At 33.1% G+C, this 72,089-nt stretch overlaps 3 protein-coding genes and 3 long non-coding RNA genes across 6 annotated transcripts in view; 1 reads left to right on the forward strand and 5 right to left on the reverse strand.

The window, feature by feature from the left end:
- The first annotated feature begins 14,044 nt into the window (after nucleotides 1–14,044).
- On the forward strand, nucleotides 14,045–26,385 carry LOC142628154 (uncharacterized). Its single transcript, XM_075802173.1, has 15 exons — nucleotides 14,045–14,429; nucleotides 15,419–15,649; nucleotides 15,839–16,153; nucleotides 16,921–17,028; nucleotides 17,703–17,892; nucleotides 18,001–18,263; nucleotides 18,535–18,664; nucleotides 19,485–19,564; nucleotides 19,765–20,013; nucleotides 20,097–20,173; nucleotides 22,684–22,775; nucleotides 23,842–23,924; nucleotides 24,651–24,722; nucleotides 25,731–25,856; nucleotides 26,091–26,385. Exons 1-15 carry the CDS (start codon nucleotides 14,295–14,297, stop codon nucleotides 26,142–26,144), a joined length of 2,205 nt encoding a protein of 734 aa, XP_075658288.1. The 5' UTR covers nucleotides 14,045–14,294; the 3' UTR covers nucleotides 26,145–26,385.
- A 6,304-nt stretch (nucleotides 26,386–32,689) lies between these two features.
- On the reverse strand, nucleotides 32,690–35,576 carry LOC142629745 (uncharacterized). Its single transcript, XR_012843109.1, has 2 exons — nucleotides 35,323–35,576; nucleotides 32,690–33,001 (listed from the first exon to the last, which is right to left on the reverse strand). It is a non-coding gene; the product is annotated as an uncharacterized LOC142629745 (long non-coding RNA).
- A 2,514-nt stretch (nucleotides 35,577–38,090) lies between these two features.
- Nucleotides 38,091–39,663, reverse strand: LOC142626812 (uncharacterized). Its single transcript, XR_012842670.1, has 2 exons — nucleotides 39,292–39,663; nucleotides 38,091–38,531 (listed from the first exon to the last, which is right to left on the reverse strand). It is a non-coding gene; the product is annotated as an uncharacterized LOC142626812 (long non-coding RNA).
- A 4,611-nt stretch (nucleotides 39,664–44,274) lies between these two features.
- Nucleotides 44,275–45,715, reverse strand: LOC142628327 (uncharacterized). Its single transcript, XR_012843017.1, has 2 exons — nucleotides 45,346–45,715; nucleotides 44,275–44,651 (listed from the first exon to the last, which is right to left on the reverse strand). It is a non-coding gene; the product is annotated as an uncharacterized LOC142628327 (long non-coding RNA).
- Nucleotides 45,716–48,383: 2,668 nt separating this feature from the next.
- LOC142629375 (protein HASTY 1) lies at nucleotides 48,384–62,342 on the reverse strand. The gene is made up of 22 exons (XM_075803354.1): nucleotides 62,129–62,342; nucleotides 61,294–61,395; nucleotides 57,893–58,038; nucleotides 57,729–57,807; nucleotides 57,553–57,624; nucleotides 57,329–57,397; nucleotides 57,091–57,254; nucleotides 56,938–57,009; nucleotides 56,580–56,817; nucleotides 55,635–55,697; nucleotides 55,240–55,530; nucleotides 54,194–54,307; nucleotides 53,943–54,069; nucleotides 53,669–53,838; nucleotides 53,474–53,575; nucleotides 52,975–53,078; nucleotides 52,589–52,883; nucleotides 52,200–52,447; nucleotides 50,062–50,565; nucleotides 49,596–49,890; nucleotides 49,282–49,465; nucleotides 48,384–49,003 (listed from the first exon to the last, which is right to left on the reverse strand). The coding sequence occupies exons 1-22, from the start codon at nucleotides 62,228–62,230 to the stop codon at nucleotides 48,924–48,926; spliced, it is 3,621 nt and encodes a 1,206-aa protein (XP_075659469.1). The 5' UTR covers nucleotides 62,231–62,342; the 3' UTR covers nucleotides 48,384–48,923.
- Nucleotides 62,343–65,467: 3,125 nt separating this feature from the next.
- LOC142626814 (putative serine/threonine-protein kinase At1g54610) overlaps nucleotides 65,468–72,089 on the reverse strand; it is a 7,050-nt gene continuing 428 nt past the window's right edge. The window contains exons 2-8 of the mRNA XM_075800528.1: nucleotides 71,408–71,803; nucleotides 70,737–71,021; nucleotides 70,340–70,657; nucleotides 69,446–69,673; nucleotides 68,109–68,209; nucleotides 67,429–67,546; nucleotides 65,468–66,215 (exon numbers count right to left, since the gene is read on the reverse strand). Of these exons, the coding sequence (XP_075656643.1) occupies nucleotides 65,877–66,215; nucleotides 67,429–67,546; nucleotides 68,109–68,209; nucleotides 69,446–69,673; nucleotides 70,340–70,657; nucleotides 70,737–71,021; nucleotides 71,408–71,770 (1,752 nt within the window). The 5' untranslated portion in view covers nucleotides 71,771–71,803 and the 3' untranslated portion in view covers nucleotides 65,468–65,876. The remainder of the gene's footprint in view (nucleotides 66,216–67,428; nucleotides 67,547–68,108; nucleotides 68,210–69,445; nucleotides 69,674–70,339; nucleotides 70,658–70,736; nucleotides 71,022–71,407; nucleotides 71,804–72,089) is intronic.

Here is a 72,089-nt window from a genome sequence, read left to right on the forward strand (position 1 = left end):
GATACAACCAAGATGTTGAGTTCTACAGATAGCAATTCTGGAGAATGACCACATGATTTATTGTGTTTCTTATGTTATTTTTCAAGTGAACATAAGCCTCTATTCATGAAAATGCACATATGGGCAATTAGTTATTTTTTCATAAAACGGTTAACAAAAATTGAAACCTCTTCAATCTTTCTGAATAGTCACCAGAAAATTCTAGAATATTCAAGAAAATTTAGATTTTCAAATTTTCACTTAAAAATTTCCAAAACTTGAATTTTCACTTTATGAAACCATATTCTCGAAACTCAATCATCATTATTACATCATATCCTTGTATATACCTATATATACAACAATTTCTTTAGTATAAAATCGTTCTTTTACCACCCAAAAAAAAAACAATAACACTTAAACTGAATTTAAAAGAAATATAACAAGAAAATATATTATTTTATTTATCCAAATCCATCCCCTAAACAAAACCAACCAACCTAAAAATGAATAGTAGGGTTTTGGAGAAATTTATTTACTTATTCATTATTTTGTGGTATTAGTTCCCAAAGAAATCATACAATTTGTATGAGTATACACTTATTCAGTTCAGTCTTCATTCAGATCAAACTTACATTCGATCGTAACATCCCCTTTGTCTTGATCTTCTTGTAGCACAAATCCTGTTAAATCTGAACCAGCCTTTTTATGAAGGTCAGATAACAAGTAGGAGACTCGTGAAAGTGATTTTCCACGATGTTGGAACTCCAAACATAGCCTCTCCTTTAATTCCGAAAATTCAAGCTCCATTGGGAAGTTCCACGTTATTGAATTGCTGTCTTTGTCTGATCTCCTGGACAAATCCGTGAATTTTAAGTCTTTTTGTTGCAACTTATTCCAACTGTGGGATATCGCCACCCCCACTCTAATTCCCTCCTCATCAATCAATCTCTTAAAGAGATCAGAATACTTTTGGCCACACTTCAAAGACACAATTTTGAGATTTAACTTCATTTTTCTAATTTGCTAATATTTGGAATAAATATTTGACTGCTTTTACAGGTAGCTCACAACACTGTATATATATAAGTAGTAATTAAGAAAGTCATGGGTTGAGCTTTTATAAGAAAGAATATATTAAGTAAAAATATTAATTAAGAGCATTCAAAGGTATATCATGCTAATGCTATAATTATGTATTATGTATTATATATTATATTATGCATTGGCGTGGTAAGATGGGAGTAATTACAAGTTTACAACCCTTCGGCCAAAAAAAATAAATAAATAAATTCATATTTTCATATATATATATATATATATATATAATTACTTTTGATTTTATGTTTTCCTATAATAAGCATGTCTGTGAACATCAATTCAGAGATTCGAATGATTAGGATCTTAGTTCATTGTAATTGAGATTTTGTTTTTTGTTTTTTGTTTTTTTAAATCTAATAGCTAATACGATACCACCTTATCTTATTTAAAGTATTGAATGGCTTGATTGCATATACCTTATCTTTAAATATAAAATTTAATCTGAAAAATGAAATGGACTATCTTCATTTTAGTAACATTTGGATTTGTAAATTTTTTTTGTACCTTAATATCTAAAAGTTAATCACAATTTTTTATTATTATTTGTTATAAATAAATTAACTCATATGCACAAGGGAGAGAGAAATAGGTTCTGACTCCCATTAATCATAACTTTGAGACATATAATGAATACTAGAAATATGGTTTTCCATAGTTCTCTCTCTTTTGGTATGGATATGCCCTAAGAAGAATTAATCCAAACAATGAAAAAAAAATCCCATATTTCTACAGGGCTAGAAAACAAGAAAACCCCGAAGTAAAAAAAATGACTCAATGAGCCTAAGCTTAGGCTTTGAAGGACGCAGACCCACATGCACGTCATAGATTTCTCTCATTGTCTCATCACCAAGAACAGCGCGTCTTGTTGATGAGTTTGAGAGCTCCATGGGCTGCTGGGGAGTTAAACAAGTCAGGGTTAAGAGTGTGAATTGGGTGGGTTTGAGGCCTTTGGGCTGATCATAAATGGGCTGGGTACTAAACACCCATTGATCCATTTATGGCACATTTGACCATATAATTAACACCGATACCCAATTCAACCAAATTATAAAAAAGTGAAACCCAACTTACCCAATTAGCAATTACCCACTAATCTATTTTAAAAAAATAACCTATAATACTTTTTCTTCAATCAGTTATTAGTATTGTGGGGAGTAAAAATATCTTAATAGGGATATGGGCCATTGGGCCTTGCTAAGGAAGGCCGACCTACTCTTGGGTTTAGGGCTTGTTGATACTCTAGGTCGGCCCATACGCCGAGGGTCCGAGGACCGAGCCGAGGATTCTTTTCCCCTCGGACTGACATCAAAGAACCTGAGACTTCATGGTACAGGTTAGGGAATGGCACGGTCAAGACCAATGGTTAAAGGGGGTGAACCCCAAAATGCCCCAGAAGCACCGGTGTTGAAGAAATGTCAAAGATAAAGGCTGCTACTTCCACATTAAAGACCCTGCACCTACCACCCTGGCTGCATTAATGGGGAGGTGACACTTGAACAGTGGAAGGGAAACTTCTAGTTACTGTTCAAAGGCACTAAGAAAAGAAATATCTAGGCTAAGGGAGGAATTGGGGCAACACGTGTATAAAGTATTAAAAAGAGGAGTATTTAAGGGGGGACCAAAAAACAGAAAGGGAGAGAACTTTTTGTAACCTAAAAAGAAAAAAAGACAAAGGGTGAGATATAATATAAGAACAGCTCTCGGCTTACGTCCGAGGAGGCCCAGTTACAATATTCCTTGTTGTTTTCAATTACTTGCGATCTTTAGTTTGTCATTTAATCCTCATATACTTCTAACCTGGGTTTCAAGCCCACACTCTACAAATTCTTATTGTTTAAGGCTCATTGGGCCTGAGCCCATAACTGTTCTTGGGTCCAGGTGCAATTGTGCACTTACAAGTATATATATATATATATATATATATATATATATATATCACACACATATACGCATTAACCTCATTATACGTGTTTCGCGCATGCCGTGAGACTTTATTTTTTGGGTTTACACATTTTATTCATGACAGTTTTTTTTTTAAAAAAAAAATTGTATTAGTACTTGATTACTAATGCAAGAAAAAGATGTGAAAGTGGGAAAAAAAACTGTTTAGTGATAAAAAAAAAAAAAGTACATTTGTGGGAAAAAAAATAGTTTTATTTTTTTTTTTTTTTAAAAGAAGCGGTATTAATACTTGACAATATATTATTATGTATTTTTTTAAATGACAATCTAACTGATTTTGGTGAAAGTGCCAACAATGTTAAAGATTAAATATATATATATATATATTTTTTTTTTTAAAACTGTGTTCAGATTAAAAATGTAAAATCATATATGATCTAACATTTTTACTCTATAGGCCCAGATACTGGGAGGTGCTTCGCAAATCATAAAATAGTTTCAATTTTTGTAAAAATTGAAATATTGAATAAAAAATACAACTAGTTTCAATTTTTGTAAACATTGAATAGAAAATACAACTAGTTTAAACTGAATTGGTGATATAGAGTTTTCTAAACTCAGGTTAGTAGCAATCTAAATGAGAATATGTAATTGTAAATATAAATCTAATATTTCAAAAAAAAAATCTAAATCCAAGAACTGGGTCTAGTTATTATATTATGTTATTAGATTATTATCTAAGCTTATTGCTATTAGAATTTGGATACTGAAGGAACAAAAATTACAAGACTTGAGATTGTATTCAATTTTTTTACAAATTATAGGTTGACTGAAATTTTAATCTACAATACTTTTGATTCGAATATCTTGAATGAAGATTAATTTAATTCCACATGAATTAGAGCATGAGACACTGCTTTGACATGTGGTGGGGGTTGAATCCTGAGTGATGATGTTCCGAAATCATCAATGAGTTATAAGCTCCAAGTCACTCCAATAAATACTTGTAAAGTAAGAATATATGGACCAATCAGAAAGCACCGGTGTGACACTGGCCAAGAACCCTCCGAAGGTCAAATTAGTGAATGAGAAATCTCTAAGAACTCTATAGTGAGAGAGCTAGGGATTTTCTGCGTACCTGAGAAAAGTGAAGGTCTAGTACTTATATAGTGGTGAGTGGTGAATCGAAATCCCTTCAAAGTAAGAATCTTTCCTTACAAAGAGGGTTTGACACTTAGGGTTTCCAAGATTTCTCGGTGTCTTTCCATATGAGGGAGACACGACTTCGTAGCAGATTCACTTTGCGTGATACGCAAGATATTTCCTAATGTGGACTTTCGTGGGAACCAAGACTCCGCTAGACCCGTCAACTTCATGCTTGCCCCATCGGGCTTTTGCTTACCCCGTCGGTTTTCCTTTCATCCGTCGAGATGTTTGTTTGTCGGGTTTATAATGTGATCCCATCTCTTTTTGTTGCTTTAGGTTCTTCGTCAGCTAATGTGGGACTGACGAACCCGTGAGCGTCGTCAGTGCTTATGTGTGACGTGTCTGGGCTATGGTCAAAAATACCACTATCACCGAGGATTACTTTGGCTGAAAGTTTCATACTTAATTATGAGTGTGACCAATCTTTGGGAGAGAACTACAATGCATTCTTGTCATAGAACTCAGTCTCTGATATCTCTGATTTAATGACGAGAATTATTTGATTCATGAATTATATATATACACGTTACCTGATTTTTAAGGAGAATAACTTGATTCACAAAAATTATACATGTTTTTGCTTTTAAAACAATAGTGTTGAGAACAAGAATAACATAATATGATTATTCTTATAAGTGAACTATCTTGTTGTGATACCACTTTGTAGCTATCATTGTTGCTCGTAAGTGATGTTTTAATTTGACTGGTTGGTTCATGTTTGCCATTTTTTTTTGGATCCAGATTTCATGTATTTTATGTGGATACAAAATATCATAATATACCTGTGAAGATATCAGTTTTTGCTCTTCAAGTATTCATTACTTTAATTCATGTTTTTTAGGTTATGTTTGTTCAATTGTTTTGCCCTATTAATAAATTACACACACAAAATTGTACAAGCTTAGTGTTCTTTTGGCATCTTTGCCAATTTTCAAGTTCAGAATGATGCAGTTTGCAAGATAAATCTTTTAACCACAATTTTTACGTAAGAAATATGCAAGATCACACTATATTTTTGTGGGTATGATCAACTCTAAATAGAGAGACCTAGAGGGAACGAAAAGTTTTAATAAAATGGTTAATAGAAATAATAGAAAATTTAGAGAATGTCTACTTTAGTTGATTTTATTATATAACTTACAGCTTTCTTGAAATATAAAGGAGGATAGGCTTTATGTACGAAGGATGTATATACAAAGAGATGATCTCCCGAAGAAAAATATTACTTTATTTGATCTCTCTTTCCATCAACTATAATTGTGCGGCCAAATTTTAGCTACAAAATTGGTTGTAGTTTTAGGCTACAAACTCACTCAATAAAATAAATATTACTGCATATTTTGAAAATCTAACCGTTGAATTGCATATTCTTTACACTCTTAATACACATGTCAAATTGTGTCAATCGGTTATTATTTACTATATAATCTATAAAATTATATTTTATGTATAATTTTAAATTACAAAAACTTGCAATTTAAAAATTTATTGATGACATAGCTATTGATCTTTAATTTTTTTGAAATTTTGCAAACATGGAGGATATAAGAAGATGTTATCCAATGGTGAATTTGTCAAAATTCACCTCCAATAAAAAGATATTAAGTGAGTTTGTAGCCCAAAACTACAATCAATTTTGTAGCTAATTTTTATCTTAATTGTGCACTCACAAAGCCTCGTGACAAAGCTACTCATATCATATCTTAAAAGGTATCTTAGCGACCAGAGTTGAATATGTATATTAATAATTGCAAGTTGTTGTGCATAATTACCAACGTTATGCTACCTTCTTCTTCTTTTTTTTTTTTTTTTGATAATCAATGTTATGATATGTTACTTTGAAAATTAGGATATTTGACCATTTGGCATTTGGGTCCACACTCCACAGTGCATACCACTTTACTCCAACAAAATTGCTATTATCAATTACATAATGACCAAAAGATATTTAAGATAGCATAATCCTTCAACAAATATGGAAGGGATTGCTATCGATTTATCATTTTTGCCGTACAATATGAGAACTTCTAGTTTCTTTTCAAGGGATCAGAATTGGCTCCAAACAAGATCACTCAATCACAAAAGTATGAATACATGAATGCACATACTTTTTTGTTTTTGTTTTTGTTTTTATTTTTATATTTATTATTTTATGGAAAATAAAATATAAAAAAGGATCTAATAACTCAATTCAAGATACTAATTAATTTTTAGTATAAGTAAATTCAAACTTAAATCTTTTATTTGATAATACAATATTATACCAGTTAAACTAATTGGAACTTACTAGATAAATCCTTAGCTAAAGATATAAATATGGCTATGATGAAAATTTTGGAAAATTATAAATAAAAAAATGACGTAAATGCACTTTTAATTCCTACATTTTAACGTTTTTCCATTTTAATTCTTACATTTTATTTTTATCACTTTTAGTCCCTAAACCAATTAACGCATTATGCTTTCGTCCTTTCCGTCAGTCAACCGATAGAAATAGCTGAGGTGGCAGCCGGAAAAATTAAAATATTATAAAAAATGCCACATCAGCATTTAATTTTTTTAATAAAAAAATAATTTGTCAATTTAAACTATAAAAAAAAACATAATTAAAAACAATAAAATCAAATACCTATGAAGACAAGAACACACAAACCCAGAAAATCAAACCCAAGAACACAAATCAAATGCAGAGGAAATTAAAACACAAACCCAAACCCAACTCTTAATCTCTAGCAAACCCAGAACATCACATGAAAAATCAAACCCTCCATACAAACATCAAACCCAGAAACAAACCCATAAATTTCAAACCCAAAAAAATTCGAGAAACTAACCCACAAATTCGAGAAACCCTTAAACAAACCTATAAATTTCAAACCCATAAAAATTCGAGAAACTAACCCACAAATTCGAGAAACCCTTAAACAAACCTATAAATTTCAAACCCAGAAAAATTCAAGAAACTAACCCACAAATTCGAGAAACCTAGAAACAAACCCAAAAATCTCCACCGCAATTTCCGCCACAAATCTTCCATTTATCTCCACCGCACCACTAAGCTCGGTTCTACCACCTATCTCCAGTGCAATCTCTACCACCGAGCTGAGAGATTGAGAGATGAAAGAGAGAGACCCACTGATCTATGAGACATTGGAGGTAAATGCACTTTAAACCCAAATCCAAACCACCGCCAAACTCAGCCCCTCTCTCTCTACCCAAATCCAAACCACCACTTTTTAGATTGGGTTTGTGCTCTTAAATTTGGGTTTGTGTTTTTAAACTATTTACTCTAAAAAAAAATGGCTTGAATTTGCCAGATTTTAGTAGGTGAGAGGATCCGAAACCGGCTTGGATCTGGAGAGGGAAAGAGATGGAGCAGAAAAATGGGAGCTCAACGGCCTTGAGAATGGCTTTAAAACTTCCACTCAGTGGTGACCAGGTGCTTCCTGGACATGGATCGTGGGGCTGTGGAGTCTTTCTGGAGGAGTTGCTGGGAAATATCGACGGCTAGGATTCGACCCTGAGCTCTGTCCCTCGACGATACTATGTTCCTTACGCACTCACTAGGGATTGCCTGGATCATGTGGTACCCAGCCGATGATGGCTGCGATGAACTGTGGCTTGACATGGCGGTTCTCAAGTTGTTGGTAGTGAAGCACCACCACCTCACCATTTCTTCTTCTACTTCTACAAATGCAATGAGGGGTTTGGAGTTTGGAGTTTGGAGTTGGACTGTGTTGTGTTGTGTTGTGTTGTGTGAGGATTTTTAATTTTATTTCATTTTGTTTGTGATTTAATTTTTTTTGAGAGTAAATAGTTTTTGTTTGTTATTGTGTTCTTTGTGTTTTTGAATTTGAGTTTGTGTTTTAATTTCCTCGGCATTTGATTTGTGTTCTTGGGTTTGAGTTTTTGGGTTTGTGTTATTGTGTTCATAGGCATTTGATTTTATTGCTTTTAATTCTGTTTTTTCTTCTTCTTTATTTAAGTTAAAATTGAGAAATTATTTTAAAAAATTTTAAATGCTGATGTGGCATTTTTTATAATATTTTAATTCCTCCGACTGCCACCTCAACTATTTTTGTCGATTGACTGACGGAAAGGACGAAAATAACACGCGTTAATTGGTTTAGAGATTAAAAGTGGTAAAAATAAAATGTAGGGACTAAAATGAAAAAAACGTCAAAATGTAGGAACTAAAAGTGTATTTATGCCAAAAAAAATATGTAAATAGACCAATATTTTTGACAAAACACACTGAATTGTAATAGCTTAGTATGTTTATGCATATCATGGATTATGATAGTTTTGCTTTCATGGGATAATTTCATTAGATGGATAGACAAGAGAATAAAAGAAGACGTGTATTGCAAATTTGGGAATGGAGACGTGGATTATAGGATTGGTAATGGAGACATCGAATGGCAATTGCTTGTGTTTAAGAATGGATTGAGTGGTTTTACTTGGAGTCCAATCACCAAAACGTGGAGTGCTGAACTAGAAATTTGGGAAAGTCTAATCCAAGTTTGTCATTTATATTATGTATATATTTGTTTCAATAACAGATCTACTAACGTGGACTTGTGTACTAATTGTGTTAAGATGAGCTCTAAAAATTAATATGTTGTAGTAAGCACTCTGTGACCCTTTCTAAGCAGTCATAATTGAATGACAAATTAACCTCTTGAGGTTTGATAGATAGCTTGACTTCTCAATTCTCACAATGATTATCTTCTCTTTGTTGATCTTCACTATTTGCAACTTTAAATATTGAGGTTTAATTCTATTTATGATAAATCAATAATTATTAATATCTGATGGGGACGTTTTCAACATGCAAAGCAGACAGGTTCAGTAGGGTCACCAGCTTTGGGGTGACAAAGGACCTTTAACAGACTGATAGTACCTACTAGGTGGACGACGACGAGGCTCGTCTATCTCGTACTGACAGAAGACGAAGCAACGACGGACGCAAGGCCAATAGGTCTGGTAAACCGATGGTCCCAGTGTGGTCTAGTTCGGTCTCCACGAATGTCTATACATGGAAATGTCTTGTATTCTACTCTCAACCCTAATCAGGGAAATCCCTATAAGGAAAGGATCCCGTAGAATGCGAGTATTAATAAGAATCTTCTCTACAAGAAAATGCCTTCTCCGCAAATAAATAAAGGTCAGCTCTACACTATTATAAAAACCCCGAATCCCTCACAAATCAAGATACGCGTAATTTTTCCAGCTCTGACACTCTAGAGTTGTAGAAATTCTCTCTAACTTAACCTTCAGAGGGTATTTGGCTGGTAATACACCGGTGCTCTCTATAAGGTCTTCTTTGTTTTTGTCTCACAGGTTCTATCTAGAGCACGTGAGAACTGTGCGACTCACTAACGATTTTTGGCATCAACAATATCAATCACCATTGGTTTTTGAAGCTATAATTTCTTATGTGCTAATTGTTTGATTACTATCAAACTTGTCAAGGTCATTTCATTATACTAATACAATTCTTATTTTGTTGTCATTTTTTAACAGGCTAAACCTAAAGCAAAAGAGCTTAAGAACAAACTAATTCCAAAGTATGACAAATTGGTTGAGCTTTATGGACAAGATAGAGCAACTGGGGAACAATCTGAAATTGCGTCAAAGATGAGGCAACAGTGGGCTGCTTCAATTAGAAAGGGCTCTATGGAGAGCATTAAAGATAATGATCACTTAGCTGCTCAAAACGAAGTTACTTTGGAGAGCTGCTATAATGTGGGTGAAACGGATCTCCACAAAAGCCGAATAGGGAAAAACATCAAACAATGAGGACATGGAACAAATTATGGGGGCAATTCAGGATGTTGCGAATGAAGGCTTATCTCTTTCTTATTAAGAATCCAAAAATGTTAAGATCTTTTATTGGCTATCCAGTGGAGGAACGCAAGGAGATATTGTTTACAATGATGTCTGATCCTTAAAATTTAAGCTTCTAAAAACCTTTTCAATTGATGATTGAACTTGTAAACTCTTGGGATTAATTTTTGTGCTTTTGATATTGCAAAAAGGTGACATTCTTGGCCTGTTTTGGTTTTAGCATTTTGCTATTTGATTGTACTAGTTTTATGAGTATTAGAAGAAAGTCAAGTTAGTATTTGAATCATATAGTTTGTTTAATTAATCTTTCAAATTTAGGCTTGCTAAAAGAAACTACAGGTTTAAGAGAATGTAATGCAGGTAAGAAAAAATAACCTTTTTTACTATATGCAATGTTAAGGAAGTTTCTATTGGGTTCATCTATTTATTATCACGTGCATATAGTAAATTACAAAAATAAATAGAATTCTTTTTTTCTTTTTTTGAAGATTTGGATGCGACTAAACACCTTGTCTAAATGATACTGTTGAAGATTGTACCAACTAATTGGAATGTTATTGTGTGATTATATTGTATATTGTCTTTACCCATTCAGCCATTCTGTTCTGCTTCTACTCAAACAAACTATATTGGCTTTACCCCGTCTTAAACAGTAGAATATTTTTTCTTAAACAGTAGAATATTGTTTGTTTAAATGATTTGACAATCAGATTAGGTTAATTTCCGGGCAACTCTACTTTACTTCCCCTTACTGATCCCCACCTTCCTCCTTCAATACAAACTAGACATAAATCTTGCATATGGTAGAATTTCATTTTCTCACAGGTTAATTTAAATATTAAAGCAACATTATAAAAATTATCATTTCAACTTGTTAGGAAAGGAGCAACAAAAGCAACGTCATAAGAATTAAAATTAAACTGAATTTAAGATAAAAATAACTAGAAAATATATTATTTTATTTATCCAAATTGATCCCCTAAACAAAACAAATGAATATTAGGGTTTTGAAGAAATTTAGTTGCTTTTTTTTTTCATTATTTTGTAGTATTCCCTAAGAAATACATACATGTTCATGATGAACAACATCTATGTTTCCTTAAGATCTTAATTAGAAAACTTAGTTGTTATCATTAAATCCCCTTTTTTATCATAAGCACATAGCACAGATGTTCTGAAAGTTGTAACCTCCCCATACTGAAATTCAAATACCAATTTATAAAATTGTTAAATTATTTTATCACGATGTTTGAATTGGAAACATATCTTCTGATCCACGCTCGAGTATTCAAGCGCGGTCGAGTAGTTCCACGTTACAAAGTTGCTGTTACTGTCTTATTTCCTGGACAAGTCTAAGAATACTTTAGGCACACTTTTTTTCCACTCGCCACCATCATCGCCACCATCAGATATCGCCACCCTGACTTTAATTGCCTCATCATCGGTGAATTTCTTGAAGAGATTCATAAAACTTTTCGCCACACTCGAACGAGATAATGTTGATATATAACTTCATTTTTTTAATTTGGTAATATTTTGATTTGAATAAATAAATATCTGGTTTCTTTTTACAGCTACCTCAGAACACTATATATAAGGAGTCCAAGAAAATAAGGGTTTGAGCACAATATTAATTGCATTTAAAGGTGTATCACACGAAAAGTTGCTCGTTTCAGTGAGGGTGTTCTCAAAAAACCTCTTCTTGTCTCGTAGCATTGTCGTCCCTTATCCGAGGTGTTTTTGTCCCTATGAATAACACTGTTATTCTCAGGCTAGTTGGGCAATTTTTTTCTAGGGTTACATGGAAACATTATTTTTCTACCCTTTTTTTTTCTTTTTTCTTTTTTCTTTTCGAACCCAAAATGGATGATTTGTCAAATCAGTGGAAATCCCTCTCACTATCAGAGAAGGAAGGTTCAGGTCTGGCTTTAAAGCCTGACCAAGCCACCACAGAGTTTTCTATGGTGCCTTGATTCCTAACAAAACGCCCTATTAACCTGGATGCCATTACAAGTACCTTCAAACCCTTGTGGAGAACAAAAATAGGGTTTAGGATGAAATTCATTGGTGACCACCTTATCCTTTTTTCTTCGACTCCAAAGAAGATGTCAACAGAATCTTAGCAGCAGAGCCTTGGAGTTTTGACAAGCACATCATGGTGGTATTAAGATATGATAACACGGTTGTTGTTAATAATTCAGACATGATCACAGTACCGTTTTGGGTGCAAGTACATGAGATCCCATTACACTTCAGAAACAGAGTAGTGGCCGAACAGATTTGTGAGGCAATGACACTGTTATACAACCGGAGACCTCGAATAAGTGCGATGGAGGTAGCTTTATTCATGTACGTGTGGCTTTAAACATCTCCCTCCCCCTGTATTATGGTTGGCTTATCACTCTTGAAAACAACGAGGCTTATTGGGTCTCTTTAAGGTATGAACGCTTCCTAAATGTGCGCTACTAGTGCAGATGCCTCACCTACCCTGATAAGGATTGTGAAATATGGATTGAGAGTGAGGGATCACTAAGTAAGGAAGAACAACATTTCGGTCCCTGGTTGAGAGCAGCTCCTTTCACAACCTCTAGGAAGGGCTTCCTCTCGGTCCTGGGTTATTATGCCAAAAAAAAAAAAAAATATATATATATATATATATATATATATATATGGAAAACACAGTCAAAATCTGGAAATCATAGATGGTTAGTTGCTATTGGCTCAAATTTGAACCTAATACTAAGATTACTTCTTTGCCCCAATAATAACAACCAGTAACAACCTGTCACTTAAGATTTGTTGTAAAAATGTTGTGGACATATCATTTCTTTTAAAAATTATTTTGATACAGTGTTTTCAGTTTTCAGCAATAGGCAGTCTTCAAACAGACTCTTAGTTTCACCGTCAAACTTCTTCCGGATGTTGAAGAGTGGAACCTATAACAAAAGCATATGCAAAATTTGGTCTGAAAGAAATACTACTAAAAAAATACGTATATAAAAACCCACAAATTTTCTCTAGTGTGAAGTTAATTCACGCACATATCTAGGAAGATGGAAAGCCATCAAATTGCACCAATTTTTTTTTTTATCAAAACTATCATATACAAATACACATGAATAAATTTATTATTTAATTAAAAAAATAATTTTTATTATTTTATTTTTCTATCTATTTTTATAATTTAGATTTAATTTATGCTTTTAAAATTTATTTAATTTACATATGAAACTTGATTAAGCAGCGTATTGTATGGGTAAAAAATAAAGCCTACAAGCCATACAAAATAATTAAAAATTTTAAGAATAAGAGAAGTAGCGGTGCATTAGGGAAAAAAAGTTGATATTATCAGTTATATATTTTAAAATATTTAGTATAACATTTTTTTTCCTTTTCTCAATGGTTGTAGGGAGGTTTACAGGGTATTTGGTACACATACTTAAAAACTAAAAATTGTTGTTTGAAAACATGTGTGAGTGAAAAAGTATGTAGAAATAAGTATAATGTTATTTAAAAACTAAAAATTGTTATTTGAAATGGTATACCAAACACCCCCTTAACATTGCATGTTTTTTGATGTTCGATAAATTTTGCATTATTACTCTAGACTTATCAATTACGTTTTCATAACTAATTTTGTTACCAATATAAAGAAGGAGTATTATTTTCCCCAAACCTTAATAATCCTTTCACACTTGAAGTGGAATGGCATTCTCTAACATCTTGAAAAATCAATAAAACTATAATGATAATTACCTCCAAAATTATTTAATAAAGAAATAAATTATAACCACCGCCTCATCACATTCTATTTATTTAGAGATTAGAGATAATTATTAAAAAAAAGAAAAAAGAAAAAAAGATTAGAGATAAGATACTAAATAATATTTTATGCAAAAGTAGGAGTGCTCTTATTGGCTAATGAAAGCCGACCGCGGAGGAGTAAAGCCCCCGATAAAAACTCAAGTCTGCTTCACGTCACAACTCTCAAACAAAAGGAAAGGGTTTTTAATTTTGATAATTAGGGTTTTTCTTTTCTGATTGTCCCCATAAAAAAAAAAAAAAAAAAAAATCTCAGTCAAATTCGATTTCAGAAAATAAAATTATTTTTGGGGCTTTTGCAAAATCCCAATTCTGTGATCACAGTTTGACGTGAAATCAATAAGTTTCAGAGCTTGTTTAAGGAGTGAGTGAGTGAGTGAGTGAGGATTAAGAGAAAGAAGAAGAAGAAGAAGAAGAAGAAGAGAGAAGGAAGAATGGGTGCACAGAAAAAGGGTGCAACTAGGGTTTCAGAGGACCCTGATGAACTGGCACGTGTCCCCTTGCAAGCCATCCTATTGGCTGATAGCTTCACCACCAAGTTCCGACCCATCACTCTCGACCGCCCCAAAGTACTCTCTCTCTTTCTCTCTCTCTTTCTATGTATGTTTGTATGTGTTTGTGTATATCTGTATGTATCTATAATTCTATGTTGAATTGTGAAATTAATGTACATTGTTTGGAAACTGTAGTTCTCTCAATTGGGTCAAGAATTGTGTTAAGGATGGGATGGAGTATTAATTTGATAAAATTTGACTTCTTTGTGTTTGGTTTCTCCATAGGGGTTTTTGTTTTTTGACTAAGTTTTGATGTTTTTGCTACTTTTGAGGCTTGAATGAGAGTGTAATATGGTTTACTAAGCTTAATTGTATGTGGGTTAATCTTTGATGAGTTAAAAAAGTACATGACTTATATATAATGTTCAAATATTTCTCTTCCCCAAGCTACTTATATTGTAATGGCAACATGGAGGGTGAGAGGTTGTGTTAGGGTCAGACGCCCTTGGAAATAACCCGGCAGCTGGTTCTGGCAGGTGGGGCCAGTTGCCTGTATGTTTTACTTGCTGGAAACGAGTTCCAAGGGCTCTTCTTTAGAAAGGTTTCTTAGTTATCACAAGAATATATGTATTTGTCTTCCCTCAAAATTTTGCTCCTAAGAAAAGTTACATTGATGAATTTGATCGAGCATATGTGACCAAGTAAACAAGGTTTATTCATATAAGGATTGCTAAATGTTAGGGACTAGGCTAGTTGAGTATAAAATAAAAACATCATTACATTGATTAAATTTTGGATAATTTTTATGAATGCTTTTGCTTGTTGCTAGCATTTAGATGTTTCAATCTTTATTATCACTTTTTTCCCCCTCCAGCTTACTTGGTCTTTCCATTTAGGCAGTTACATGGGCTTTTATTGATAGAAACTTGTGATCATATGTGTGGATTAAACCATTGCAATGAGATTTTATTGTTCTTTTCTTTTCTCATGTTGGACACTTGGACCCCATATATATGATTGCTCTTTTGATTCCATTCTTGTACTTATGTAATTCTTTTTTGAAGGTACTATTACCATTAGTTAATGTCCCGATGATAAATTACACCCTAGCATGGCTTGAATCTGCTGGCGTTGAGGAGGTTATAGTTTTTTGCTGTGCTCACTCCAAGCAAGTGATTAATTATTTGGAGAATTCCGAGTGGTTTTCACATCCAAACTTTTCTGTCACGACAATAGAGTCGCACAATTCTATCAGTGCTGGTGATGCTTTGCGCTTAATATATGAGCGTAATGTGGTATGTCCTCTCAATTTCCAGCCTTAAATTTCTAGCCTTTTGCACTTTTATCAATAAAAATATTGAGTCCCTTCTTTTCAGTTAGTTTCAATTATTCATTTTTTAACAAATGAAGTTCCACTGTGCTTGCATTTAGAACTTGCTGTTTCACTGAGTAACAATTTTTTTCATCTTCTCTGGCTTTTGAAGATACAAGGAGATTTTGTCCTCATTAGTGGAGACACTGTGAGCAATATGTCACTTACACAGGTCCTTAAAGAACATAAGGAGAGAAAGAAGAAAGATAGTAATGCTATAATGACCATGATTATTAAACGGTCAAAGTCTTCTCCAATCATTCAACAATCTCGACTTGGTACTGATGAGCTGTTTATGGCAATAGATCCTAATACTAAGCAGCTTTTATATTATGAGGACAAGGCGGACTATTCAAAAGGGGCAATATGTCTTGATAAGTTGCTGCTCATTGATAATCCTTCAATTTCTTTGCACAATGACAAGCAGGTTAATTCCTTGGATCCTCCCCTCAAAATTTTCAGTTATATTTTCAGAATAGAATACCCTACAGAAACAATTATATTTTCAGAATACCTATTTACCTATTAGTCATAAATTTATCTTTTGGTCTTAAACAATTCTAATAAGCCTCTTCTTTTATTCACAATAATTACCACAAGTTATTGTAGAATATTGAAGGAAATTTAATGCTTGAGTGGATATACTCAATTTGATAGTAAAAAAATTGCATGAGGTTTTATTCATTTTGGTAGCCAATATTATGTGATATTATATTGCTTGCCTGTTACAACTTTCTAAGAAGGAATGTAAAGATTTTTTGGGTCCTTATACTGTGATGGTATTCATATATTGGCATTGTCTCAATTCTGGATTTTCTGAAATCTCTGGGCAGCGAATGCTCATAGGCGGCTTCTTGTATGTTGAAGGACCCATTCTGGCTAATTTATTCCCAGTTAAATTCCTTGGGCACTGTTGTTCAGGAATGGCGAGTTGATCTTAGTGCTGTGTGTGTGTGTGTGTGTCTGTGAATGTGCCTGCCAAGCATAAAAAGGCAATAGATGACTGTGACTTACTAAATCTGCACTTGCACTCAATACCATGGCTTGCTTCAGTCTGTTCTCATTGCATGCATTGATAATCTATCTTGAATGACTATTAATTTTATTTCCATTTATATGTCTCTTCCGTAAGAAGTTCTGTGATTTTAATTTATGCTGAAATTTTATACTAAATTATGCATGTCTTCTCTGTAGGATTGCTATATTGACATCTGCTCACTGGAAGTCCTCAGCCTTTTTACAGACAATTTTGACTACCAACATCTTCGGCGCCATTTTGTCAAGGGATTGCTTGTTGATGATGTGTGTTGCTCATTATACATGTCCTTTCTTTAAGCTAAATTTAATTGCTTTTAGGTGTAAATATTCTGCTGGTATGTTTAAAAGCACTCTCTTTTTTATACATTTACATATCTATGCTGCAAAGACACATAAATGGACAGCACACAAAGACACGTTCCCCTGCAACTGATGTCTCCCTCTATTATCCTTCAAAGTGTAAATGGAACTTTATTTTATTAGAAAAAGTGTATAGAAATTATATTTCTTGTCTCTACATTTATCCACAAACTTTTCTGATATGTAGGATAAGATGGTGGTTAATAAAATGGATGTTTTGTACACGCCTGTTTGTGCACTCCATGGAAAAAGACCTACACTCTTATGCATTCACAACTATGAAACATGTTTTAATTAGCAGAACCATAAATTATCAGTATTACATACCGTGTTAGCATTTCAGGTTTTTTTATTTATTTTTTATCTTCTTACCAGTAAGTAGTGATGTAATTAAGATACCCTTCTCCATTTTGGCTAATTGAAAATGGTCTCTATGTTTCATTTATAATGAATGACATTTTCTTGATCTGTAATTGCTTCAATGTTGTTGATAGTAAGTTCTGCTAATTGCACTTGTTTTTAGTTGTTTTTGACAATTTCATTTTACACATCTTCTAAGTTATCCAATTTTCTATCAGATTATGGGCTACAAAGTATTCACTCATGAAATCCACTCAAATTATGCGGCTAGAATTGATAACTTCCGAAGCTATGACAGTATTAGTAAGGACATAATTCAGAGGTGGACATACCCATTTGTTCCAGACGTTAAGTTCTTTGGGAATTCTGCCACTAAACTTGAAAGACAAGGGATGTATCGAGCATCAGGTAATGATCAAAAGATCTAATTGGTCAAAGGTCAATGTAGTTGGTAATAAGTGTTCGTTATTTTTTCTGTTAAATGTGATTTACTGAAACTTTGGTTTTTTCCCCCAGACATAGTGCAATCTCGTTCTGCAGAAATCGGTTCTTTCACTGTTATTGGAAATGGTACCAGAATTGGGAATAACACAAAAATATCAAATTCGGTTGTTGGGGGAGGTTGTACTATAGGATCAAATGTTTCAATAGAAGGTTCCTATATATGGGATAATGTCAATATTGAAGATGGTTGTAAGCTAATGCATTCAATAGTATGTGATGGAGTGGTTATAAAGTCAGGAGCAGTTTTGGAGCCTGGTGTTGTTTTGTCTTTTAAGGTATGTGTTTCAATACCCCTGCTATTGCTCTTGTTTGAACTGCCGAATTTGATACTTTCCCAGTTCTTCAAACTGTTGGATTGCTTTCTACAAACCACCGAACTCAATATTGTTAGTTCGTTGGTATATATTTTTTCAGTGTCTTTCCAAAATTCATTTTTCTAAGTAATCATTGGAAGATACATAATTACATTATTGATAGTTATGGTCCGTACATGTTATATTGGCTATATTTAGTTTGTGTGGCGTTTTGACACTTCATATTTTCCAGGTTATAATAGGACAACAATTTGGTGTTCCTTTGTACTCTAAGGTATCGTTATTTCAACAGCCGACTAAGCAAGATAGTGACGAGGAGCTGGAGTATGCTGACAATAGCAGTGGGATTGTAGAAAATTCATGTAACTTCTCCGGCACTGCATCCCTTACCCTACTTTTCTGTCTTGTTTAGTTTGTCTACAGTTAGATAATTGTTATTGCAAAGCATAGCATTAATCTAATTATTATGATATGGGCAGAAATCTTAAGTTTATTGATAGTAATTCTTGAATAATATACACCTTTTAGGTCAATGAGCTTTGGGCCAACCGGCACATCCACCTCAGTTCTGGGGAGAAAAATAAATTTGTTTTTTTTTTTGGCTCAAATGTGTAGTAACTCTTCAAATATGTAAATATATCATTCTTGACTAGTTTTAAACTTTTGGCAAATTTTGGAATATCACCACCTTCATAGTTTGTAGATTATATTTGAATGATTTGGATATGTCAAATATCTGAACAATGAATCCCATCCAACTTTATAGGGTGCTGCCCTATCATAGTTTTTCTGCGTATTTTATGTGTGTAAAAATGATTCTTGTTGTGTTTTACAAAGCATGAAAGGTACCAATGCTATATCTATCTGGCTGCTAATAAATTGCCGATGGAATTATAAACATCTTTTGTTATGGTAGATAGTGCCAAAGAGTTTTGGTACTAGTATTTTCTTTTTAATTTTTCATTTTATAGTTACAATTGGGGGGGGGGGGGGGATTTGATCCCCGGAGTCCGTGTTAGAAACACTAGAATGTGCCCATTGAGCTACAAGGCTCTTGGCATTTGGTACAAGTAGTTTTTCAGCTGTATTGTTAGTTCCCTTGCAATTCTTCTTATAATGGTAAGATGTATATATGATTTTTGAATCGTTATTTTGTGGTATTATAAGCAATTTTATATGCAGCAATGGCAGATACTGTGGATAAGTCAAATGGTCAGCTTACATCCGAATTATTAGATGAAGAGTGTGGGCCTACATATGAGGTTAGCTTTAAATTTCTCTTTTGTATTTCCTCAGGATCAATATTTAGCTTGATGGTGTTTAATATGTCTTGGTTTATTCTGCCACTTATGTGATAGATTTTAATTTTTCATTATTTGGTACACGAATAATTCATAAGTATAACACTATTTTGTGATTGAATATGCCAACGAGTCTTATCCCTATAACTGTTATTGATCAGCTTGGTCCAGGTGGGGTTGGATATATTTGGTCAATATGTGAAGGAAGTCATGAAGAAGAATGGAGGCATTCAATTGCACCGATTCCTGCAGATAAACTTGCCGAGGCAATGCAAAATACCGATGATGATCTGGAGTTGTTAACTCAAGATGGCAGTGTTCTCCCTCCTTCTGGAGAATTAAAACCTGACTCTAATTATTCAGATGATAATGAAGATCCAAGAGATGATTCCATCTACTTTGAGAAAGAGGTGAGAATGACAACCACAAAAGTGATGGTATTGGATAAACTTTTGTACAGAATGAACGTTTATTCATCCATTTTCATTTGCAGGTTGAAGCAACTTTTCTACGGGCTGTGCATGAAAACATTAAAGAAGATCATGTAATCTTAGAAGTGAACTCATTGCGGTATGCTATTTTTATTGGTCATTTCTTTTTAAGCAGTTTCAATTCACTATGTAGCTTGTGTAGTTGAGCTTCTAATAATTGTCATTCTCCCTCTCCCTCTTCCTTCACTACATTTAGGTCAAAAGTACCAACATTCAACTTTTCTCCCAGGTTATCAAAAAACTTTTCTCCCAGACTTCCCTGAAACACCACCACCACTACTTCCCTCCCATTAACTTCTAAGTTTTTATTAGTTTTAGGGTCCATTCGTTTGGGGTGAAAATAGGGAGGATGCAAAATAGAGAGAAGAAAATAGGATGGAAAATGTTGTTTTCCACTGTTCGGTTGAGGAAGGAAAATAGGAAAGAGAGAAAATCCGGGAGAAAGTTTTCTCTTCGGGCTCACATTTTTTTTTTTCCTCCCAAATTGGGAGGAAAATCTGGGGAGAAAAGTGTTATAGTAGCACTTTTACAAAAATGCCCTCTTCCCACCTATTTTTTTTCAACGTTCTCTTCTTTCTTTTTTTTCCTTTTTTTTTTTTTCAACGTGACCTGGGATTTTTTTTTCAACGTTCTCTTCTCTCCTTTTTTTAGAGAACTCTCCTTTTTTTTTTTTTTTTTCAATGTGACTTGGGATTTTTTTTTCAATGTTCTCCCCTCTCTTTTTTTTTTTTTTTTTTTTTGTCTTTTTTCAACGTGACCTGGGATTTTTTTTTCAACGTTCTCTTCTCTTTTTTTTTTTTTTTCAACATGACCTGATCTATAATAATAAAAATAAAAATTTATATATATGATATGATAAATTTTATATTATGTAATAAGTACAAATAAATCTATTTCTTACATATTATGTAACAAGGGCATAATAGTCAATTTATATAAATTACATTTTCCATCATTCCCTTTTTTTCTCCAACCAAACAAAAGAGTTTTCTACCCTCCCACTTTTCCACCCTTCCAACCGAACGCACAAGAGAGAAAACTAAATATTTTCCATCCTCCCACTTTTCCACTCCTCTAACTGAATGGACCCTTAGTGTTGAGGCTTTTATGCAATTAGGAACTTGAAATTAGCTTTCATGTTCTCAACAAAACAATAAAGACGTTTCTTGAAAATATTTTCCATTGAACTATTACATTGAAACAAGCTGAATTTATGATGAGATTCATAATCACCTACATCCTAGTTTGTTAAGCCTAGGCATGGTATTAGCCCTATTAATTTGCCTTTTGTCAGAGTTAGATTATACTTTCCTTAACTCAGCTTCATTTCACTCCTTTCCTGGGTTATTGACGTAAGACAACTAGAACAAAACCAAACAATAGAAAAATAAAGGGATATAACTTAGGAGTCAGCATCTAAGCCTAGCTTGGAGTTAACACTAAGCGGAGAAACCACTAGGAGTTAACACCTAAGGTAGACCTGGAGTCAACACCAGACCAAAGAAAGACCAAACGACCATTTTTTCATTCATCAAAATATCAACTATCTCCTCAAGGAGTACAATAGATTGCTTATAAAGGATTACTAAACCCTAGTTCTAATTAGCTAGGAAACTCTAATTGCCTTGTTATGAAAATAACCTTGCTTCCAAATTAAAATATTAATAGCCTAATAAACTACTAGGACCTAAAACATAAAAAATACAATTGACTTGCAAACATAAATAATACTAAATAAAATCTTCTTGCATCTCCCGCATCAGTTTTGGTGCCTTTTTCTAACTAGATAATGCTTAGGGCATAATGTAAAACTTTAGTTGGGGTTTTCATTAAACACATACTTTTATGTAATAATGATTCAGATGAAGGTGGGATGTTAAGGCTTTTAGAGCTTCAAAATAAATTACTTTTTCATATGGCATTGAATGTAGCAGGATGAGTATTGCAATGTTAGATAATTATTGAGCCCTGTATAGCTTCAGCAACGGTGAGTCTTGTCTTTAAACGTTTATTACCCACCACTAAAGCCTTTAAGTCTTACATCTCTTGTCATATTGTACTTAAAAAAAAACTAGAGTTAATTTATTGTGAACTTTGTGTTGTCCAAAAGTTTAATCAAACGATTCAAATCACAAGCATCAAATCTATTCTTTCACTATCGCAATCCCAAAGAATCTTACTTTGCAAAACCTAGCCAAAGAAATAAGTCATCATACACAGACAGCTTTTGGAATCTTTCTTGTGTCACCATTGCAAATCCCTCCTATATCCGTCCAAATGTGAACCTCCATGTTATTCTTCTGGATTTTTGTTTCTTCTATAATTTTATAGGCTATGTTTGGATGTATTCATTGAATTATGCTTATATAATAGTGTTGGAATAATGGTTATAAACATTAGTATTCATCATTTCATACCAGCTTAAGTTTCTGGGACAAGTGGTAGTTTATCGTGTGTGTGTATATATATATATATTTATGTATATATTCAGTTGGGATTAAGGTTTAGTTGATTTGAGTTCAGAATGGTTTTGTTTTCTGTGAGCGTTGTTTGCTTATCATATTACTTCCTTTCCCATTTACTTGGCAGGTTGTCATACAATAAATTATTCACAGACTGTGCTGGAGCTATATTTTATTCTTTGATGAAGTTGGCATTAGAAATTCCACATAGTTCACCTAGTAAGTTTTTTAATGTTTTCATTATTTCATTCGTTTTTTTCCTTGATCAGAAGTTTTTCTATGTTTTCTGGTAAGTATATCCATTCAGGTAGAGGTTTTTATTTCTGATCATTTCAAATAAAGCTCTTTATGCTTTTAAGTCATAATCTTTTTCTGCACTTTGATGAATATGTCTAAAGTAGATGAAGCAGTGTTGTAAATTATGATTGATGAGACCAACTGTTAATTTTGGCCACTTCTGAGTTTTGTCTTCAAAAACACTCTTTCATGTTATATGGCCTGAGAAAAATGCTAATTGTTGGAGTATAGCTTAATTGTTTTGGGGGGAAAATCCTCTTTGGAGGCCTTAGACTTAACTAATGGCCCCCACAACATCTAAGGAGAATTTATTGCCCTGGGAGTAAGTCTCTTTGGTAGTTCATCAGGTTTGTCAATACCTTCTTCCCTTATAATTAGCCACTGCCAGAAAATTCCAGCAACCACATATCTTTAGGATATTTTATTTAATCTATTATATATCCTTGTATTTTCAAGGCTCAATTGATTTATTATATGTATGTAAAGTTTTATTTTTAATTTTTTTTTTTTACAAACCATTACTTATTATCTTCATGTATGCTTTTGGAATATTTTTTTTTCTGTTGAAAATTATGCCCCATTTTATATTACTTGCAAATCAATACCCTTTTTTTATATGCTATGCACTCTTCCACCCTCTTTTGTTGTCATAAGGCCAATGCTTATAAGGTCTCATGGCTCTTTATGATTCTCCTTGACCTATTAACTTTTTGTGGATTAATATTTTCATTCAGCTGCCTTGTCTTGCAAGGGGTTTGGGGTTTCTGTTGTCCAATGGGCTAAACTCTGAGAGGGGTGGCGCATATACACTTAAATGAATTTTTCATGGTTTAAGCTTGGTTTTAATGGTAGCATATTGCATTTGTACATTTAGTACTTTCTTATGCTGTTCATATCTTTCTCCATAACAGATGTCTTTTATATATGACAAGTTTTCCTTGCCTTTTGATCTATGCAATGAAAAATTCTTGTTTATTCCACTTTTTAGGTGAATTATGTAATAGCACAATGGACGTAATTACAAAATGGAAAAAACTTCTGAAGTCTTACCTGACTGACATTGATGAGCAGGTTTGTATTTGATAGTCCCTTATTGTAGCCATCTCTTTGACTTTAATTTTTTCCGAAGTTGCACTTCTGAACTGGCATTTAATAACGAGTCCTTCGTTTTAGCCTCTTTGGAAGATGATTGGTTTTAGATTTAATTAGTTGATTTAAAATTATACTCGTCCTATGTTAATTTGGGAGGCAAATGAAAGGGATCCCCCCAACCCCCTCAAAAAAAAAAAAAGAGAGATTTTCTCAAATTTTTTCAGACTCTGCATCTGGTAGTTCTTTTTTCTTCTATTGGTAGCTTTGTTCTCTTGGTAAATTTAAGCAATGTGCATTGTGCTGTCCCATCATTTTGTTTGTATATGCATCATGGATAGAACTATGTAATGGGTGTCTCTTTCTTCCCTGGGTTTATATATATTTATATATATATGGAGAGAGAGAGAGAGAGAGAGAGAGAGAGAGAGAATCTCTACTTCTAACCTGTGTGCCAATTACACTATTACATTTCTCAGTTATTTCAATAGATTTTGATTTATCAATACAGTAATTTTCACTGATGGAAATTGAATGCTAATCTTAATCAGAGTCATATGGGTCTTTGCATTATAATTTTAGATATATTTACACAAGGCATGATTAACTTGGCTATAATGTTATTAGATATTGTATTGATGCTTACCAATCTAATGCTCATTATTTCATAGTCAATTTTGTACTAATTTTTTCTTGAATACTTCACAGATCGAAGTAATACAAAAATTTGAAGAAATTTGTTTGGAATCTGCCAAGGAATTCTCTCCATTGTTTTCAAAGGTGTAATTTTCTTTACATTTTGTGGTCGTAACGTAGATGGGTACTATTAACATGCTATACAGACAAGAATGAGAGGGTGCGCTTCTCTTCAGTATGTAGTTTTCTATGATGCTTGTGGTCCCTCATTGTGATATTTTTGTTCCATCAAACATGCACACACATTGTTGCAGGCTCTTCCATCAGCAATGATGCTATCATAGTAATATAGTTTATGTGATCTACTTTGGGAGCCCTCCTCTGATTGGTTTCTTGAAGGATGATTTAAATTGTTGGGTAAATTACATTTTAAACCTTATACTTTAGGGTTGGTTTTAAATTAAACCCTATAGTTTCAAAAGTCACAAATTAAACCCAAAGATTGTTATCAAATAAACACTATAGTCTTGTTAGTTTCAGATTGATCCCTGGACTCTTAGAACTGTATCAATTTAAACCCTCCAATATAACCCATTAAACTTAAAAATCCAGGGTTTAAATTGATATGATTTTAAAAGTTTAGGTTTAAATTTGAATCTAGTGAAACTATAAGGTTTAATTTGCAACAGTCTTAAACTTCAGTGTTTAGTTTGGAAACCTTGACTGACTTGGTACACCACACCATGAAGAACAATTATTTCCATTTTCCAATCATTTCATGAAGATGCCGTGAATAAGGTGGAGATCGCTGATGCAATGAGGTAGGGTTTCTGTAATGGTGGATGCTGGTAGTAGAAATGTTGTGAATTGGACTTAAGACAGAAAACAGGTCATTAGAAAATTTTCCTATCTACTCAAAAGGGCTGTTGGCTTTCCAGCCTTGTAGTTGTTTTTATAAACCCTGTAAATTGGTAGGCAAAAGGGAACTGGATTTCTTGGCTAAAATAGGTGCCATGTAATTGGAAAATGATGGAGACTGTTATTATTTTGTGGTGGATTCTTCATTTTTTGCATCAAGTTTTATGGTTAAGTAGACCCAGTTTGATTTTGTTTTATTCTGCTGATACAAATCATTGCTATTTTCTTTTGCAGATTCTGTTTCATCTGTATGACAAAGATCTCATACAAGAAGATGCTATTCTAAAGTGGGATGATGAGAAAAAAAATGCTGACGAAGCAGATAAAGTTTTTGTTAAGCAGTCAGAAAAATTCATTCAAGTAAGAATCATTACTCATAAATTTTCTTTTCTTAAAAATAAAAGAAAGATTTTTTTTTTTTTTCAATAACTTGTTCCTGCAGTGTGGCCAATATCTTTTTTCTGGATTGCTTGACTTTTGAGGAATAAAAATTAAGATAGATGATTTATACCCTTCCTACTGGCCATGCTTCTCTCAAATATCACCTGATGTTGTCATAATATTTGCATGTTCATATGCGTTTTTCGGTTGCAGTGGTTGAGAGAGGCACCGGAAGAAGACGACGGAGAAGAAGATGAAGAAGAATAGAAAGGAGTTGATTCATAGATCTAATTTGCCCAGGGTGGGATATACTGTTACAAGTATCAAATTGATATATCACCTTTTAGGGTGTTGTATTATATAGTGGTGATAAGGGTTTTGTCCATGGTCTAAAAATTTGAAAGAGCCATGATCCATTTTCAATAGAGGGAACCCCAAAACTGAAACTTTTTTTTATTCTTTTGACTTGTTTTTATATAATTTTGAATGAAAAGTAGGGTTTGAGAAAGTAATTTCCCAAATTTGTTACTTTCATAGCCTGATTTTATCATTTATGCCAATTTTTTCCCCCAATTTTCAAATTCAGGTCCTTTTTTTTTTCCAAACCATCTGCATCTGTAATTATTAATAGTTAAACTTGAGACTGTTTACTTGAACCATCTCTTTTATCTCGTTGTAAGTACTTTTGATTTCTTTGTTAATGGTTCTCGGATTCTCAGTTGTACCACAAGTTGTGGCCTAAATCACATTATACAACAACAATGATATAAAAGAAAGTAATGTTCTTTTAAAGTGACAAATCAGTAATTGGGTAAAATATTTCATTACTGAAGGCATAATAAAAGGTGTTGTTCGTAATTTTGTTGAATTGAGTTGGTGATTGAGATTTTTTGGTATAGGTATCTGGGATTTTTTGAAAACTCGCAATTTTTGTACAATAAATATGTGGAATCAATACACTACCCAAAAATCAACATTATACACAACCAATATAAATTATGTTCCTTATTGTACTAAATAAGTATACAAAATCCATGAAAATAAATATACAAAATCAATATTATAAACTGAAATTAGACAAATAAACACAATTATTTTTCAAATTGAGTCTGGATAAATGATAATGCACGATCAATTATGAATATACAAAACATGTGTTGGAAATGGGCTGCTGAGAAGGAGGAGGCCACCAGGTAGGCCGAGGGTCCTCCTGGCCCCGGTGGCCCACCAAACACTGGTCCGCAGCAGCTCTCTATGATGCAGCAGCAACAGAGGAAATAAAAACTGCCAATCAAAATATCAAATAAATTAAAAAAAGGAGTACAAGACCACCTTTTTATTTTTTATTTCAAAATTTATCACAATTGTACCATTTCTAAAATGGGCTGAAAATTGAGCCGAAAATCTTACGCCCTTGACGCCAATAGGATCCATAAGGTGACTAGGTAATATTGAGATAGTTATAAGTGGTATATTTACCAGCAGCAGTTTGGGGTCTAGTCTAGAAGCAAAGACATGGTCATGTGTCTTCAGGGTTTATAAGAATCTAAACTTGGGACAGGCATGCATGCAAGATAGATGTGGAAAAAATTTGGCTTTGTTTTAATTGATTTTAAAGAAGGGTGTTTCGGTTTTTTAAGTTTGTTTTATCTAAGAAAGAAACATGCGCTTTTCACGTGCAGTAAGATTTCATTAAATATAACAGCAAAAATAACACTAGGGGCAAAGTCTGATAGTTTAGAGTGCAAAATGTGCGTTCAAATAGTTTAGGGTGCAGAGTGTAATCTGGTGCATAGTTTAGGGTGGTAAAGTGTAATTTCTCTCATTACTATTTTAAGGAAATAAACATAAAAAATGATTCAATAAATCAATTCAAGATATTAATTGATTTTTAGTGTAATTAAGTAGATTCAAAATTAAATCTCTTATTTTATAATAGAATATTTTACCAGTTAAACTAATTGGAACCTACTAAAAAAATCCTAAGCTAAAGATATAAATAGCCAAATACGAAATCCTATTTAATTTGAAAGAAAAATCTTTTTATATAAGGATTTATCATTTGGACATCTCAATTAACTCCTCCATAATTTTTCATAATAAAAAAGTCCTCGTGAGGGAAGTGTGAGGTCATATATATATATATATAGACACACACACACACACACTTGCCTAGAAAGGTCTTCCAATTGTCCACATTACTCAGAATCCCTATCAAAATACGCAATTTTACAAAATAACTGACTAGCAATCTTCCTTAGACAACACCACCAGATTGATCTTAATCTCACTTTCCATTATCTCTACAACTCTACCTTGATGTGTGGTGACCAAAGTTCTACTACTTAGGGCACCATTCTAGACCATAAATTAAAGTCTACATACCACACATCATCGAAGACAATAAAAACTTTGCAGATTTGCTGAATCAATTCACAGTTTTTTGCCATTAGACTTGGAAATTCAATAATGTTGGGCAATCACCATCAAAAACTTCATTGATTGCGTTGGTAACCCTACACCAATCAAAAGGTTTGGAAACCCAAATTCCTGTTCCAAAATGGGCATGCACACTAGGATAACTGTAGGCAACTTGGGCTAGAGCTGTTTTGCCAATACCACCCATGCCCACTTTGAAGATGACATGGGGGTTTCTTTACGGCACATCACTACTATTATCCTCGCCCAAAAGGCTGCTCACTAGATCATCCCTATCCTTATCACGTTCAAGAATTCCGACTCTTCAACTAAAAATATAGTTATTGGTTGCTCCTCAAAGGTAGGACTTCCATTCAACTGAATCCTATACATCTCTCTCTCTCTCTCTCTCTCTCTCTCTCTCTCTCTCTCTAGTAATTTTATCTAATTTTCAATTCATTTCTTTTATCTTGCTAGCAATGTCGTGATGCAGAACAAGTTTATCAACTCAACGTAAACAACATGAAGTAACAAACTAACAACGTTAATTAATTGAACCTATATATACTAAAAGAAAAAAAAATATTTAGTACAATGAAAAAAATTGTTACAATAACATCAAAGTCATTGTAATAGTTGATGCGAGATATTGCAATAAAATTTGAAGTAATAGGTTTATGCAACAAAAAAAATCATTGCAATAAAATTTAGATATTTTAATGATAACGTTGATACAATGATATATTTGTTGTTTAACGGACAATCTACTAGTTCGAATATCTTGTAGCAATAGGTTATTACTTTACGAATTTTATTTACAATAGATTGCAAATAATTTACCAAAATAATTTGGGTCAAGTTATTGCAATAATATTTTTGTTATAATAGATAATTGTTTTATATTTATTATTGCAATAGATTGTAAAATAATTGATATTGGATTATTGCAATAATATTTTTGTTGCAGTTTCATATTTGTCATTGCAATGACAAATCCGAAACTACAATAGATTGTAAAATAATTAATATTTTATTATTGTAATGACATCTTTATCACAATAACCTATTACTTTGATATTTTAATTGTAATAGATTGTAAAAATAATTGGTATCAAACTATTGCAACAATTTCTTCGATTTAAGTTATTTCAACAAATTTTTCTATTGTAATTTTATATTAAAGAGAAAGATTTTTCAATTTGGTCAAGGAAATCAACCAAGGAGACAATGTAAGGCCCTATTACTCTTCAATGCGTAAACCTTCCAAGTCTGGAGGCTACTCTAAGGCATTCAAAACTAATACATCACTCCTCATTCTTTCATCGCCTGACTCTAAGGCATCCCCAAATAATTCATTCCTCTATCTTCTCTATCCTTCCCTTTCTCAAAAAAGAGAGACAAATCATGGAGGTGTGTCTTTTTCTCGAGTTGTGCATTCTTGGCTTCACTTACATTAAGCTGTTCAAAATTTTCAATTCTCCAAGGTTACATCCTCCAGTGTCCTTATCATTTATGCTGAAAATTTCTAATGTTCTAAGAGATACCAATCTTCCAAATCCCCTTGGAAAAATTAAACAACCTCCAAAGAGAATAAGATATCTTAAGTTAATTAGTTTGGCCATCCCCTACAGTAATTCTATGTGCTCAAAAATATTAAGCCAAGTAATCTTCAAAAATTATAATTTGCACATATTAGAGATGGTTTCAGGCAATTTACCATAGTAGTCAACTAGATTGAGATACCTTAAATGTATTAAATTATCCATTGTATCCAAAAGTTCTACTGAATGCTTCAAAGTTAATGCTCGTAATCGTCTAAAATTTTGAAATAAATCAGTGCTATAACCCATTTAAAAGAAAGTGCATAGATTTTTAGCACTTTCAATGGACACATTAAATGGAGCTTATATTTGACTATCTAAAAACAAATGCCAAGCATTTGTATAATCCGATTCCATCCAATTGTCACTATCTTTCGCGATGCATTCGTTTTTTGTGATTGATTGTGCATAGTCATGCACAATATCATGCATTTTTAATCATAATAAATTAGTACTAGCTTTCACGAATTTTATTGCAATAGATTGCAAATAATTTACCAAAATAATTTGGGTCAAGTTATTGCAACGATATCTTTGTTGTAATAAATAATTGTTTTATGGTTGTTATTGCAATAGATTGTAAAATAATTGATATCAGATTATTGTAATAATATTTTCGTTGCAATTTCATATTTGTCATTGTAATAGATTGTAAAATAATTGATATTTAGTTATTGCAATAATATCTTCATTGAAATAATCTATCACTTTGAAATTTTCGTTGTAATATATTGCAAAAATAATTGGTATCAAGTTATTGCAATGATTTTTCAATTTAAGTTATTCAGCAAATTTTTGGTACCACCATTATACTACTTTCATTCTTTGTCCTGTATGGTGGGAACCGATAGAAAGACATTTAAAGTTTGAAAAAAACCATTACAATAAGTTGGGTGATACAACAATTTGCCCAATTTTTGTCACATGAGCCAATTGTGATAAAAGTTGTAAAAAAAAATATTTGGGTAGTAAACTTCTTGAAACCCTTGTTACACTCTTGTTAGTGAGAAAAGCATAAGTTAACACCACAATAATTTCTACAACTTTTGCTACAACTTGCCTACATGATGACTTATGAATGATGGAATTATGAAAATTTTTGTGGTACTAGACTTACTCGTGAGGAAGAAAAATTTGGATGTTATTAATTTTCTCCAATTATTTACTCTAAAAACCTAGGAGAATCAAGAAAAAACAAGGCAACTCATGATGTGTGTCAGCCTAACAGGTTGGCATTAAAGGGAGGAATTATTTCATAAGGACCCACTAAGTGCCCTTTAGCACATTATTTTCATCTTTGTCTTGGTTTTTATCTCCACTTGCTGCTTATCGATCCCTTATCCACATTCACCCAATGACTATTTAAAATTTTTCTCTCTCTGAAATAAACATAATTAAAATATGTGATTCAAACCAATTTAGTAATTCATTGTAAAAAAAAAAAAAAGGAGATGAATCTCCTAGATTTAAATATTTATAAGATTGAAAACATTTTAAAAAAAATACTCATAAATAAGGATAAACATATGTATAAAGTTTACACGTTTTTTCATTAATATTAAACATTTAGAATTTATAAGTGGATAAAGCAATTTAAAAATTAATAGGAGAGTTCTCCTATTTTTTAGGCAATGTTTCAGTGGGAGTTAAAGTTGTATTTTTATTGGATTGTCCTTTAGTTTTGTCTTTACAACATAGGGGTGTAGGAGTATTTTTTAACAAAAAAAATAAGGATCCCAAACATGGGAAGCACCTTAAATAGTAGTATATATATAATCTTACCCAAAAGTAAATAAAAAATAATTAAAAGTTATAACATTAATAACTTTCTTATGTGTATGCCTATGAAGGTATCCACATTTTTTTAATACATACTATAGAATTTCAATTTATAGCGTCTACTCCATAACCATTCTCTTGTTCATTAAATCCAAAAATCAATTGATTTTTGGTATAAGTGGGATTTAAAAGTCAAATCACAAGTCTATTATTCAAAGGACCTGCACCCCAAATTTTTTTATTAAAAATAAACTACAATTATAATAGACCATAAAATAATTTAAAATAAATAATATATGAAACTCATTTTAGAAATTTCTTAAAATTTTTGATGATTGAGTTTTAATTACAACACTACTTTATTTTTAAAAAATATTTCGTAATAGAATTTCACTTAAAAGTAGAATACATTAAATTATAATGTACTTACAACTCCTATTAAATAATAATAATAATAATGTACTTACAACTTGTCAAATGGGAAACTATGTTCTTTAACTCGTAATACATTTTTGGTTAATTTTTTTTTCATCCCTAAATTTAGAAAAATTCATTTATCATCACTAAAAGTATTAATGAATTAATTTCAATAGTTTAGGGGGAAAAATTGTTTTACCATAATTGAAGCAGATACAAGTGGAGCTTTTATTTTTTAGCGTTTTCATTTGTTGTCTACATGCCCAACGCATGCATGCTAATCAGTACATTTTATCTTCTTCTCCTTTGGTATTCTTGTTACAAATTAAATTGTACAAACTTACACTCAAAATGCAGGGGAACTGGAAATATGGTCTTTTACTTTGTAGGTTTAAAACACTCAGACCCCAACAATTGTTAGTGCATTAACTATACACTTCCAGCATTCACTTGCATCCTTGCTGTCTGTCCTTTTCAGGTAGTTTATTATTTGAGTGTCTGTGTGTTCTGGAAATTTAATTTTGGTTTCCTTTCTTCCAATTCGTATGAATTAAAGGTTTTTAAGTTGATGATTTTGTAGGAAAGAATCTGTGGGAATTAAAGACCAAGGCAGGGTAAGCCATTAGTATGTATTAGATGATGAAAACTCACTTACAATTTATACACAACCAATGTAAATTATGTTCCTTATTGTACTAAATAAATATACAAGACCCATAAAATAAATATACAAAATCAATATTAAAAACTTAAACTAGACAAAGAAACACATAATTATTTTTTGAAATTGAGTCTGCTTAGAAGGGAGGCCCACCAGGTGGGCCATGGGGCCCTCCCGGCCCAGGTGGCCCACCAAACACTGGTCCGCAGCAGCTCTCTATGATGCAGCAGCAACAGAGGAAATAAAAACTGCCAATCAAAATATCAAATAAATTAAAAAAGTACAAGACCATTTTTTTTCCTCAAAATTTATCACAATTTTACCATTTCTAAATTGGGCTACACATTGGGCCGTAAAGGGGTCTAATTTTTGTGAAATTTCTAATAATCCAATTTTGGCCTGATTGTGAGCTTAACTCCTTCTCCCTCAAATAGTAGGTCACACAATAAGAGTAACTTTCTCTTCCTTCACTTCAAGGTCTACCAAATTTTAAAGCTTTTCAGTTTTTCAATTTTCTATATACATTGAGGTTACAACATATTTTTTATGTGTAAAACTAGATGAGCATTTATACTTTTGCATTCTCCATCAATGTCAAAAATCTTGTTAACAATCAAAATTGTCAAGCATTCTTTGCAATTGTTTTTTTGTGTGACTAGGGTCATGTTGCTATAAAACACAAGTGCTCACTTTGAAGTTTTGAACCCATCCCAATAATCCCAAAACCCATCTAAGAAACATAACCAGCCCAAAATTGCACCTGCGTGGACTCCACCTTGTGATACATCTGTCTCTGCTATCTATCTATATTCTTTTCCTTTTTTTTTTCTTTTTTTTTTCCCAAACATATTTAAGCCTTTGGTATACGGAATGTATATAACTTACCAATATTAATGAAAACTCATTTTATTTCTTATATTTTTATTCAAAATAGAATTTTTCTATGAAAAATTTTATATTAATATTAATATTAACTTTTTCCCTCCAAACATATTTAAGCCTTTGGTATACGATTTGCAATGTATATAACTTACCAGTATTACTGAAAACTCATTTGATTTCTTATATTTTTATTCAAAATAGAAATTTTTTATGAAAAATAGGGAAAATTACACTTTATCACCATAAACTATGCACAAGGTTACACTTTGCACCCTAAACTATTTGAACGTACACTTTGCACTTTAAACTATCACACTTATCACACCTTGTACCCTAGTGTTACATGACAAACATCTTGCGTAGGTGGAATAAACTTAATAGACCGAAATACTCTTCTTCAAAAACAATTAAAACAAAATCCAATTTTTTTCACATCTCTCTCCTAGTCTCTCATGCGTGTAGCCTCTTCCCCAAATTCGGATTTTTATAAAACCTAAATCTCCAATTTGAAAATCTAGTTTCAAGATTATTTCATAATGGGCTTGAAGAAGGTAACGGGTAAAACTGGACCAATCTTGAGAAATCTTGTTGCCTATGAACAGTACAATAAAAGTGTAAAACCTTATTTCACATCTTATATAATGTTCTCCGATGGACTTATACACACCCGAAGACGTTCAAATTCTTTGTAAAAAGAGGATCTTTTATCATGTTCTGGGCAGTAACAATAAAGTCTCTGACCTTCTCAATAGTCTCACTAAGGATCTTGCTTATGATTGGCATGAGTGCTACCTTTCTCCACTGATACAGAAAATTTATTTGCGTAGCAATAAAACATACCTCAAGATCATGGCAGCGATAAGACATTAATATTTTTATTCCCCAATCAATAGTACATCATATCTTATCACGGCTTTATTACTGCATCTTAGTGTCATTCAAATTGGGGATTTAGGGTTTATAAAAATCTGAATTTATGGAAGAGGCTGCACGCATGAGAAACCAGGAGAGAGAAGTGAAAAAAATTGGGAAATGTTTTAATTGATTTTGAAGAAGGGTGTTTTGGTTTTTTAAGTTTGTTTTTTTTTTTTTTTGAGAATATATATATATATATATATATATATATATATATATATATATATATATATAGTAGCATTCCGTTAAACATAACAGCAAAAGTAACACTGGGGTGAAAAGTGTGATTAGTATGATAGTTTAAGGTGTAAAGTGTGCGTTCAAATAGTTCATGGTGCAAAGTGTAACATAGTGCATGGTTTAAAGTGTAACATAGTGTATGGTTTACTTTAGAGTGGTAAAGTGTAATTTACCTCGAAAAATATTAAATTAATATTAAGATTAACTTATAGCAATTATCAATAATTATTATCAATTCATATGTCGTTCAAATTATAATTTTAATAATGAATTAGTCAACATGATATCATCAAAAGCAACTTGACTATGTTTCAACTTCGATTTCAAGAGCTTCTCAAAAAGAAAAAAAAAAAAAGAAAAAAAAAAAATCGATTTCAAGACAAAATTTTAATACACAGAATTCTCTCATAGCTTCCCTTAGACATTAGACATATTAAAATCCAAAAAAAGAAATATAAAATTGTAATAAAAAGAATTAAAATATTATTGACCTTAAGCTATCTTAATATTAAGAGAGAGAGATATAACTCACCATGAAGATATAAGCCTGTATATACCACCACAGCAAAAATCACAGCAACCACATAGCCCCGGAGGACCAGGAGGTCCTCCCGGTGGCGGTCCCCAATCCGACATCTCTCTTTTTTTCTTTCAATTTAGCTACGGAAATTGAATTTAGTAGGAACAAGGTACAGGTTTAGGTGTTTATTTATAGACACTTTCTGAAGGAGAGGAAGAGAGCTTAAATGGATAAGTATTCTTGCATTTCTAGCACCCTATTGGACTAGCCAAGTAAAGAAGTCATGAATTCTTTAATTTGGATAAGGACATTTTGTATGCACCTAATCGTCTTTTAACCTAATATTCCAAAATTCAACATATATGCATGGTTTTACAATGACTTTGTAACTCATTGTGGGCACAAAACAGATATGCAGCACACAGAAATGGCATGATGTGACTGGAAATTGCAAGAGTTGAAAATTCAAGGTAGAAAGTTATGGGGAGAAGATCATTTTTACAATGGATTTGCTAAAGAGAGGCCACACCATCTGTTTTGGTTTAGATTCTTTATCTTCCCCAATCAAATCGAGGTCTAAGAATGACATTTTATCCCAATTTATTATTAGTTTGTAATTGAATGTAAAGATATTGTTGTTATCATAATCTTTTGGTAGGTAGGTCGGTTATTCAATGTTGTCTAATTATCTGACCACAATGGAATTTAATACTCGACTAGACGTTGATAATAGAATTTTGAGGAAATTGCAATATGGGGGAGGTAATTTAAAATTAAACCTTAAATTAAAAAGAAAAAAAAAGATTAAAACCCTAAAATTTAAATATTCTTTCAATTCACTCCTTCAAAGAGTTATTGTGAAAAATAATGAAAAGTCAAGTAAAACTTGACTTGAAACTTATTTGGGCACTAAAGGACCTGTCATGTGAAAAAAAAAATCACAAACAATCAAGGCTGGCCCTAGACATTTTGGGGCCTAAGACGAGAATTAAAATGGGGTCTTTTTATACTTATATATTAATTAAATTAATGTTTATTTAATATTTTTATATTATAATATATTTCATTTAAAATCTATTTTTCTTGCCTTTTGAGATGCAAATTGACTAATTAAATTTTTGTATTCAAGTGCTCTAACATCTCATTTTTAATCGATAATATAGTTAATCCACTTAATCTTTCTTGGGACATTATTGATCTTAAATATGATTTTATTAATTTTAATTTTGAAAAAATTCTTTCTGCAGAAGCTACTGTAACAAGTATTGTTAGTAAAATCTTATAAGCAATGCATGTATTTGGAAATGAATCTAATCTTTTTATATAATTTAGTATGTCAATTGGAGTATAATCTTTTATTTGTAAAATTTCTTTTAAAACCTTTAACTCTGAAAATAAATCTAAATCATCAATATCATAATAAACATCATGTTTGAGAAAAGATTCAAGTTCAAGATAGTATTTTTGTAAACTATCATCATCTAGTATTTATAAAGACTAAAATAAAAAATAACTTTCAAGTGTAAAGCAAATGAGAAATAAAATCTGATTTATACAAAAAGTATTGTTGTAGTTTCACCGAATAATAACAAATTTTTAGCAATTTTAACCTCCATAAATAAAGATTTATTCATTATATTACCAATAACTTATATATATATATATATATAAACACAATATTAAAATTTAAAAAAAAAAAAATTTAAGCACAGCGGTAACAACAAAAAGCCCAGCCCAGCCAAGAAGACCCACCCACAAAAAACATAAAACAAATCCTATATTCCTATTGCACCTATAACCAAAAAAAAAAAAAAAAATTGAAGCCCAAACGTGAAACGTCCAGGCGGTCCAGCCATAATTCAATATATACACTATCACTATACAGCCCAGCCCCAGTCTTAACTCTTAACAAATCTAAAGAAAGCCAAGCCTCAAAAGCAGAAAAGTTATACCTCAAACTCAAAAGTCAAAACTCTGCAGAATCAAAACGCAGCAGCCAAAAAACAGAGCAACAGTGGAAGCTTGAGCCAGGCAGCCAGATGCAATCGGATGATTTAAATGAGATCGGAGGAAGTTTGAGCCAGGCAGCCAGCAACAGTGGAGAGAACGAATGAGAGAGGCGGAGAGCAAGAGTAGAGAGAAAAAAGCAGCAAGAATGAGAAAGAAAAATGGTAAAAATTTTAAGGATTTGACTCATTTGAGTTGTTTTATTTGTTGTGATTTGTGATTGTTTTGTGGGTAATATCTTAGACCGAATTTGTAGTTTATTCAGTTGATTTTTAATTTGTCTAATAATGTTTGATTTGTCAAAATTTTTGTTTTTTGGTTAAAAAGATGTGCTAAATTGTTGTAATTCATTTTAAATTTTTTTTTTCCCTTACTCCTTTTAATTTTTTAAAATTTTGGGGCTCTCTTCCACTTGGGGCCTTAAGCAATTGCTTAACTCACCTAAGGAAAGGGCTGGCCCTGATTAGCTTTTCATATTGTTTGTGTATTTTTTGTAATCAGAAGAGAACAAAGCCACAAACACAGTTGCAGTTGCACTTTGAAGATAAAACTAAAATAAAACCAAACCCTCTCTCTCTCTCTCTCTCTCTCTCTCTCTATATATATATATATATATATATATGTATGTATGTATGTATGTATAATCTATATTTCTAATTCTTCATGGGGAAGCACTTGAAAAGTTGAATGGCAACAGGTGTGTAAAGTTAAACTGGAGAACCAAAAATTACATGTTATATATGAAAGTCTGATTACAAAATGGCATAATAGAATAAAGCAAAGCGATTGTTTCTGTTACCAACTGTATATTATCACTGTTTCATATTATAGGTCACATTCATTACCAACGTGGTTGGTTTGAATGTGTAATAATTGCCAAACAGCATCCACTGAGTTTAGACTCAAACTAAACTCAAAAGCCTAACTGGTATTGGCATTGTTATTCTCACATTCCCAAACAATCAGCAACAATACAAGGTGAGAATTGAAAGGCTAGCAACATAGCAATAGTAAAATCAAATCTAAACTCGTTTCTTATTAATAACAACATAGCAATATTGTTCATTCATGATATTACAAAACGCTTTGGAAATCAGCTTGATCAGAAGCGAGGGGGCCCAAAAGGACCATGTGGGCCTGGTGGGCCACCGGGCCCACCAAACAATGGTCCACAGCAATTCTCGAAGAGGCAACAGCAGCACAGCAAATAGAAACTGCCAACAAAATAGCCCAAATTAGAAACTTTCAAAATGTACCAAACAAAGCAGAATGATACTTTATAATACATATTATATCATAATCTACATTACTATTTTCTTTTTCTCAAACTAGGTTGTACATTGATATAAAATTAACCATAATTTTTTTGTATATTTGTAATAGAACAAAGTTTAACTACAAAATTGATTGTAGTTTTAAGGTACAACCTTATTTAATATCTTTTTATTGAAAGTGATTTTTTACAAACCTACCATTTGATTACATATTCTTTTTATATCCTCCATGCAAAATTTATAGAAAATTAAAGATCAATAGCTATGTCATCAATAAATTGTTTAAATTGCCAGTTTTTTTAGTTTAAAATTATGCATAAAATATAAACTTATAGATCATAAAACAAATAATATCTGATTGACACAAAATTTGACATGTGCATTAAGAACGTAAAAAACATGCAATTCAACGATTAGATTTTCAAAATATGTAGTAATGTTTATTTTATTGAGTAAAGTTGTATTTAAAATTTGTAGTTAAACTTTGTCATTTGTAATGGGTATGATTCAAAGTTTCTTAAAAATGAATTACAAGTTTGTTAATCCAGTCCAATATATTTGGAGCACCTTAGTCAAGCTCAATTTAATCCTAATTTTTTCTGTTCTATTTTCAACTAATTAACAGGATTATCCCCAAAAAGAAGTAACATTCTAATTTTCAAGAAAAAAAAAATAGAAAACAGTAAAAATAAAAACTCACCAGGAAGATACAAGCCTGCATATACCACCACAGAGAAATTCACAGCAACCAAATGGTCCTGGTGGACCGTGAGGCCCTGGTGGAGGTCCCCAACGAGGAGGCATTTCTCTCTATCAATCTCCTTTCTCTTAGTTCTAAGTTTGCAAAATGTGGCTGACTTCTTTCACTAAGTTTGAAATGTTGTTATATATGAAAATGAGCTAAACCTATAGTTCTCTATATATAGACTTTCAAGAGAGGGAAAGAACCTTCTTTTTTTTTTTTAAGTTAATTTTTTTTTCTTCTTTGAGAAAGAGAGCTTAATGGTTAAGGATACAAGTTTCTTGAAGATTCTAGCATAGTGGTGGACTAGTAAGTCAAAGAAAATTGTACATAGTTTAGTTGGTTTGAGGATACTTTGATGATTTCATCCACTTATCTTTTTCAACCTAACGTTCAATGCAAAACCTAACATTCAAAGTTTCAAAAACTAAGTTAGCCTTCTTGTTCTCTTCAAGATACTTCATTGCTTTCAATGAGTTGTTTCACTTTCTCTGCCCCATTCCAATGCAATTTGTAAACAAAATGACAAGCACATGTCGGCATGCGTATGAACTGAGACCATTGCCATGTCGGTGTCTATCATAATTCATAACTCTACTAATCAACATGTTTTGTGTGGAACCATCTTTATCAAGCAATCCATAAGTTGAAGAATGAAGGTTGTTCTGCTACTGTAGAGTTTAGTTTATATTTGATTTAGTTTGTAACCTGACCCAATATGGAAGCGTGACAATTTTAAATGAGAGAATTTTTAAGGCTTAGTTTACAAGTGTTTCGATTTGGACTTAAAAAATTTGGCCCGATATTAGCACATTTTAAATCTGTGGTTTGGGTGGTTTTTTTTTTGTTTTTTGTTTTGGTCATTGCTTTAGATTAGAGTTTTTATATATTAATATACTATAATTGCCACCTCTGTAATTTTTTTTGACATGGAACTAAAAACTCAACAATTTCTCAGACATTGGTAAATTGCCGAACCATGTAATTATCTTATGTTATGTGATTGTCTTTATTTATTTATTTTCTTTTATTTTTCGTCTCTTGTATATTTGGGAATTCGTTGAAATAACCAACAAAGGGCATGTATAAATTCTAAGGATGAGATGCGACAATTCGTATTTCAATGAAATAACTATTTTGTCACCCGCTTTTTATTTTGTCAAAAAGATAACAATAATGGTGGTACAAAAAGAAGGTGACCAAAAAAAAAAAACCAATTTCAACCTTTTGCTACATAGAAATAGGATTTTTACTATTTTGATGTCCCCTTTTCAATAACCAAAACATCTCCAATTCATAACTATAAGCCAAATAAAATGAATACATTAAAGATAGTCATTATAGTAAATTCTTTTAACTCAACTAACAATTAACAAACCCATCTTTTCACATCTGCCTACAAGGCTACAACATTCTCTTCCACTTTCACTTTCTTTTTCTTTCTTCCATCTTATTTCTGTCAATAATGACTGACGAAAAGTGATCATGTACAAAACCTAGAACGTCTTATGTTGATGTTGCAAAATATGGTTGAAACTTGAAAGGTTCATTGATGAAAAGCATATTGGCCAAGAAGAAATTGGCCATATATATATAGTTGCCATTGGACAATCCATGAGAATATGTAGTAAAGATTGGTCCGCTACCTTGCAAACAAGACATGCTAATTCTTCAAGAGAGAGTCTAATACATAGAACCTCCCTAGCTGACAAAATATTTCAAGCAATTTTTCAGATGAGAATATTCTTGCTCTCATATATGATTTTTCTTTAATCTCCATATGGATTTCCAATCCATAAATGTCATTAGTCCTGTGTCTAAGAACCCTGACTGCTGGTTGGCCAAATAAGCCAATGTCTTTGAGAAAGATCCATTACTACTAGGGGTCTAAACTCTGAAGGAATGAATCTTCTTTAAGAGAAGAAAGGAATATGTATGTTGAAAATATTGACTGTTGTGTTGGAATCAAGCAATTCATATATTTTGTTTCTATCCCAAGTTCTAGTAATATTTACAACTATTTTTAATATGGGTTCTATACTTCTATCCCAAGCTCCAGAAATATTTTCAACTATTTTTAACATGATATTAGAAATATGCTTTATGTATATCTAGGGTAATGTATCAAAGTTGAAGTTTAAGTGATAATCTAATGGTAATGTATCAACTATGATGTCTTATGTTTGGTTTGAACCACACCTCTACCTCCCCCACTATTCACCCATCCAATATATGTATATAGATTAAAATTGGGTTTGTTACTTAATTAGAGTACTAATGAATGACCAAACTTTGGGTACGTTTGGATAATCTCTTGCAAAATGATGTTTTGGATTTAAAATGAGCATTTATTAAAGAGTTATGAGAAGTTGTTATTGCGAAACAGAGTCTTGAGTTTTAAAAACGCCTAACTAAATGGACCTTTTGAGTCATATTTCAATTTTATCTGTCTATTGTTTCAATTTAATCCTCGAAAATATAAAAATGTAACAATTTCCCTTACCATACCTTATGGTCGCTGTGTGTAAGGCAATCCCTATTATGTCAAATGTTTTTTCATACACATATTAGTCCCATAAAGCTAAGGTTTAAGGACCACAAATGTTTTACTTGTCTTCATATATTCTGTTTTGTTGAGATTTGGATGTGACTTAATATGCCAAATTGCCAATCTAAACGTTATAAATACAATATGTGAAAAAGATGTTTGTAACATCAGTAATTGTCATTCGTATGATGACAAATAAGTTGTATAGAAGTAACATTGAGTCTCTTTTAAAATTTCAATGATTAAATTGAAATAATTATGTCTTTGAGAATGAAATTGAATATTGTCAAGTAATTTGACCTTTCTAATATTTAGATAAATAGACGATGAGGAAGTGAGAGAAAGGCAAAATTTTCATATGCGCCCGTCTTATGTGCCTTATATGAAACTAACATATGAATTTTATAAGTATTAGACCTATATGTCAATCTCACGTTAGAGAACTACATGTCAGTTTCACATAAAAATGATGAAATGAGCGCAAGAAATACCTTCTCGAGAGGAGAGAGAGGTACAATTAATTACACTTACTATGCAATAGTTACAAATAAATCCAGCCACTACAGTAAATGAAACAGCCATCCCCATCACAAGTTAAAGCATAAATTGGCCCATGAATTGCCTCGTCCTCGTTCAAACTAGCTTTTTAAGCGATCACAACATGGTACACGAAGAATAGTTTTTAACCTTTGATTGCTATCTAATCTCATGTAATCTATATTACAAGTATCCGGAGAAGTAGAATGAGATTTTAAATTACCTTTAAAATTTGAAAGCGCCCATTGACAATTTGACAATCGATGTCGGTTTCTCTGCTATTGGTGAAAACAGCCATTGGTATTTGTGACTGATTGAGTCGAATTTGGTGGCCCTTAAAACTTCTTATCTTGACTTAACCAGTGCTGATTCTTATTTTTTCTTGTGAATATCCTACAAGCCAACATGAAGCAAAACCCGATTCTTTTTGAACCTGTCACATATTGGGTAACGGAAAAATCTCTCATGCGCCTAGCGTATGAGATACCAACTCTTGGGTAATATATTTAATCTCTCATACATGGGTCAAGCCCATATAATTTTAATGGGAGAAATAGAAGGAGTGCGATCAAGAAGGTAAAAAATGAATTTATTTTGACTTATTCATGAACTTAAACTTGGCCTTCATAAAATAAGCTTGGAACACTTGTAGAATTTAAAGTTCTATGAGAAAGCTCATGTGTTTACCACAAACACAAAAATAAAACTAATTAAAGATACTGTATTTGACACGAAACCCGGATGATTTACCCCTTCTTCTTCTTCTTTTTATACAAGATAGAATTTATATTCTAACCTAATTTAAGTGTATGTACGTGTAAAATTCCCTCCTAAAAACTTGAACCCTAGCCCTTGCCCCTCACACCATCCAGAACACCAAGAGTGTGCAGTGTTCCGGATGGTTTACCTAAGCTAAAACGAATAGGTTGGCTAAATTTAATGCATTTTGACCATAACAGACAACCCACACATTAGCAAGTTTCTAAGGAGGACGTTTCCCTTCAGCATTCCCAGTTCGTGAGGTCTGCCTAAAATCATTGAAGCAGCTAAACCTTTTATCCAATCAAGATCAAAATTCAAGATTACTATGTTTTTAACAATTCAACAATCGAAAGCCTTAGTTCTTATGGAGAGTGGATAATAAGAGCTTTTCTTTTTTTTTAATAAAAATAATAAGAGTTTTCTTATCCATTATAAATCCCAAAGCAATAATGGAGGACCTCCAACCATCAGTTCTACTTCTACCTAATTCTCACCATCCATATTCATTACTCTGGTTTGAAGTAAATTCAACAGCTCAAAAGAATAGTGTTTGTGTGTGTGTGTGTGTGTGGTGGCATAAGTAAAGTCTTTTTCCCTCTAGTTCTCCTTCTACCTAATTCTCACCATCCATACTCACTTTGTTACGTAGCATCAAAGGCGATTATTTGTCCCATTTGTTCAATACTTAAATAAATATTCCCTCTGTTATCAATTTAACCAAAATAAAAAATCCCCTTGCCTCCATTCCGAGCTTTTGTCTTGGCATTTTATTTTTTTTGTTATGCAAATACTAAAGTGAGTTATGGGCTTGACTCCCCCTTATTTTGAACCCGAGTTGAAAGGTTCAATTTGTTGGATTTTCACAAAACAAGAAGAAAATTTTAGTAACAAATTTATTAAAAGCAGTACCAAGGCTACTAATTGAGTCCAAAGGCACCCTAATTAATTGGTTTAAATTTTGATTTGATTTTGATTAACACAAGAACTATCATGTTCTGCATAATCATCTCAAGACTTCCCAAAAAAAAAAAAAACAGTGTGAAGCAAATTGTTAAATGCCAATATTTGCAACAACCACATTTTGCACAAGAAACTCAAAAGGAATGAATGCATCGGATTGGATGGTTCATTCAGATCATCACATAAATCCAATAGTTATAATTAAACTTAAATGCATACAAATAAATGTCCAATAGCCATTGATAAAGAGAGACATTAAACTGGCACACTAAAAACCAGTATGTCTTTCAATTTTAGTAACTTGTTGCTGAGTCCTTTTTACTCCAAAGTGGTTATTATTTTCACATAACAGAAAGATGTAAATCTCTAGATAGTAGTTGCACATGGTGTGTATTGGTAGGAAGAAGCTGATTATGGAGGAGGTGGGCCTGGTGGGCCAGGGGGTCCAGGAGGCCCACCTGGGCCACCAAAGCAATCTTGAAACAACCAGCAACAGCATATGAAGTTCAGGCTGCAGCCAAAAATATCAAATAAAACGAAGTCATTAAAACCAGGATTGGTACAATAATAATTATATCAATAAAAAAAAAATAATTTTTTAACTTCAATGTTCCCTTACAAACTCCATCTTAAATAAATAAAACCCTTTAAATATTTTGCCACTAAGTTTTTTGTCATTATACTCTAATGTTCTATATATTAGCATATTACGAGTTTGTTATTGAGCCAAGAGTTTTGTAACTTAATACATCTCATAATGTATGAGTTCAAACCCTTCATCCCAAACTATCAAATTATCAAGAAATGATTATGTTATAAAGAAAAAAAGGAAAATAATGTGGGATACTCGTTCTTGTAAGCTAGATTACTACTAATTCAAAGCAAAAGTTTTGAAAACCAGAAATATTAAGCTTCAGTGAATTACAAGGAAATGAAAAAACAACACCTGTTTCTCATGTTCTACATTTAATATGCCACCTCACAGCTCACCATTCCTTTGAGAATAATAATGCCAACAAACCATTGGTTCTTAATTGATTAATGAAATTATATAACTTCAATAGCAAGGAAGCTTGAGTCCAATAAAGAGAAATTCAAAAAGGTGGAATGCTCAAAATTAAAACTACTTAATAAATAAAAATAAAAAATAAAAACTAATTTAGTAGTAACTTGAAACCAAAACTTAGATGTTAGAATGTACATACCAAGAACCAATCATGTCAAAAAAACCACAGAAGAAGGGCCCTCCTGGTCCTGGACCCCATCCTGGTGGTCCGGGCGGTCCTCCTGGCCCTCTTGGTCCTCCTGGTCCTCCTGGCCCTCCAGGTCCCATTACAAGCTAACTCTTAATGATAATACCACCACCACCACCACCACCACTGCCACAGTCTCCACCAGAAGAAGGTGCACTCTCAGAACCTTAGAATATGTCTAACACAACATACACAGCAATAGCAAAAGTTCCTAGTAGCTCCTTGGGAACTTATATAAGCCCAAAGGGGGTTTCTATGGGGTTTATAGAGGGAATTGCTTAGGCTAGAAGCATCCATATGACTACCCACTCAAATTTACATCGAACCAAGTAGCTATCCTCCAATCTTTTTGTACATGTGACTCTGTTTTCACCTACTCGTCTCCAAGCTACCATTCAAGGCCAATCCTCCTTTCGTAAGGTCCCATTTTATCACGTATCTCATGACAAATTTGTCTGTAACTCTGTACAATAATAGTCATTATCATAGTTATTTGTGCATGCAATGCATTTTCCTAAACACATGCATTAAGCATGAGGCCCAACACAAGGCATGCATGCCACGTAGTGCTTCCATAGATTTCTTGAGATTGTTAATTTCAAAGTTTGTATAATACTACTGAATTGTATTATTAGGTGGAGTACAGCATGTATAATTGCCTCTGGATTAGGTGGACAGGCTGGAAATTAGACATCTACAGAAATTAGCTTATGAAATTATTTTGAGACAGTGATGTGGCATTGTAAATAGTCTCAATTTTCTTTATTTCTTTTCAGCCTAAAGTAACCATGCCTCCTCATATTTATAGAGCAGCCTCAAGGCTAACCAGATTTTCCAACTGCATTTCATTTTCTTGAAGATTGGTTTCACCAAGGAATTTGATTTAAGTGCAACAATAATGTCAACTCAGGCCATTTGGGCTTTTGAAATCAACTATAAGTGAAAGGGACAGCTCCAATCCTCCAACTCCATTGGGTTCTTGTTAAATCCTCTGGTTTTGAAATATCTGTGTGCTTTACTGCTATACAGCTATGTTTTAATTTGTGGTTGTTTGCCAATTTCTTTTTTTCTTAAAAAAAAAAATTGTGTTGTCCAATTTCTTTACATTTTTGTTTATATAACTTTAATGTTGTATTTTTTTTAATGGGTACGTACGTTTTTTTTTTTTTGGGTAGAAATGGGTATGTGTTGTTGATTACTTGTTACTGTGCTTTTTTCTAAATGCAAAATGATAGATTAGTTTAAAGTAAATGTCATATATATTTTATAAAATGGTTTTGTTTACTGTAAATTAATGTATTTATATTTGGTTTAGAGCTTGCTTAATTGTTTGCTTTTATCTCACTGAGTTTACACCATTAGCTAAAGGAAGAGTAATTTATGAGAAAAAAAAATCCACAATTTATGCATATTAAAAAAAAAAATTCAAGATTTGCAAATTGTAATTCAATCATTTATGATTTTTCTCACATTCTAAAATGTTAAACCGCTTAAAGGAGGAAAAAAATGTGATTCTAAGAAAATAGATATTATTTCCTTGAAACTTATCCTAAATTTTGACAATATGGACAATTTTGAGTGAATGAATTATGAATATAAGATTTTTTTTTACTTAAGAATTATATTATATTTAACTTGCCCCTCTAGGAAAAATTTATGGCTTCGCCACTTATACAAAGTAAAACTTTATTTCTGTGACGGAGTCTCTTTCACTGCGGAAGGTGAAAAGTAAGGTTGGTAGGAGTATTTTTTGTTTATTGAATATTGAATTTTTTGTTTATTGATAACTAGCCTACTCCTAAATGTCTTGAATATTTAATTTTGGGTTTTTGTCTTGCTAATAATACAATTCACTGATTCAGTAGTAGAGATTCAGGTTGAGATTTTAAATCCAAGAAAACATCCCCAAAGGTTGTTTAGGAGGATACTGTCATGTGTTAGAAAAATACTTCAGAACTACCCCCTTTTTTTTTTTTCGAAGTAATTGATTTGATTGAATGTCTAAAATAACTTGATTGGAAAATACAAATGCACACATTTAAGATTCTTTTTCTTAGGCTGCACAGCTACAATTATACAATAATACGATTGCAGCAATTGAATATTTCATGTCAAAGGGAATAATGAAGTTTGATTATTATGGTAATCGCAGTAAAATAATGAGTAATTTGATTAATGAATTTGAAACTTAAAAAAAGTTTAGTTGTATAAAAAATAAAAAATAAAAAATAAAAAGAGGAAAACATAACACATTATAACAAAAGTTTGAAAAATATAGATCACTTCAAAAAAGAATAATATCAATCAAACAGGCCTAAACTTTCATCAGCTTTTATTTTTGTTCCAATGATTTCAATTTTTTTTTTTCATATGATGCTGCTAAACCCCATAAAAGAATATAGTTTTGAAATCAAAAGTAGATGGAGCTTAACGGAGCTTAATGGCACAATTTGGATAAAGACTGACATAAGGATTATATAGGAAATAAATGTAGGTATTAAAGAACTGAAATGGGAAAAAATTAAATATTAAAACCATAAAAGAAAAAAAAAAATCATGTAAAAGTCAAGAGGACTTAATTTGTCATTAAACCTAACGTTTACTATTAGAAGTTACTCCAAAAACAGGACAACCTTAGAACACTTTTGAAAGTACCTTCTGATGACAAGGCCTTTGGTGTGTTAGACCTTACACAGCTAACTTTCTCGAATACTGGCCTAATTTTTCTGATGTAAAATGGCAAACCTACCATTGAAATGCAATTAGCTATCTTCCATAATGCATGTTAATTCCACAAAGCACCGGCGAAATTGAACATTGGACATTATATTAGTAATTACATTTTTTTTTTTTTTACATCTTTGCCAGTATGCTATTGATTAATTGGCAAGTCAATCCTCGGTACATTCTAGGTTTCTCTCCAATTTTTTATTTTTTATTTTTAAATGTTGATTTTTTTACAGCTACAAACAAGGCAATATTGCAATATCCTGTAGATGAAAAGGTGCTCAAAGCATTTGAACAAAATAGCATTCAGTAAGTTTCTGAAGTCTTATGTATGCCTTGAAACATGACCAGGATTCTCTATTTCAAACATAAGAAGCTACTAGGGTAAGGAATAGCTTAATCATAGACTGACATTCTGTAAGTGTGGTTTAAATCTAGAAAAGAAGAATAAGATATAAATGAAGTATATATCAATTTGAAAAGCCTCACTCCATGGCAATACACGCATATAAATAATGGAATGCCATGGAACTTCTGTACCACCAGTCAAAATCTTCTATTCGAGGTTCTCGGAGGGTGAACTGGTTTGCTGTTGACCTTCAAGAAAAATATGCCTTAAACCATGGTATATTTGAAAAAAATATACCTTGACCTTCGTTGTAGCCGTGGTTTACTCCGCAGGGGTGAGTTCAAAGGGCCCTACCTTGTTGAGGTTCTATGTCATCAAAAAAATATATATATTTGTGAGAAGATATCCCCACTTTTTAAGTAAAACTCAAATCTGTACAAGAAATCTGCCATGATCACAAGATTGCTGCCAATCCCACAACTTCCCCATCATCAGATCTGGATTCTGGAGCATTTACCAAATTGCGCGGCCTTGCTGTGAGTAGGAATGTGCTACATGTTAGCAAATATTACCAAACTGATAAAATTATAAGAAAAAAAACCTATGTTGGCCACATTTTTGGGATTGGTAAGGATATTCCATAGATTAGTCAAGGTTGGCCACATTTTTTTTTTCTCAATTCTATTCTATCCAAAGTTATACACACTTTGTTACTTCCTTAATTGGCATGACCTTTTTTAACTACTTCTACTAATGTTATTTTCAAAATGAATTAAAAAGAAATGCAAAAAATGATAACTATGAAAGCTTACTTGAAACATTTGTAATAACATTTACACTTTTCTGAGCAGCAAGTGCTTTCAACTTGTTTCCAGTAGCTAATAAAAGCAGGCTCTTCATATGCTGCTTCTGTTCCTTAGGACTAGATGTCTTTGTTAAAGCTTCTTCAAAAGCAGCCAAATCATGGGGTTTGATATAAGGGAGTGAGAGCAACACCTGGGACAACCAAAGAAACACATCCCCTCTCATTAAAACTTCTTAGATACTCTAATCAAAGCCTACCCACTTGTAAATGTCATGCACAAGACAGTTTTTTTTTTTAAAAGAGGGTGGAATCACAACTAACCTCCCTAGGAGCTGGGTCTCTATCACAGAGATAAACGAATATTTCACGACAGAGACCAACCAGATCTGCACTGATAATAGCATTAGACTCAAGGGCCAACCCTCGGATAATTGCAGAAAACAGATCTCTAGAAACAAATGCTTGAAGTTCCTCATTATTGGTTGATATGGCTAGGACAACCAAAGCAGCAGAAAATGAAGAAACTTTTGTCACAGCTTCACCATCATTCCATGTGAAAGCTTCTAGACATATCTTTAAGGCTGGAAGGGCTAGACCTTTGTGTGTCCAAAGGAAACTGCAAACAAATATAAACAATTTTTTAAACAAATTTGTTGGTCTGAAGATTGTTCTACCATGTAATAAAGAAGAAAAATCAAAATTAGAACTTATGGTACAAAACAAAAGGCATTAGGATGCAAAGAATCCTACAAACAATAGAAAAAGCTCCAGTAAGTAGTGCACATACCCAACCATAGAGCTCAACCTGAAAGCATCTAAATCTTTAAGAGAAGATGTATCGACACGGCTTGCATGCCCGGACTGTTCTAGAGAAGGAAGGCCAGTATTTAGAGGTGGCGAAGCTATGGCGGAGAGGAGTGAACATATTTCACGAGTTAGATCTCGAAGTAGCTTTTCTTCCATTACTTCCACTTTTAAGTCTGACCCAGCAAGTATGCCATGGACATCTGGAACCTTTGCTCTACCTTCATGTAGAAGACTGGACCATGAGAAGTTTAAAGCCTGCTGAGAGTGGTTAAATAATGGGTACAGGATCTTTTCCAGCCAGACATCCCACAAGTCAGAAGGGCAAAATTTAACCAAAAGAATCAAAACTGAATGAACAAGCTGCCTTATATGCCTGAACTCCATTGACTGTATATTCTCCACTAGGGCTAGCTCAACAGAATGTAGATCCGAACCTCTGAAAAATGAATCTCCAATGGTTGTTGACAAGCCCAATACATTGTACCTAGGATTACATAGGTAGGATGCATCAGCATCAAAAAGGAACATTTCGCATCAACCTAAACCTAAATAGTACATGACAAAACTAGTTTAAAAGATTCATTGTCGCATACATCCATAATATGTCATTAAACGAAACCAATAAATGCTCCAATAAATGAAATTTTAATTATAAAAAATATAAAATGATTCACTCCACTAATTACCAAAAACAATATCAGAATGTACTTCAGCTTGAAATTTGTAACATAATAGTGATGAAGAGATACTGATCCCAACTGACAACTTATGGCAACAGAGCCATCACTGCATCAATTAAGCACAAGTAAAAGAGGAGTCATTCAAAGATGTCCATGAATTCTTCACTCAAGACTTTGTGTGTGTTTGGCTTCAACTTAAAAAACCAACTTATTTTACTATTCAACTTATTTTTGCTACTATTCATAGGTCTCACTGCACTTTTTGGTACTATTCATAGATCTCACTGTACTATTTCAGCTACTTTTTACCTTTATCTACAGTACTTTCAGCAAAAAGTTCTCAGTTTCAGCAAAATAAGTAGATCCCAAACAGATCCTTCAAATATGCTTTTTTGTTTGATTAATTAGATGAAGCTAAAAATTGCACCAAACAACATTAATTGCATGAAGAAAATACTTGGCTATGTGAAGTTTTGTATAATTCTCCCATGGTGCTTCATGATTCTTGAGCAGCCAAACCTGAACCAGAATCAAAAGCTAAGAGACTAGGAGAAATTTCCCAAGCATATCTTTCATTATTCATTGAAAATGTTGGGCAGAATATCTGTCTTTATCACATTGATCATATAAAAAGCAAATACATAGTCTGCCTCTCTGATAAACCAGTTCTGAACATCTAGAGAAAATATTTTTATTAAATTACTAATTTGGTCCTCCAATTATTGGGTAAAGTTCAATTTGGTCTCCAAACTATGAATTGTGCCTTTTAGTCCTCATGTATTAATTGTGTCAATTTAGTGCCTCAACTTTCAATATCAAGTCAATTTCAAATATTAATTTTATTAAAATTTAAACAAAGAGGAGACTCAAGGATGACATTAACCAAATATTTTCAATACTCTAGATTTGAGTTCAATGTTGACTCTTTTGCCAAATTTATATGAAGGATTCCTCGGCCCCCATAAACACGCTACTGCATGGTTATACCTAACTGAGAAGCAAATATTGCAGTCCATGATAGATTAAGAAGTCATCTGAGCGTTTTGGTAAATTTTCAATAGTTTTATTGCATCAACAATAGGTTAATTCAATACATAATATAACATTTTCCATTTTTCTTTGTCTTGCACTGGAGAGCATATAGAAATTTGATTTGAAACAGGGTTTTCTGTTTGTTTGCCCTTTTTTTTACTAGTTTACGTGAAAATGGAACATGGTTTCAATGGGAAAAAAAATTTAGGAAATTTGGCGTTAATATCCAGTATGACTGTGTCTTTTGATCTTAATTTTGGGCCTCTTTTCTCTGTTTCTTTATCTTCTAATGTATCCATGTTCTATGATAAGGGCAAATAGGGAAAGGGGTAAGAAAAAAGTATCAACAAATATTCAAATAATAACTTTGAGTAATCAAAGAGAACCCAAATGCATACATACGTACCCACTGTCTCTGATACCTTTCAACCAATTTCGTATATCATCAGACCCATTTGGCTCTGCATATCCTTCCTTACCCATGTCAGCATGAGATCCATCTGAGAAAATTAATGCACCCTTTGACAATTTAGGATTCCCTTCCCCAAGGAGACTGAATTGCTCAGCATCAGTCATGCTCATTGCAACTTTAATCTCTCCAGGCAACATTTGAGATATGGATGGAGACCAAAGGGAATGTACAGCACGAAGAAGCTGCAAATAAACAAAGACATGCCACAATTATTACTATCTAGAAACTTAAAGAATATAAACAGTCAAATTATTGCCTGCCCCTAAAAATATCACATTTAAAGAGCATCATTGATGAGAATATTCAACATGGCAAATGCATACTTTTAAAAGAGGAGGCAGCATCCATGACAGATGAGAAGCCATTGGGTGTAAAGGATTAGAGCTAGATGTCAAGTTGTTTTGTAAATTTGAATACGTTTTTCTCAGTCCACTCCTCTTAAGTGCCTTCTCAAAGAATGTCACTGTGTGGAAAATTGACCACATAGTTGTTGTCTCAGAGCACAGGCGAACCAGACCTAGTGGTTCAGACAAATAATTATTTTGCCACTCAAGTTGTGTCCACTGTTGGCTCAACGGATTTAGTAACCATGCCAAAACTTCTTGCTGCTGCTGAATCCTGCACCAATTTTACAAACTCACAATAATAAGAGAGACATACAAAATCACACATATAAACACAGGGTCAGTCACTATAAGCAAGTAATTACCCAGCAGTAGAAGCCATTACAAGAAATGCTTCCCCAAGAATATTATGTTCACCACGGAGCAAACAACCTTCTCTTTGCATATGCGCCACGGTGTCTGCTATATCCTTTACAAAGAGAACATTACAAAGTGAATAAGATACCAGAGATGAGCTCTTAGGTTCTTTTTTATGTGGACACGGATGATTATATAACTTTATTTTCCTTACATGTTTATGAGGTATTTATATGTACAAAGAAGCATGAGTAAGCCTTGTGTGCAGGAGGTAATTGAATTTAGAGTATGTTACTTCTAGAAAAATGGTCAAGTGATTAATTTCACCCTTTCCTATAAACTTAAGCTTTTAGAATAAGTAATAGTTTATCATGGTATCAAAGTAGTGGGTCCTAAGTTCAAACCATGTCTCCATTCTACCTCTCATTTAAAATTTTAAACTTTTGTAAGTTGAGCACCACTTATTGAGAAGAGTTTGGGTGCACACAAGTAGATAAAAGAACTCACCTTCATGTGAGGCAGAATACTTTTGTCAGCAGCTTTGGCTATTCGAATAAATGATGTACATATCTGCAACCTCGCATACCGTGCACTACTTGTAGAAGGATCCTGCCAAGTGAACCTGATTTAAATTCCATGCCTCTTACGGTTTTCTTTACAAGGAATTGAAAAGGAAAATGACAACTAAAAGTTGCAGACAACCTTAACAACAAAAGGAAGTGAGTTTAGGAGCTCAAATAGCTTATTGATGACACTACCAACTGCAGCAGGAAAATGCTTCAGAAAGGGACCCAATGCATCTAAATAGTGCCCAAGTACTTCCACAAGTGCTGGCTCGGTCCATTTCAAAGAAAGAAGTTGCTGGAGTAAACCTTCAGGTCAAGCAACCAAAATGATTTAAGGAGTCCAATATATATAACTAAAAACTAAAAACTAAAAACTCTAATAGGATGAAAAAAGTTCGCTAAAAAAAAACCTTCAAATATTCTACAGAGTGCAAGCTGAACTTCAGAACTACCGCCTCCAAATTCATTTGATCCATCAAAAATGGATATCACAATATTTTCTAGAGCCAATTGCATACTTTCCATCACAGGTAAGTCCTGAAATTTAGAAAAGCAAGTACATAGCAAAAGACTGTCATTTATGACATAGGCATGAAGTGATGCTGGGAATCTTGCAACTACAGAGAGAGTAAATCCTATTAGCAAATGTTTAAAACCAAACCTGAGCAGGCATTTGAGAAAGCAAGAGGTGTTTGATAATTGCAATAGTTCTTTCAGAAACTTTGGCACCAGCTATGAGGGGCTTGTAAGAAGCAACAAACCTGACCAATTCCAACTGCATTAAGAGATCACACATCATTAAACAAAACCCCAGAAAAGAAAGATCAAAAAGAGAGAACCCTAAGACCTTTACCTGTATGGACTATCTGAGACAAACAATGTTAGTCCCTCTGACCTCCCCTAACAAAAGGTAACTACCTAAAAGGACATAACATCCCACTCCTAGGCCACCCTATGGATTTAATCATAAAATCAAAACAGAGGGGGCAAAAAAGCCATTATATAATGCAAGATGTAAACTACTCTTCTTTTTTCCTTGCCTTTCTTTTGTTTTTATTATTATAAACTATACAAATAATCCCCTCTAAAAAAATTGCAATTGCATGGGCTGTGGCCAAAGCAAGGCTGCAGACATTTCTAAATCCCAACTTATAACTTACTATGTTGATGACAGTGTTTAAGTGTCAAATTTTTCTATTGCAAATAAATGATCCTAACTTAATGGAACTTTGATTATAGAATGATTCATTATATAAATAATAGAGCAAATATAGAGGGGGAGGGGGGGGGGGGGGGTGGGGAACCCCTACTAGCATACATCCCCAGTCTTCTCCATGCCACTTCAACATTTTTTTCTTTTTCTGTTTGAAACAGACTTCCATTTTGCACAATATCCATTGGCCATAAAAAATTCAGATTAGAAAAACTCAGTTACACCTTCATTCGTATTTTGACACCTCCCTTCATCTGAGTTGAAGTTATCAACAAAACCTAATGGATAGGACTAGAACATCCTTAGAAATTACAATTCACACCTGTTATGACTGTATGAATACCCGCCCCCCCCCCACCTCCCCTGGCAGGGGGACCCTTCTCTTATTAGAAAAAACTATCATAATTGCGGCATGTCGTTGACAAGAAAAAGAAAAAGGCAAGGTATCAGTATGCAAAATTAACAAAACTAATTCCTAACCATGTGATACATACCAGCCTTGAACGATATTGGCCGAAATCACCCCTGCCCTCAATATCATCACTCCACAACTCCAACGCCCCCAGAGGAAATGCTGTTCCAGGAGGAACCTTTTCTCTCTTCAGCATGCGCTGGAAAGATATATCCAGAATTGCACTACATATATCATCATTCACAAAACTTAAGATCTTTCTCTTTTCATTATCAACCTGCGCAGAACCAGTGCTCAGACTATTCACAGCTGAACTGTCTCCAATTGAATGTGCAACAACCTTCGGCTTTGACATTAAGTCTCTCATTAGTGCCTAACAAGGGAAGCAAGCATTAAAAACATATAAAGGTAACTAGGTACTACCTAACCTCTATTATTAACACCTCAAAAAGATAATTGGAAAATTACTACACATACCAGCCAAAAGAGCAGGGAGTGATAATGAAGACCTAGCTTAATGTGTTGAAAAAACCCCAGCATCTGGAAAGAATATAAATGGGTTATAATGTAATTGACTAAATCAATCACACATCAAACATCCATGGAAATGAATAGTTCACACAATTACACATGATGAGAAATCATCTGGAACTACAGTTTAACAATTTAGATTATAAAACTTGGTATTGTACTTGAAAACCCACATCATAAAAGTTTTATGCATGGACAAAGTTTTTTTTTTTCCTTTTATATAAGTAATAATTTTATTGAAAAGACTTTATGCACACATCGTGTACACCAAATATTCCTAAAGAATACAATCACCAATCCTTACAAACAAAGAGAGAGGGAATAAACAAAGTCAAACAAAGATTGCAAACCACTAGAACCTATTATTTAGGACCACTCAAACAATGTCCTTAGGAAACTAGATTTCAATTCCAAAATAGTAGACTCCTTATCGTTGAATGTTTAGTTGTTCCTTTCCCTCCACATAGTCAAAATTAAACAAAGGGGTGGCTTTCCATGCAAAAGAACTTCTATGTTACTAACTCAGCTACAACATCCAAAAGGACCTCAATCACTCTCTTTGGCATCACCCATTGGCCATTGTACTCCAAACATAGTAAAGATGAGAGCCCAGTAGCCCACAATCAATAGTCCATGTCATTTCCTTCAAAATCAAGTGGTAAATTTTAATGATTCATATATTTTTAGAAAAATAACAATAAAAAAGCATGCCTAGGTGTGCTTTGTGTTTCTTCAAAAAGCACCAGAAAAGCACGCCTAAGGCTCGGCTTGCTTCATCAAATGACTTCGCTTAGGCCAAGCAAAGTGCTTAGACCTTGCAGCTTTGAGTTTTGAACTTTAAGTGCCCTAACCACACTTTTAACAACACTAAATATTACAAAGTCCAATTACCTGTTGTAAATAAAGAGGAAGAAGGGTGCTATCACTAGCTATACACTGCAAGTTTGAAGAACCCAAAGACACCATACTCTCACATATATATTCCGCAAACTCAAATTCACTTTCATCAATAGATCCAGCATTAGAGCTTGATTTGTCCAAAAAATCTCCAGAGACTTTCATCAAGATCTGAAAGATATTACTCATTGCCGAATCAAATTCAGAGGCAGAGACATCAATAGGTCTCTTCCTGTAAGTCACGAATAAGAATAACACAACAGTCAAGGAAACTCTCACCACGGCAAAATATTTGCATGTTTTCAATTACCAACAACCTCAAACATACAATTGAAAAAACTGAAATGCATACCTTGGCGATACTAGTTTGAAAAACTCACAAGCATGAAGACGAAATTCAGGAGAAGTAAGTAAGCAACCACACCTGTTGTGCATGTAAGAGAGAGGGTAAGATACCAAAACATCTATTTGAATCCAACTTTGCCAAACTGAGAGGACATCATACCCATGAATTATGCCATATTTAGCAAGATCAGGCAAGGGAGCCCATTCGGCATATGCATTAACAGCATTTAAAGTAGCTGTCACTGCGGCTACATGCTGTTTTGCAATGTCAAGTTGTTGATTAGCTGCTTCACTCCATGCAGCTCCATAGTGCCTATCTAGTAACTGTATCAAGAATTAAAGCATTATAAATAGGAAAGGATAAACTACGTCAATTGAAGATAAGGATCAAGGCATACAGTGTATAATAAAGGCAAAATCTTAGGCAAAGATTGAGTAAGTCCTCGCAATAAGAGCCTACGCCTATCACTTGTGTAAGACATTCAAAACCAGGGTAAGAGGGGCATAAAGAAATACAACCGTAGATGAGAAATCTACATGTGTATGCACCCACACACATTTCCACATTTCAACCCACCCCCCAAAAAACAGAATAAAGAAAACTAAGGGCAGTCCATGATAGACCTTCCAAATCTTCATTGTGAACTGTAATATCTTCAAGAAGCCACCTCAGCATCATCGAAACCAACTTAGCCTGACACAAAAGGGGGAAAAAATCAACACAACACCTAGTGCATATTCTAAAATAAAAAGTAATAAAGCAAGGCAATGACTGCAAGTGGCAAAAGATGAATTTACTTGTGCAGGACCCTTGCTGGACAGAGAAAATAGAGGCTCCCGCAGTTCTTGCCATAAAACTAAGCCTTCTCTTCTAACTTTCGGTCACATGGCATAAGATGAGCAATAGAACAGCAAATGATTAACATTAGTGTTAAACAAAAGTCAAGACCAGCATAGCGTAAACCTCAGCAACAAGAGCAGCTGTTTGACTTTTCAAAGCCCACTCCTCACAAGCATTTGCAATCTCAGACATCAAATCAACAGCGACATTTGCAAAGTCCCTTCGTTCTGTAGGGCTTAATTCCTCCCACCGCAGTCGGACCAGATGCTGCAGAAGGATACATATGTTATAGTCACACCTTTTAGAACATTGAACTTTACAGGGAAAACAGAATAATACCATTTGGCTACCAAAAAAGGCCGTACAGAAAGAGAAAGTCTAAGTAAAGATCTTCGAATCTGATACACTCACACCAATCATTATCTAGGCAATTTAAAAGCAAATTGATGTCTTTCTGTGATGATTATTTTAAACTAAATTTGTTATTCCTATCATTTTCAATATCTTGTGAAAGAAACTGCAAATCTCTAGAGTACAACTCAACCAATTCCTGTTCACAGGCAACAGATGAACAGAACTACCATCCACTCATTAGCATTCCAGCTGATAGGAATGTACCAAAATATATTATAAAAAAAAAACTTTAACATTTTTAGAAATGACTTCCACTAAAAGTATTCAGACACCTGTGGCTTCAGGGCATCTATCTGAATTGCAGAATTTTTTTGGGTAGATTACAGGTTATCCCCTGTGATTTGGACCAAAATGAAATCATTAGGGTTACATCAAAACTAAGTGTTTTCTGCATGTGCGGGGCATGTTCCCCCTTAACTATTTCATTTTAATCTGAACTTTGTAGACTGGAAAGTTTGCAAAACCAATTTGTAATAGGGCCAAACCACAAGGGCATAACTGTAATTTACCCTACTAGGAAATTGACAGGTAAAGTTGTCTATAAAATGCAAAATCATTTTATTTGGATGAAACCCCAGCATTTTCATTTTAATTCAATTTGGAAGTCAAATGTAGCAATTGAAAGTTTGTGGACTAAAATGTAAGAGAGCCAAACCACGGGTAAATTATAGTTTTCTCTCTTTTTTCTTCAGAGTAAGTCTTGGTCCCAAGGGGAGAGGGAATATAAGGTTTAAACTAGTACACTTAATTACCAACGACTCGGTTATATTCTGTAATAAATCTAACAGCAGAGGCCAAAATCTCAACACTTGCTCTGGCCATTTGAGCTTTAGCAATTGATAACACTATTAGACTATAACGCTCCGTTTGTTTTAATAGAAAACTTTGTGTAAAGATAGTTTTCCTTTTTTTCCAGTGTTTGGTAGCATAAAAAAATATGAGTCAAAAGAAAACTATCTTTGGTCAACATAAAAAGTATGACTTATTTTTAAATATTGTTTTCCAATAAATTTTTGTGGAAAACAACTCTATCTCATAGCAAACTAAATAAGGGAAGTTAAGAATTTGTTTTTCATCTCATTTAAAGTTGCTACCAAACATTGAAAAATGAGATAGTTTTATAGAAAATGCTTCTTGAAAAATGACTCATTTTCTAAAAAACATCATTGTTGAAACAAACAGAGCGTAAGTGATGAGTTTTATGTATCAAGAGCATAAAGGTCAAATTCTATAGCAGTGATACTGGGATGCACTTTAAAGACTAGGCACTCTAGAACATTATTCCATTGAGAAACTAAAAATCCAGCATTTGCCCCACATCAACATCTTCAGAAATAGAAGGCTCAGCTTTCTATAAATAAAATGCCACCCAGATGGGCAGTGCCTATACCTACATGCTTCAGTTTGGTGCTTTTGGATAAGGAGAAACACTGAAAAACATGCTTTGGAGAAGTTTAAGAGTCTCTCCAAAAATCTCTCTGCAGTCAAGTGAAAGAAAAAGTCATTTTCCCCTCTATATGGCTGCAATTCTTTAAGCTGTATCGCGCTTTCATTTGCATTATACATTGTTCTATACATGAACATGTGGGCTTTCTTCCTCTTTTTAGCACCCCCCCCCCTCCCCCCTCCCCCCCAGCGTGCAAGAGGTCCTCAGCAGCATGTTGCCAAGCGTAAAAAGGATTCTGAACAGAAAATATTTTTAGCCAACGAGCTGATGGCACCTCTTCTCCTCATAAGGACAAGGAAAAGGATGAGATCATTGGTTCAAGACCCACTAGGTGTGTGTGTAATTACCAATAATAAATCCTTTTTTAAAGAAGTTGCCAAAAATATAAAGTTCAAACTTATATGTGGGGTGTCCATGGAAGAGGGTGGGGCAATCAAAATCATGCACTATCTGATTACCTCTGCAGACTTCCCACCAAGAAAGCACTGCCTCTAAAAAAATAAAGGAAGGGCTTGCTAGCCTTCAGAAGAAATATAATTCTGTTTATGCTCCACATAATATAGCTAATTAATATCAATTACCCTAACCATTACATTGCAACCCCTAGCTTGACTGCTTGAATAGTGGGATTAAAAGACATAACCTCAGAAAAAATAACATGATATAATGTCAGACACCACCAGTAAAAAACTTAAAATATTAACAAAGAAAAAGAATACTAATTTCTTATTTAATTATCAAGTCTCAGTGACAAGATATATGACATACTCTGCAGGAACCTCAGGTTCACTTTTGAAGACAAAAATTTTTACATGCTTAGATCTGATGCATGCAGTAAGTCCGTAACCTCAATGAGATTACTGAAGCTTCAATAATTGAAGAGGATGATTTCCATATAGGTTTGTTAAATTACCAATTGTCCCAAAAACTTAAGCTATTGGGATATGGTAAATTTAATCATTTAATCAAACTTCCTTGTAATAGGTGAGGCCCAATACGTGGAATTTTAAATGGGAGGTAGAGTGGAGGAGACAGGATTGAACTCAACTACTCAAGACCTCCTGCTCTGATAGCATGTTAAATTACTGATTGTCCTAAAAGCTTAAGCTATTGGGATATGATAAATTTAATCATTTAACCACAAACTTCTAACAATGTTCATCACTTAGAAATTTATGTGTTTATAGTTCCAATTTTCATGGAACGTTTACTCATTGAAAGTAGTACTAACAATAGCCATTGTTTAACAAATGGTATTTTGTTCATTCAAACGTAATAGGCCTATTTTATCAATTCACTAAACCAAACAATAAAAATAAGATCAAATCTAATTCACTTACTGTACACTACCAACACCAGAAAACCAGAAGAGAAAATATAGTAGTAAGGACACCAATATATCATGAGAGAAAGCCAGAAGTGCAGGACCCATCTTGCACCTGATGAGTTACACCTAGACAGAATCCTTTGCCAAAATTCTACTCAGCCAGAAGACCCACAGCACATAACCCATAGCATTCCTATAGATACGCCATTAGCCATGTTGGTTTAAAAAAAAGGTGTTCTCTCTAAAACACATGGGTTGGATCAACAGATAATATAACAAATAGCATAAATAAACTTCTCCAGTAAGCAAAGAGTAATGGCATATGCACACAAACCTGCAACATTTTAAACGCATGCATCCGAATTACTAAAGACCAGTCCTTTCTGACTAGATGGAGTGACGTGCTTGCCAAAACCCGTACATCTCCTGTTTTAATCTGCACAAATCAAATAGAATGTATGTATCAACAAAAATAAGATAAAAATACGAAATTACAGTGCTTATTATACAGAAGTGAAAACATTGCACAAATGTAATGTTACAGGTCTTTGGCTGATTTTGTTTCACTAAATTAGCTGCAGAGGGTATAAGTAAGAGTGCAGTCACAAGCCTTGTCTGATAAACTCCTTATTTTAACATTAAATTTTCAAATTTTGATACCAAGAACACCCATTTTGTTGAAACTTAATCAAATAACTTCATGATTATATATTCAAGTTATCCAAGAGGCTAAACCCCTATAGAAAAAAAAAAAAAAAAAAGCAATCCAACAATTTTACCCCTTCAAACAAAAACCACATAAAGCCTTTTGGAAAAAACTGAACCAAATTACTGACCACTTCCAAATTCTAAGGCCATAACATGCAATCAAATTTAGCAAACCCAGTTGCCCAAACCCCATAAAAACATGAGAAGATAACAAATTTTCAGCAATTAAACACAAAGCACAAATACCCATATGGTGAAACTCAACCAATATCAAAACTTCACATTTATTTGACCCAAAACTCAACAAAAGAAACAACTTTTTTCACAATAGGCAATCAAATTTCAACGATTCAAACTCTGTAGAGAATTCAAAGTAACCAAATGTCTTGCACAAAAAAAAAAAAAAAAAAAACACACACACACACACTAAACACACAGAGAGAGAGAGAGCGAGAGAGTACAGATTCTAAGTAAGAAAAAGCGGCGCTGCGAGCATCAGGGGTAGAGGCCCAGTCGAGGGACACAACAATGGCACGGGCCACATTGGTGGCACTGTCCTCCATGCCTCTACTTGGTTCTTCTCTGTAAAGGGGTTCTACTTCTTTGTTCGTAAGGTTTTTCTTGTGGCTTCAACAAACACACACGGTTACAGACTATTAACAGTTAAAAACTATTTGTTTATGTGAGAAAGAGTGTGTGTGTGTGTTGTGTGTAGAGGAAGAAAGAAAGCACTCTCATTATTATTAACGTGGTGGGTTTATTTAAAATTTTAAATAAAGCCTCTTGAGGTTTTGCTTCTACTTTTCCAGGTTTTAATGACTCATCTTCTTTTGTTCCCAAACAAAACAAAAACTGTTTTATCTTCTTTTTTTCTTGTGGAGGAGTAAAGGAATATATATAGGTTTTCTTTCTAAATTCAGGAAATTATTGTTTATTAAAGAACTGCATTATATATTAATTAAAAAAATGCTATGATTGTCAATATGACAAAATAAAAATGATGGGTCTATGTAGGGTTTACCACCACGTGACTAAGTTGTGGCAAAATTGACGTAAGATTTGTAATCTTAGCATTACTCGTATGTTTTATAATTTATGAGTTGTTTCATAATTATAAAATTTATAATCTTTAATTATTTTAAAATATATATATAATCTTTTTATTAAAAGAATTACTTCATATAATATAAATAATAAATGCGGAAATGATCTTATACTATTATTAATTGGCTACAGAGTATAGACTATGAAAAACATTCTTCTTACAAGTTACAAGTACTTTCTAAGTGTATGGATAACTTCAATCTTTTTGGATATATATATATATATATATAACAATTGTTTAAACACAATAAATTTTACAATCTTTTCACCAATTGATAATTATACAAATTGTAATTAATGCAATACTTTCAATGAAGGGATTATTATTAACATCACTTTCTTTAAACATTGATAGTAGGTTGCTTTAAATAGGATAATGAGTAAATATAGGTAACCAAAACTAAAAATCACCCCAAAATTTATCCACATTTAATTATCCATTTCTACTCCAAAATGAGGATTTGCTTCGCTTCTTATATTTAGGAAACAATATTTATTCTCCATTTAGTATCGGTTTGGATACTGATGAAAGTGGGGAGTATCTGCATTTTTGCTTCTTCTTTTTTTTGAGAAGTGCATTTTAGCTTTTCAGTGGGTCTCGTGCACTGTTCACGGAACTAACAAACTTCTTTTTTCAACAAAACTTTCATTAAAAATGGGTCCTACGGCACTACTCACACATTTAAAAATTATTTTACTACAATGTTTTGAGTTTTCAGCTTTCAATTTTTTGTTTTCAGCAAAATAAGCGATATCCAAACACATTCATTTATGGTTTTTGTGTCTTGGTAAATGTGATAAAACAATTTTGTATTTTAAAAAGTGAGATAAATAATTAAAAATGAATGAATAGATAATATTTAAATGAAATAAGATTCAAAATAGGAAATCTGACTGGATGAAAAATGAAAAGTAATTACCTAAAATACAAAATGTATGTTCTTATCATAAAATGAGGAAAAAAAATTGTTAAGCTGAGAACAATCCTTTAATTACAACATGACAAATTAACTATTATGAAAATATTGTAAAATTTGTTATTATCTCATATTTATTGTTATGTAATAATAAAAAAAATTGGGCTTACAACCTAACAGAATCAACATTACTCCTTCATTTGGAATACTTTATCTAACTTACATAATAAGTCTTCTCATTGTATAAAAAAAGGTAATTTCTGTGTAATGTCACTTTAAGTGTGTGATGAGTCAAGAATTTTAGAGAATATATGTGTGTGCACGCTCTGTTGGGCCCTTTTACATCAAAGTTAATATTGGTGATAGGTTGATGATATTTTTTTTATTACAAATTTCTATTTAAAAACATTTTACATATTTTGATGCTCACCTTTAAGCTTTAATTATAAAAACCAAGTTCATATCTTAAATTTATTATATAATAAAAAGGATAAGACTCAAGCAGCTTGTTAAAAGAAATGTAGATCATGTTGGCACAAAATTAGGGAATAGAACCCACTAAGGATCCATTTGAGAACAACTTATTTAGTTAAAACTAAAAGCTTTTTGTTGAAAGTATGTTTAAGTATGTTTGTATTTTGAAAATAATTTGAAAATGTGATAAAAGGCGGGAAAAAGCGAGGTTTTAAAAAAGTGTACATAAAAAAAAAAAAATTTAAAAACAACCAAGTATATTCACATCATTTTATGCAAAAATTACTATGTATTTTAGAATAAGAACATACTTTTTATTTTAGCTAACAATTTTTCAAAACACTTGCACAAGATTATTAATTATATAATCTATTTCATTAAAATATTAAAATAATTTAATTGTTTTCCCTTCTTTATATGCAACAACAATCATTGACTCTCAAAAAACATTTAAAAAAATTGCATAAGAACCGTAGCAATGGACACATCAGTTTATTTTATGGTGCTAATTTACCAAACTTAAAGCAAATGCTCAGATGAAATACACAAAATTCATGTCCACGTCCCATTTGTTTATCAAAAAACGTTGGCATTTGTTTTTTCTTTTCACGGTTTCAAGTGATTGCCTCATTCACGTAAAATACATTTCTCAACTGAGAGAATTTGTCATTTTCCATTACAACTAGTAAGAAAAGGGAGATTCTCGAATCTGGTTCCCTCCAATAAGAGCCATTCAACTAGAAAACTCTTTACACTAACAGGCATGATCTTCAATGCAAGAAAGAGTAAGGTAAAATTAAGATAGGATTTAAGTTCAAGTTTTTAAATGTGAGTAACATGCATCACATGAAAAAAGGATTGTGAGGAATATGTTGACTGAGGAAAAGTTTTACAGAATCATTCTCAAGCTTCGGATTCAAAATTTGTGACTTCTCTGTTATGTACAATGACCCAAATAAAATAAAGGCAACTTGTTGGCTAAGAAATGCTGAGATACTCCAGGTCTCCAGCCATTTTGTTTGCCTTTGTTTTCTATTTTGTTTTTGCATTTGCTTTATGAAATATTAAAAAAATTTCAAGAAAAGGAACACAAGCATGGCTCTTTGACCAGCACATAGCATGCATTGAAAAAAACAACCACCACCAACTCATAAAAGAAAGTATCTCCCGTAACAATTTAATGAGAGTCAATACATAGAAATTAGAATAGGTCCAAGACTTTAGCATGAAGTACAAAGAAAATTAGAGATTGAGAATAGCATTTGGAAGCCATCTATCCTGAGAAGCTAGATTGCTGAACAAAACTTCAAACACAAGAATGATGCTATGCTGCATTTATTAGATTCTTTTTTTAAAACTATTCTAAGCAGTATTCAGTTTTCAACACAAGGAACTTTGGAACCAAGGAAAAATGATTTAAAAAGAAAAGGAAAAAGATTTACATAATAGGATGAATTTTCTCACTTTTCCAACAATTGAGCAGGGGAAAAAAAATCTTTTTGGTGATTTAAAAAAAAAAGTAAGGGACTATAAAATGAAAAATTGATTATACCCCCGCACTTTTAACCAATGAATTACATCCCTCTATGCGAAATGCAGGCTGATTGGATAGACTTTGCATTACATTGCAGTAGGATTTCATCGAAACTGTGAGCGAGCTTAGGCAGTCCAGCCTAACAGATCTTCTGAATCTTGATGTATGTATTCAAAAAGATTAAGCCATAATTTTCTTTCCTTTATCACGAACATCAATAATTTTGTCTCTGTGGGTAACTCTCTGTGATTTTGATGCTTCTCGTTCATCACCTGCAGCATGCTTCTTCCGCCTTGGAGCACCAAGGCCAGCAGGGTCACCCAATGGACCTGACCAAGTTTGGAGCGAATCTTTTGAATAAATTAATGAACTTGAACTAAATGGGACATCATGAGGAACATTGGCAGGATCAATATGATGTGAAGCACCCAAGGGAAAGCCAAGTTGTCCATCTTGGTGCGGTGGAGGAAACTTCTCACTCTTGCTCTTTGCGTTTGCATGGGTCATAAAACGCCTTCTCTGTTTCAGAAGAAAGCCAACAGTCAAGAAACATAAACAGGAACTAAAACCTGATTGAGTCAAGAGCAACTATAAAGTTTGGTCGAACTGACATTAAAACTGCATGCATGTAGATCTTTCACACACTGAGGAGCCTATGCTGCTGCATCAAATATATGGGATTGGCTAACCCAAAAATCTTAAGCTTATTTTAAGTGAACAAACTTGCATATTGTTCTCTGTTCAATGAAAGTTCTTTTCAATAGCCATGGTCCATGAGCCCCATGAGCTTCATATGACCTATTTTACATATTCTGCTCTTGTTAACATCTGAATAATTAAGCATACGAGCAGTACACAAACTACTAACTATGACAGCATCTGATATGGTACTAAATATAGTAGCTTAATCATTAAGCAATACCAGGGAGACAGGAAACATCATTTTACAATTCAAGACAGGAAGACGAGCCTTATGGAATATTAAGGACGCTCAATAGCGCTCATACATTTACTATATATTCCACAGTATTTAAGCATCTAATTTCAAATCCATGTTGGTAATTACTTGGTGTCACACAGGAGAGAATGAGATACATTTTTACTAGATACATAGTCATTACAGGTTTGGAAAGAAGTTCAACTATGTTTTGAGTGTTGCACTTTTCTTAATTCTTTTTATAAGTAATTTGATTGTTGCATTTAAAGCTTGTGAGACACAATAATAGTTTCTCCCCATCTCATTTAAATTTACTCATTGGCATTCTCAATAATTCAAAATTAATAAATGGAAATTGGTTACAAACAACCAAGGACCACTAAATATAAAAGCCAGATTGTGAATCAAGATTATAAATGAAGAGAGGCTTTATTGTCATGAAACATCTAACAAATAATCTCACATTGCCAATTTTCAGTTATCGAGGACACCTTTAGTTATAATTTCCACTTTTGTTTCTAAATAAAATGAGCTTGTAATTTATAAACATCAGTAACGAAAGAATATAGTGTCAACTCAAGCACCTAGAGGACAAGAATAAAAGTGGGAGGGACACACCGAGGGTAGTGATAATATGTTCTTCGAGAAATAGTAAGTTACTTCGTCTGGCTATCTATTCGTAGAGGATAATAAATTTTGAAGCCATGTTTTTGAAGTAGCTCAGTAAGCCAAAGAAAATATTAATTAAATAAATAAAAAAGAGGATGGTTGATAGAAGCAACTTATCAGACATACTTCAAGATTAGATGGAAGCTCAGCGTTGGCTTCTGGAGCAGGAAATGCCCTAGCAGCACGATCACGTGTACGTGTTTTCTTTGGACCTTCAGCCTGGGATTTACTAGCAGCTCTTAATCTGCACCACACATACTGGTGATAAGAGAAACTTTGACAAATAGTGCTTTGTGAACAGATAAGAATCAATGCACAATAAGAACAAAATATATATATATATACCATTTCCGACAAATCACCTACTTGACCTCCAATACTTAATGATTCTAAATCATCTGCTTCTTAACCATTATCATAATCAACACATCTTCAGCAAATATAAGAAATACAAATATGCTTCAATCCACAGTGAGGTCTAAGCTTAGCATAGTTGTAGAAATATGCATTAAAAAAACATGGCAATAACGTAGGCAGGACCATAAGGAGGTTTTCCAAAATTCAGATATTTTAAAAATAAAAAAAGTAAGAGTAAATTAAGAGAAGAAGTGGGTTGCACTAGGCCCCTTACCATATTAACCAAAGCAATAAATATAGAAGCCTAAATTATACCAGCCCTTCCTAATGATTTGACCCCAGCAAATGATATCACTCAGAACTTTAGCAATATGCACAATTTTCAAATAAATTGTCATAAAAAATCAATTATTTAGTAGTAGAATGCAGGGTGTTAAGAGCATCCAAACCTCCGAGCTTCATCATCCCGTCGTTTAGCATCCATTTCCTTGCTTGGTGGATATTTTGGGAGGCTTGAAGGTTCACAAGCATAAGGTTCTGTTGTGAAGAACTGCAACAACAACAAAAAAGTTGGGAAAAGAGGAAAGTTGGAAGAATGTAGGCACAATTTTAGAAGGATATCACACAAGTGACAAGTTCAGAATTAAATAATTAAGTAGGTAGTGTGCAGACCTAGTCAAATTTTTTAGGATTATCATCTCCATGACTTGATATCAATCTCATTGATGCCTAAAACTTTACACAGTGACTTCATTTCACTTAAAATTATAGGGTAAGTAAGATAGAACTGTCTAAGGGGGTGTTTGGTTTGTGTTTTCAAACAACATTACACATATTTCCACACACTTTTTCTCCCACACGTATTTCTACAAATGTTTTCAAACAACAATTTTCAGTTTTTAAACACATGTACCAAACGGACCCTAATTTCTGTGGGATGTCAGAACAACCATAATTTATATAGCAAACAAAAGTGGTACTCCCAAATCCATTAGGCTCTTCTTCTTCTTTTTTTAACTAGGAATATACCAAAAGAAAGCAGAAGGTGAAAATAAAAAAAGAAGAACATAGTATTTTCCAAAAACTACACCCAAGATTTGAAGAACAATAATAAGTAGGTTAACATTTTCTACAGCAGATCCTTTTTCACAGTTCTAACTTTGAAATGTCGGATATATCCCAACTTCAACATGATGTCAGATATATATAATTAATTAATATATTGCCGTGTGTCCCTACTGTAGAATGTCCAAATTTTACAATAATTACCATGTCCAGTGTCCTGTTCCTTCTTAGTAACTAGGTGCTCAGAAGTCTGTATTATAAACAGATATGATTGCATATTATTACAAAATTGCTAGCTGGAAAAGATGAAGAACTTGATCTTTAACAAATTTGTAATGATTTTTAATAACAATCTCTACTATGTATGGTCAAAACTACAGACCAACAAATCAATTAGCACTGACAGGAAATAATGACTTTTAGAAACCAAACCGTTACATTAGATCTGCAATGGAATGTTGATCACTCTTAAGTAAGTGGCTCCATTACTACACAGTTACTAGTTTAAAGGATTACAATGCATAGCTTCATAAGTGATTGAGAAAATTGCAAGCTCCCAACGTAAATAAAGAAACCAAGAGAAACTCAAACTGTTGAGATTAGAGAAAGAAATATAGTACTGATCAAGAAGGCATAACATCAACATCAAGGGATGACAAGAATAGAATAAGATCATGTAAGTTAATTGAAAAAGATTGGTCATAAATACATCAAGACTCACCTCACTTCTTAATGCATCTGTGGCTGTCCGACGTTCCGCAGGATCAATTGCAAGAAGAGTGTCAATAAGGGGCAATGATGATGGTGGGAAATCTTTAAACGTCTCTTTTATGCATCTTTTGTACGGTTCTCGGGGCTTGAATAAGGTTGCATTTGGCAACTTTGCTTTTTTAAAGTATTCATCTGATGGTGAGCCACATAGTTTGTATATCTTATGTAGTTGCTCTACCTAAGTGAGCAGTAAAGATATCAGACCTGTACTAATAAAAATGCTAACATATTTACGTCCAAAATGCAGTAAATGACAGGGAGTGCAATCTCTATACACGATATGCTAAGTAAACAATATTCTCACTTCTCTGCTTACAAATCAGTAACAAGAAGAGGAAGAAAAGAGAATATATTTAAGCTTAAAAGACAATTTCCATACACTGAAAAACAAAGGCTCCATATCTAAAGTACAAGAAACCAAAACAGTAAGATGCAAAAAAATCTAACCTATCCAAGATTTTATAATAATCCAAAATAGAAATATGATCCTACCACAAAATTGAAGGCCTTTTAATTCAAATTAACAAGCAATGTCACCAACTAGATTACCACAATCATATCCGATTCCCCATATTTAAGTTTCTGAGTAAGATGAGAACAGGCCAGTAAAAGCTCAGCTATAATAACAACAAAAACAATATATTAATACAATAAAATAAATAAAAAAAATACATGCTCAAGCATTAAACAACAACTCAACAAACTCTGACAGCATTTTGCAGTGCTTCCATTACAACCGCATGTAAAAAATAAAAGGTGACTAGAGAGCTATTAATATTAAAGTAGAGAGTTGACCTATGATGCTTTGTATGAAACAAAGAGAAAGAAGAGAGTTACGAGTTACCTCTGTACGACCAGGCATAATTGGCTTCCCAGCCAATAACTCAGCTAAAATGCAACCTGCACTCCAAAGGTCTATGCCCACATCATAATCAGTAGCTCCAAGAAGAAGTTCAGGAGGTCGATACCAAAGAGTGACCACCCGACTAGTCATAGGCCGTTTGTGGTTTGGATCACAGATAATAGCCAACCCGAAGTCTGCAATCTTGAGTATTCCATCATTATCAATAAGAAGATTTGATCCTTTAATGTCACGGTGAAGCACCCCACGGTTGTGACAGTGCTCAAGTCCAGATAGTAATTGATGCATGTAACATTTGACCTGCAGTAACAGGAACAGAATATCAAGTATACCAAAACATGTTTGTTAACTTTAACTTTCAAGGCAAACATGGGCAAACCTGAGCCTCAGTAAATTTGATTGCTGGGCTAGCAGCAAGTCCAGCTAAATCATGTTCCATGTACTGAAACACCAGATACAAACTACAAGACATCCTTGATGTAGCCAAACCCTCCAACTTTACAACATTGGGATGATCCAGCCGCCGCAAAATGAGAATTTCTCTAGCCATAAATTTCACACTCTCAGGTTCCAAATTATCAAATCGAACCTTTTTCAGTGCAACAGTTTTACCCGTCAATATATCTTTAGCTTTGTACACGTTGCTATATGTTCCTTGCCCAATCTAACATCACAAAAAAAATTTGCGGGAAATAAAAGAATCAAAAGTGCAAATTAAATCAAAGAAAAACAAAATTAACACTATACATCACAAATTCCCCATCTCAAATGATGAAGCCATCGTGTTTTTCCTTCATTTCAACATATATTGACCAACATTGGGCATTGATTTCAAGCATGTCATTGCCACATCATTTGTGATATGCAATCGAAGAAAGAAAATTCTTGAAGAATGCATCTCAAATGACAGGACACATGCATTTACCCATTTTGAAACACAATAAACATAATTTTTGCAATTAATTGCACAACGGCAATGGCTACATCATTCAAGAGGGCATTAAAAAAATCCCAAATTAAACCATTTTCCACAAAACAATGGTACCAAACCTTATCAATCTTCTCAAAAGAGTCCGCCCTTCGTGGAATCAACCCCTGGAGTGCCTCCCCACAAGCATCTGTGAGCCACGGTGGCCAGCCCGCCACAACCTGCTCTCCTCGTGATTGCTTTGGTAGACTACTCAACCTTGGATTCCCCCTAGACCTTCTCTTCTCCCCCGGAGGCCGCTGACCGCCATTACCACCATCCTTCTCCTCCTTCTTTATCCCACCATTATGAACCTCAACATCATTCCTATCTACTTTCCTTGCTGGAACATCCTCTACCTTCCTATTAGACTGAGAACTCAAATTCTTATCCTCATTTGCCTCAGATACTATACCCGACGCTTCTCGACTGATTACACACCCCATTTCTTCAATCTAAATCTCATTGCTCAACATGGTCTACACACCCACATAAACATACACATATAAGACCTTCAGTAACAGAATTATCTCAAAAAATAAACCAACTGGCAAGCATAAAATAACTTCAAGAATCAACAACTTAAATCCAATTCTATCTCTAGCTACATGATCCAAACATAGTAAATAGGAACTTTGATTGATCCGAGTATACAATTTTTTTTCCCACATAAACAAGCATATCTATGCATATAAACATAGACCCACATGATCAAAAGTACATAAAATCATTCAGACAGTCACAGCAAATTCAATTATCAACGAT

The sequence above is a fragment of the Castanea sativa genome, chromosome 3 (genome assembly GCF_040712315.1).
Source record: "Castanea sativa cultivar Marrone di Chiusa Pesio chromosome 3, ASM4071231v1".
Classification (NCBI taxonomy): Eukaryota; Viridiplantae; Streptophyta; class Magnoliopsida; order Fagales; family Fagaceae; genus Castanea; species Castanea sativa.

Excerpts from the sequence above, each read along its gene's own strand:
- LOC142628154 (XM_075802173.1), top strand. The coding sequence starts at position 14,295 with ATGGGTGCACAGAAAAAGGGTGCAACTAGGGTTTCAGAGGACCCTGAT. Across the intron at positions 14,430-15,418 it reads TCACTCTCGACCGCCCCAAA|GTACTATTACCATTAGTTAA; the intron begins GTACTCTCTCTC and ends TCTTTTTTGAAG. Across the intron at positions 18,665-19,484 it reads TGGGATTGTAGAAAATTCAT|CAATGGCAGATACTGTGGAT; the intron begins GTAACTTCTCCG and ends TTTTATATGCAG.
- LOC142629375 (XM_075803354.1), bottom strand. The coding sequence starts at position 62,230 with ATGGAGGACAGTGCCACCAATGTGGCCCGTGCCATTGTTGTGTCCCTC. Across the intron at positions 53,576-53,668 it reads CACTTCCTTTTGTTGTTAAG|GATCCTTCTACAAGTAGTGC; the intron begins GTTGTCTGCAAC and ends TTCACTTGGCAG. Across the intron at positions 49,466-49,595 it reads GAGACCCAGCTCCTAGGGAG|GTGTTGCTCTCACTCCCTTA; the intron begins GTTAGTTGTGAT and ends TGGTTGTCCCAG.